This window comes from Nycticebus coucang, chromosome 18 (assembly GCF_027406575.1).
Source record: "Nycticebus coucang isolate mNycCou1 chromosome 18, mNycCou1.pri, whole genome shotgun sequence".
NCBI lineage: Eukaryota > Metazoa > Chordata > Mammalia > Primates > Lorisidae > Nycticebus > Nycticebus coucang.
This window is the reverse complement of record NC_069797.1, coordinates 56,503,855-56,574,901: the sequence shown is the minus strand read 5'-3', so window position 1 is coordinate 56,574,901 and position 71,047 is coordinate 56,503,855. Positions and strand designations below refer to the sequence as shown.

The 71,047-nt window shown below is 39.8% G+C and overlaps 4 protein-coding genes, 1 non-coding gene and 1 pseudogene across 5 annotated transcripts; 5 read left to right on the top strand and 1 right to left on the bottom strand.

Annotated features, from left to right (window-relative positions):
* Positions 1-3,146: 3,146 nt before the first annotated feature.
* On the top strand, positions 3,147-10,607 carry KRT28 (keratin 28). The gene is made up of 8 exons (XM_053569677.1): positions 3,147-3,654; positions 4,072-4,154; positions 4,695-4,851; positions 5,444-5,605; positions 5,685-5,810; positions 8,546-8,763; positions 9,956-10,011; positions 10,284-10,607. Exons 1-8 carry the CDS (start codon positions 3,205-3,207, stop codon positions 10,424-10,426), a joined length of 1,395 nt encoding a protein of 464 aa, XP_053425652.1. The 5' UTR covers positions 3,147-3,204; the 3' UTR covers positions 10,427-10,607.
* Positions 10,608-23,612: 13,005 nt separating this feature from the next.
* LOC128571316 (U6 spliceosomal RNA) lies at positions 23,613-23,719 on the bottom strand. Its single transcript, XR_008375748.1, has one exon. It is a non-coding gene; the product is annotated as a U6 spliceosomal RNA (small nuclear RNA).
* Positions 23,720-25,737: 2,018 nt separating this feature from the next.
* Positions 25,738-30,634, top strand: KRT27 (keratin 27). Its single transcript, XM_053569676.1, has 8 exons — positions 25,738-26,181; positions 26,635-26,717; positions 27,102-27,258; positions 27,861-28,022; positions 28,108-28,233; positions 29,918-30,135; positions 30,348-30,397; positions 30,495-30,634. The coding sequence occupies exons 1-8, from the start codon at positions 25,738-25,740 to the stop codon at positions 30,632-30,634; spliced, it is 1,380 nt and encodes a 459-aa protein (XP_053425651.1).
* Positions 30,635-37,313: 6,679 nt separating this feature from the next.
* KRT26 (keratin 26) lies at positions 37,314-42,889 on the top strand. The gene is made up of 8 exons (XM_053569675.1): positions 37,314-37,748; positions 38,187-38,269; positions 38,688-38,844; positions 38,978-39,139; positions 39,224-39,349; positions 40,359-40,576; positions 42,043-42,110; positions 42,738-42,889. The coding sequence occupies exons 1-8, from the start codon at positions 37,314-37,316 to the stop codon at positions 42,887-42,889; spliced, it is 1,401 nt and encodes a 466-aa protein (XP_053425650.1).
* A 13,892-nt stretch (positions 42,890-56,781) lies between these two features.
* Positions 56,782-63,621, top strand: KRT25 (keratin 25). The gene is made up of 8 exons (XM_053569674.1): positions 56,782-57,273; positions 57,569-57,651; positions 58,263-58,419; positions 61,431-61,592; positions 61,677-61,802; positions 62,132-62,349; positions 62,836-62,903; positions 63,248-63,621. Exons 1-8 carry the CDS (start codon positions 56,842-56,844, stop codon positions 63,355-63,357), a joined length of 1,356 nt encoding a protein of 451 aa, XP_053425649.1. The 5' UTR covers positions 56,782-56,841; the 3' UTR covers positions 63,358-63,621.
* Positions 63,622-64,134: 513 nt separating this feature from the next.
* LOC128571112 (dynein axonemal intermediate chain 4-like) lies at positions 64,135-67,397 on the top strand (annotated as a pseudogene).
* The last annotated feature ends 3,650 nt before the right edge of the window (positions 67,398-71,047 follow it).

Genomic DNA, 71,047 nt, shown 5'->3' with positions numbered 1-71,047 from the left:
TGAGCTATGGGCACCAAGCCTGGAGCTAAGTGTTAGTAAGACATTGAAGAGAGTTACAACTCTTTATATATCTTAATATTTGAATTCCTCATATTATCAATAATTTCATTAAAAGAATAATTTTATAATTGCACATATTAAGACTACGGCTAGCACTATATAAAGTAGGTGTCCACACATGAATTAGCATGCATAGAGTAACAATTTATATCTAAAATACACTTGTGATGGCAGAACCCCAAGATCGTCTTGAACCTACATCACATTTTCACCTAGCACATTTTCATCTCCAGCTTCATGGCTCTGAGCAAATTGTTTAATATTTCTGGGTCTCTGTGGCCTCACCTGCCAAAGGGCTGCACGAGGTGATGTCTAAGGCTCCTTGTGCTTCCAAAGTTATCCTACAGCTCTGCCCAGAAAATGCACTTAAAAACCAGGAGGATGCTTCCCAGCTTACTAGGTTCAGGCTGTTTACATCAGCACAGCTCCAGGAGATGACCCCCGTCACTGTCCTGGAAGCAAAATAACTTCATACCTGTCTTCCCCACCTGAGCCAGCACCCCTTCAAGGTTCCTCCTGTCCTCCCCCCCTTCTCCCCTGCCCTCCTCAGCCATGGCCTCAAGGGGGGTCTTCTCTTTGCTCCCTCTCCTTTCAGCCAGATCCCTTCCCTCCCCTCCACGCTGGCACACACAATCAGTAACAATAATAGCAACGAGAAAGGCGACCATTTGTTGACAGTTTTGCATTTGGCAAGCACTGGGCTAAGCATAAGCTCATGTTGCTTCTCAGCAAACTTAGGAGGTGGAAACTCTTTTTATCCACATTTTGACAGCTCCCTAAACCTTTTCTGCAGGCCTCTCTGCAAAAGGGTTCAATAGAAAATGATATTTTTAACAGCATTAACCACTTAATTGTACTTTCCACCAACTTGTTTTAACAACTTGTACTGTCAGAAATTTATCCTCACCCCAGTCTCCATTCCCAGCTCTCCCCACCCCACATCCTTTCCCTTATCTCTCCCTCTCCCAACTCCTCTCCTCCACTCTCATCTCCCCTTCCACTCACACTGCCACACATCTAAACATATGGACTTCAAAGCAGAGTCTGTATTCTCTAGATCAGGCATCCTCAAACTTTTTAAACAGGGGGCCAGTTCGCTGTCCCTCAGACTATTGGAGGGCTGGACTATAGTTTAAAAAAAAAAAAAAAACTATGAACAAATTCCTATGCACACTGCACATATCTTATTTTGAAGTAAAAAAACAAAACGTGAACAAATACAATCACACCGCTGCATGCGGCCCACTGGCCGCAGTTTGAGGACCCCTGCTAGATCCTCAATGTCACATCTGGCACTGGGCCACTTAATTCTTACCCTGAAACTCCTCCTTTAAGGCAAATACCAGCCAATGGCCTCGTACCTCATGAACGCCCCCATTCTCCATGACCTGAGGACTTTGGCACCTGGCCTACAGTCCCCCCCCTTCCCTCCCAACTCCTGCCATCAGTAGAGGGAGACACCATGCCTGTGCAGTCGCCCACATAGCATCATCGTCTCAAAGTTCTGACCTTGTACTCTAATGGCTTTCAGGTCTAGTCCACTTCTGACCTTTCATTCCAGTGACTGTTGGGTCCAGTCCCCATGGCTGTTCTCTGAACTTTGGCAACACCTGGGGTTGTGCCTACTTTAAAATTCTAAACTCTGCTTTCTACTGTTCCAGAACCCTGTTTTCCTCCACCCTTACCAATCTCCTCACACTCTGCCCACACCATGACCTCACAAAGATGCTCAATGATTCAATCTCTGTCTTTTTCTCAGTCTATCTGTCCCGTATTACAAGATGGCTGATCACCTCATTTTCTCAAGAGCATCAGAAACTTCTTTTTCCCTTTTTCTTTTTTCTGAACCTACCTTAAAATCCCCAAAGCCACATCAATCTGATAATCGCCCTGTGTTCCCACACTAGGATTACTTCCGAATACACACAGAATGTTAGTACAAATGAGAACTGGGCCCTCAATTCTGAAAATGTCTCTACTCGTTGCTACTCAGGTATTTCTCCAGTTCATGTGCTTATTCTAAACATTCACACTCCCTGTCAGTCATCTTCATCTGGGACATTCCCCCAACTCCTCAAATCCAGCCGGTCCCAAACTAAACTCAGCATCTTCTCCCTCCTATATTCTCTGGCTCAGTCAATACTATGAATTCCCAGCATGTGAAACTAATTAGCTGAGAGTCATCCCCCAGTTCTTCCTGCTCTTTCTTACCCTCCACAATCAGTTGATCACCGTATCTTCCCAGCTTCATCTTCCCTCTCCTCCCCCATTGCCTCATCCTTCCCTCTCACCACCCCACCCTTGTTCTAACCTTGTAATTGGCCTTCTTGTTACATTTCAGCCTGATCCTGTTACCCTCTGCTTTTTACTTAGGATTCCTTCCAAACTCTTTGGACTAGAACAGAAGGATAAACATGATCCAGCCCCTGTCTGGACTTGATAAGAGATTTCATAGAGATTGTAATCGTATCTTTTTCATCTCTAAATTTACTGAGCACCATATCTTTCATTTTTGCATTTGGTATAGAGCACCAGATGTAATCGTCATTCTATACTATTTTAAATAATGGAGCAAGTCATTATTTGTGATTCAAGGTAGCAAACAGTTATTATAATCATGGTAAGAACAGAGAACTTACCAGGAATATATATTTTTAAATAACACTTTTTTTCCCTCTGGTGGGATAAAATATATGTTTCTGTACTTAATAGTCCTTTATATGCCCAGTGGTAATTGAGACCCTATCTGTACCTCAGGGTACCCTATCATAATCTTACCTTATTTTTAAAATTTTTGATAATACTGTGCCTGATAATAATGGTATATTCCTGGGGTCTAGATGAAAGTAAAGGATTACTCACTCAAAATTAGAAGTTACAATAATGAACTTAATATAGAACAAACCCTCTTATATTTAAGAGGATAAATATCCTGAAGCAATACCCAGGGATGCTAGACATTAATTAGTTTTTAAATCACCCAATTATACATAATTTTATGGTAATCTAAATGATGCTACTTTTCCTTTGGCAACACCCCAATAATTGTATATAAAAGCCAAAAGAAACTATAAGTGCAAGACGTCCTGTTCTTCTTTGCCATTACAGCTCCCCTCAGTCAAGGTGAACGTTCCTCATAACACCATGTCTCTCCGATTTTCTGGTGGATCCAGGCATATTTGCTTACCATCTGGGACTGGATCTGTCAGACCATCCAGTGGAGGCGCTGGCTTTGCAGGCAGCAATGCATGTGGCACCTCTGTTCCTGGAAGTGGATTTTCCTGCACATTGGGAGGGGGCTTGGGCAGCGTTCCCAGCGGGAGGCACGCCAGTGGTGCCCTTGGAAATGCTGCTTGTGTTGGCTTTGCGGGAAGTGAAGGGGGACTCCTCTCCGGGAATGAGAAGGTGACCATGCAAAATCTTAACGACCGCCTGGCATCCTACCTGGACAATGTGCACGCTCTGGAGGAAGCAAATGCTGAATTAGAGAGAAAGATCAAGGACTGGTATGAAAAATACGGACCTGGATCTTGCCATGGACTTGACCATGACTACAGCAGATACCACCTAACAATTGAGGATCTTAAAAATAAGGTGAGAAATCACAAATGTGAAGTTATTCAAAGTTTTTAAAACTAAGAATTACCTAGCAAAAGACAGAACTACAAAAGGAAGTGCTTCGTGACTGTTATCTGTCACTTACCTTGTATTTGTTATAAATTTTGATAAATAATTCTATTACTCAAAAGTAGCCACTTTGAGTCATGCTGTTGGTTCCCTTGTTTATTCTGAAATATATTTATAGAGAAGAAAGTATTGTATACTAGAGGTCATAGGAGTATAGAAGAATAAAACCGTTTTAACTTTTAGAAATTAAATTGCAAACATTTCAACACACAGGGAAGTAAGATTTTCATGCAACAGCTTAATCGTGTAACAATTCCTGTCCTCTGAAAAACTAAATCATGAAAGCAGATGTCTTTTTTGTGTTCTCCTTCTGATTTCTTCTAGATTATCTCTTCCACTGCTGCCAATGCTAACGTCATTCTGCAGATTGACAATGCCAGGCTGGCTGCAGATGATTTCCGGCTAAAGTAGGTGACAGAAAACAGTCACGCTCTAGAAAAAATGTCCTATGTATTTAATCTGTGAAATAAAATTTCAGTTTCATCCCAAGTAGAATAAACTATAACCTAAAGGATTAAAGCAAGCATGAGATGGATGGTGTACTGTTACAATCCACTATACTCATAATTTATATATATTTATTATATTCATGGGACAAAATATATCAGAGTATTTCCATGCCTGCTTAGAATATGACTGAGCACAAAGGAGACGTTCAGTCACTCCTCATTGACCAAATAAAAATATTAACTAAGAAAAAATTTAAAAATGGAATGTTTGTGTTTAATCGAGATAGGCTATTGGAATTTGTGTGATTAAATAACTGCCAATTACCCCACACAAAGGAGGGTAGGGGAGAGATGGGGGAGGGTTTTCTTTGTATACTTTTATGCTATTTAGAGCCCTAATTCAATTTCTGATTTTCAGTTTAAAGCAACCGAGGCTTTCTTTTTCTGTTTCTTGAGGTAGTCTAACTTGCACTGAAATTCATTTAAATGTCCCCCAAGGTATGAAAATGAGCTTGCCCTTCACCAAAACGTAGAGGCGGACATCAACGGGTTACGGCGAGTCCTGGACGAGCTGACGCTCTGCAGAACGGACCAGGAGCTGCAGTTCGAATCCCTCAGGGAGGAGATGACCTACCTCAAGAAGAACCACGAAGAGGTAGGAAAAACTTTACCTCTAGTCAAGTTCAAATGGATGCGAATAGACCAGAAGGGGCAAGGTGAAAACTCCATGAGGGCCAGCATTTTAGTTATTTCCACCACTCGCTTCCCATCAATTTGACATTTAGTCAGTAATTATGTGTTGAATAACTCTCCCAACTCCTTTTCATTTAAAAGAATCTTAAGAAGGGCGGTGCCTCTGGCTCAACGGAGTAGGGCGCCGACGCCATATGCCAGAGGTGGCGGGTTCAAACCCAGCCCCGGCCAAAAAACTGCAAAAAAAAAGAATTTTAAGAAAAAAACTTCACTTGGGATGCTGTGTCTATTTTTTGCAGTGGTGGAGATTGTGGTTATTGTACTGAAACAGTAACTATAATAATTAGAGACTGTCGATGATTGGCATGAATATAGATCGAGTAAGTCAATTTTATAAAGTTTGTGGTCGGGTATATAATTTTTATATATTGGGGGGCCGTAAGTTATATACCCGACCACAAACTTTGAGGCCTAAAGTAACACGTGTGGAAACTCTGCTCAGACTGTGTGTGAGCACACGGTGCCCCTAAGGCCACACTCGCGTTTCCTCGCAGGAAATGAAGGCTCTGCAGTGCGCGGCGGGAGGCAACGTGAACGTGGAGATGAACGCGGCCCCCGGCGTGGACCTCACGGTCCTGCTGAACAACATGCGAGCCGAGTACGAGGCCCTGGCCGAGCAGAACCGCAGGGACGCCGAGACCTGGTTCAACGAAAAGGTGAGGTCTGTCCCGCCGGCCGCGCCCACGCCAGCCGGGCGGGCGCCGACTCTCTGACCCTTTGCTCCCGGCCTAGCAGAGCGCCACCCTGCAGCAGCAGATCTCGGACGACGCTGGAGCTGCCACTTCCGCCAGGACCGAGCTGACGGAGATGAAGCGCACGCTGCAGACCCTGGAGATCGAGCTGCAGTCCCTCCTGGCAACGGTAGGTGGCAGTGCAGGTCAGCCTGGATTGGGAGATCGTGCGCCTAAGAGAAACCTCTCCCCCCCAACCCCCCACTTCTCTATCACACCTTTACCTGCAGCGAGTTCTTGACAGTGCCTATGAGGAAAGGAAAAACAGCCATTCAGAAAGGGACAGCGTGCTCTTCCTCCTTGGCATCACTAAGGATGTCCCGGCCGGGGTTCAGAGCGCATTTCATGAAAATGAACTCGGATCATTTCATGATGATCAAAATGAACTCAGAGCTCATTTCATGAAAATGAACTCTAGATCCTTCCTTGGGGTGGTTCATCGCAGCCCCGCAGCGCACACAGTAGCAGTATCGCCCCACCTGAACATTAACTGACAGGTGTACAGTCACATGGCCACACAGGGAGGAGCTAGCATCACCAGCATCTCCCAATATTGACGAAGACATATTAAAAGCCACATTGTGCTTTTCACCAAGGAGCAGAGGAAAAGAGAGTAGACACTCGAATTCCATGCAGGCACTGTCAGCCTGCCTGTCGCCGCAGTGCCCAGAGGTCACAACCCTACAGCCAGGCTTTCAGCCACCTAAACACATAACACCAGCTCCTGGATTACTTCAAAGGTTTTATCCCAGGACTAAATTTGGCTTCCCTTTTGAGGTGTGAGCTGGAAGTACCCAAAAAGCTTCATTTGAGAATTACGGCACACACATGGTGTAAGGATGCCCTGTCCTCGCAAGAGGTTTTGTGCTTCCTGAGGACACCAGGTTGTAAGACAAAGAAAATAGCGGCTTTCATACAAACAAATGCAGCGAGCCCAAAAAGAAAAGCGGACTCTTTGATTGAGCCACGCTAAAAAGGCACATTGATTTTTTACTAGACAGTAGTAATAGGAAGACACGTTTTCACCCTGACCCCCAACTTACCCAGCCTGTACCTCGTATTCTCACCCTGGTCACTGCTGCTAACAAAATCCCTGAGAACCCTGCTCCCTGCAGTAGCTGTGTGAGTAAATCCTCCAGTTTCGAGTTATAGTGAAAGGACATCAGTTTCAAGCTCCAAAATCAGAATTTTAAGCATTTTCATATAGAAGCAGTGACAGTATAAAGTAATTCGATTCTGTGCAGCCAGTAATACTAAAGTTCAGGCTCATTAAATAATACACACTCCCCCCCCCAAAAAAAATCCCATTTAACAGCAACATAACTGAATTACAGAATAATGATGGCATACAACCTAACTTCTGCACCTGAGATTCTTTTGTCTTAAGATGAATTCTAAGCATAATTTCCTATAGTTAGCACACAAGCCATTAAGTTGAGAGTTGACTAAATATATAAATGTTCACATGTTTGATTCCTATGGTATACCAACCTCCAAGTTCACCCTATACTCTATCCTCATCAACAAGCCAACCTTTACAGGGAAAGGCTGTGAAATAGACATGCTGTCCCCTCTGACCTAAGAGATATTAGCAATCTTAAAATGAATATCCTATAAGGATACATTATCCGGGAAATTAAAGTTTTGAGCAGCTGAGTACACACCTCACTGGTCTCTTGATACCCCTATCTTCACCCTCCCCATTTCCATCCTGATCACCTTCCATTCAGATGCCCAGCACCTACACATAACACATGGTCAGCCCAAGACAGTGCTTCTAAGTCAGTCTCAGTCAGGTTCTCAGCCCATTAGACCCACTGTCGCCTGTTGTAATGATTATTTTGTGACTCCCTCTTTGAAATCCTAGAATGAAATCAATATTAATGTATTTAGCAATATGCAAAATTATTCTTAAAAACTATAATTCTATAACTGCAATAAAAGGAAAAAATATAAGGAAATAATTTTAAAATAAAATATATTCACTATATAAGTATTTGGGCCCAGTCACCCAAGAAAATGTAATGCGAGAGATTGTAGCTTTCATCTTCTTTTAATGAATCTTTCATTTTCAATAATGTCAGATCAGGAGGCAGTCACTCCATACAAGAAAAGAAAAAATGAAAGAGTGGAGGTGGGGTGGACACTGATAATAGCTAATATCAGGCAAGGTAATAACTGCCCGAACATACTTAGATATAAGGGAGACAGGAAAATGACCTTAATTGAAGTGGGGTCATGTGTCAAGGCTAATTACAGATTATGGAAGCAGAAGAGAAGTATGATATTCGTAAAAGTAGTGTTGAAATAACAACCTGTGCTGTGTTTATGAGATAGATCTCTTGTCTTGAAATCCCACCCCTTTTAAGTCATTCTTTTAATCCCAAGTGCTTTGAAGGAGAACAGAAAATCAAGGATGGATTAGAAAAAAAGACAGCCGCACGAAAGGCCTTGGAGAAGTGTCAGGGTAGATGGGTGGGCACAGTGGCCCAGTAACACTGATAATAACAGGCAACCTAAAAATAAATATGTGATTTCAAAATATAAGTTTTCTCATTTCTGTTTCTCATTGTGTTACCCCAGAGACGTGCATTAACATAAAGATCTATCATAATAGGACATATAACGTAAATGCCATGAATGTCCACTGAAATAGTGCAAAGTCTGTGGAGTCAAGTCATTCAGCACACCTGGTCCCCCTCCCCCCAGGACATGCCACTTCTTCCCCTGCCCATTTTATTGTGACAAGCCCCACAAATTTCCAAAACTTGCCTAGGAGCAGTGCTGCTGGTTGCTGAGAAACACTGGTCTACCCAGTCCTCAGAGTGGTCTCACCCCTTGCTATGGCTTCTTTGATGTCCTCAGAAACAGTCCCTGGAGTGCTCCTTGACAGAGACGGAGAGCAACTACTGTGCGCAGCTGGCGCAGATCCAGGCTCAGATCGGGGCCCTGGAGGAGCAGCTGCACCAGGTCAGGACCGAGACCGAGGGCCAGAAACTCGAGTATGAGCAGCTCCTGGACATCAAGGTCCTCCTGGAAAAGGAAATCGAGACTTACTGCCGCCTGATTGATAGCGATGGAAAGTAAGTAAAGTCATTTAAAAATCCAGTTTTTACCTCTTTTAAACTAAGCCATTCACTGCCCCGTTACCCTTCCATACATTCTTTTATACTAAAAGATTACATGACAAAGAACTGAAGTGCATGTACACATTACCCTTCATCCCCACTGCAGAGGAGCAAGTCCATGTCTTGCCTCGGGAGTCATCTCTGTCATATCCTGTACCTCACAGCTTCCTTCTCCTCTACTTTGGATGACTCTAATTGTCCTCACAGAAGTTCCCATTTCTTGTCCGTGTTAATCACTGTGGATTCAAGATTCTCACCCCCCTCACTTATTCAATTCATTCTTCCTAATATCATTGCTGCCCTGAGTAAACGTACTCTGTACAAATGTGTGCATGTCCTTAAGTTTTACATTCTAGGTCTTAAAAAAAAATCAAATGGAAACAAGATTTATTTATATCCTCTCTTTAGACAACATTTCATTACTTTCAGATCCTGCACACAAAAGTCTTAAGAATTTTTTAGAATTTCCTCCATAGAAAACTAAGATCTGGGCGGCACCTGTGGCTCAGTGAGTAGGGCGCCGGCCCCATGTGCCAAGGCTGGCAGGTTCGGACCCAGCCCCGGCCAAACTGCAACAAAAAAATAGCCGGGCGTTGTTGTGGCGGGCGCCTGTAGTCCCAGCTACTCGGGAGACTGAGGCAAGAGAATCGCGTAAGCTCAAGTTAGAGGTTGCTGTGAGCCGTGTGACGCCACGGCACTCTACCCGAGGGCGGTACAGTGAGACTCTGTCTCTACAAAAAAAAAAAAAGAAAGAAAGAAAACTAAGACCTTTTTTGGAGACAGAGTTGCCTTCGGGGTGAGTGCCATGGCGTCATAGCTGACAGCAATCTCAAACTCCTGGGCTCAAACGATTCTCTTTCCTCAGCCTCCGGAGTAGCTGGGACTACAGGCGCCCACCAAAACGTCCAGCTATTTTTTAGAGACAGGGTCTCCTCTCTTGCTCAGGCTAGGCTTGAACTCCTGAGATTAAGCAATCCACCCGCCTCAGCCTCCCAAAGTGCTGGGATTATAGGCGTGAGCCCACCACACCTACCCCTAAGATTTGTATTTTATATACAAAATTCACTTGAATTCATTGATTCAATGAATATTTCTTAAGTGATGGCAAACTAAAATATAAAAGAATAAACTTCTTTTTCTTTTACAGTTCATGCTCTAAATCAAAGGGCTTTGAGTCAGGAAGCTCAGGGAATTCATCTAAAGGTAATAAAATCTATTTATATTTCTACTGCAGCAAATAATTTTGCATCAATGGCCACCATACACCATGGCAACAGTCAATATTGAAATCATTGTAACTAAAGTTGTTTGAACTGAAAGTTGAGCAGATAAAACCATCCCAAACTATTATTATGAATCTATGCTTACTTCCTCACCAAAAACGCTCATAATGAATTATAGTAAAACCAGCAGTAGAATTCTTTGTCATGTAAGCTTTTAGTATGAATATATATGTTCACATGTCTTATTTCTAGATTTATCCAAAACCACACTGGTAAAGACGGTGGTCGAAGAGCTAGATCAACGTGGTAAAGTAATTTCATCAAGGATTCACTCCATTGAAGAAAAGACACCTAAAATGACCAACGGCAAGACAGAACAAAGGGTTCCTTTCTAGTTCTCATTTTAAAGAAAAGAATAATTTGGGAAAGGAACCTGCCCACCTATGTTACTCTAACATGGAGAATAAAAACACTTTCTATTTTTAAAGTTACTTAGCCAAGTAACTTACTTAACTTCTACAGTATGCTGGGTGTTTGTTTTCAGGTAAATAAATTTTGATGTGTATCCACTTTCATTCACTGATGAGTAATAAATAATTGTGGTTTACTTTTTTCTGCATCTAATTCATAAGGAGACATTCATGGAATATATTTTAATTGTCTTTCTCTCTAATTTTAAATAATAGTCAATACTACCACATGGCATTTAAATATGAGACATTCGCTAGGCATAATCTTTAAACCCTACCATGTCTATGTGGGCAAATAATCCGGAAAAATTCAGAAATGCTCCTGTGAGTGACAAGTCCCACCATTAGATGGCACTTTCCTGGTACTATATATTTTACCCAAAGCCTACCTCAAACTCAAACTCCTAAAGGGATTGGGATTCTTCCCAGTATACCAGCCCATATCTAAACAGGATAATCTCTAGAAAGATCCACAGCAATGAGCCTCGTGTTAATGACTTCTTTTCCAAAACAGAGATCAAAAGTGTTTTTTGTTTTTTGTTTTTTTTTTTTTAAGGGGAAGGGAGAAAGGGAAGGAAGGGAGCAGGGAGGTAGGCAGAGGGAGGGGAATTGGTGGGATTACACCTGCAGTGCATCTTGCAAGGGTATATGTGAAACTTAGTAAATGTGGAATGTAAATGTCTTAGCACAATAACGGAGAGGGTGCCTGGAAGGCTATGTTAATCAGTGTGATGAAAATGTGTCGAACAGTCTATGAAACCAGTGTATGGTGCCCCATGATCACATTAATGTACACAGCTATGATTTAATTAAAAAAAAAAATTCTTTTTTTTTTTTTTTTTAATGAAGGCCCAGATAGTAAATATTTCTGGCTTTGCAAGCCATCAGGTCTCCATTTCAACTACTAAATCAACCTTCGTAGCAGAGAGTAGCCATAGACCACAGATGAATGAATATAACTGTGTCCCAGTAAAACTTGATTTACGGGCACTGACATTTGAATTTCAAATAATTTTATGTGCCATTAAATATTATTCTTATTTTAATTTTTTTTAACCATTTAAAAATGGAAAACCATTCTTAGCTCATGGTCTACAATACATGGCAGGCCAATTTAACTCACCAACACCTGTCCCAGAACTTACAGTTTCCTGAGAAAGTTGATAAACACTGTGGTTGTGTGTCTTCCTGTCTTTCTACATCAAAATGTATGTTAGAAATTCTCAACAAGTATTAAATTGCCTAAAAGGAAAGCAGCTTCTTTATTACTCTATTTGGCCTGATTTTAATGAAAAACTCCAGGGAGAGAAGGGATTCTACCCCACAACCCAACAGTCACACAGGAGTTCAAAGAAGTGGTGAAGAATGGGATATTTATCACATCTTTAGCCAAAAGTCATTAAATGAAGTAAGTACTAGAAAGTCATGTGGAAATAACTTCCCAAGGATACAATGTGCAGGGCTAGCTACACGTTTTTCAGGACCCACTGCAAAATGAAAATGGAGGTCTTTTGCTCAAAAATCGAGAAAAATGTGTCATTAAGGGTACCATAGCATAAAGCCTATCCCTGTCTTCTAGTTATTCTCTCAATATGGCCTCAGTTTTTTGTTGTAATGGTTTTTGAAGGTTTTTCTATTTAATGTAATTCTAAATAAAGGAAAATTAAAAATGTAAAGTTATTAGTATAAACGTATACTAATAACTTCAAACTTGTTCAATCCTAGTTTGAAGTCCAAGTGTAGGAATATTTCACTTGAATACAGGATCAATAAAATATACTAATAACTTCAAACTTGTTCAATCCTAGTTTGAAGTCCAAGTGTAGGAATATTTCACTTGAATATAGGATCAATAAAATTCCAAAAAGTTGATATTTTGTAGCTCATATATGCATATGTATTTTGGTTCTACCAAAAAAGTAGACACATCACATGAAACAAACTCAACGGTTTTTATTTCAATTCTTTAGATATACACATGGTACCAGCACTCTCTGCCTTCAGTTTACTGATGAGCAGAAAACTCTGAAAAGAAAAGGAACTGTGTGTCCTCCTATTTTTTCATGTCAATATTTTTCACATAAGTGGTTGGTTGTTGCAGGTAAATAGTACAAGTAATATATAATAGTATGATAGGGTTCTTTGGTCTTTTAGGGTTTTTAAGATCACGAATGTCTCCTTTCTGCACTTAAAGAAAGTTCTGGTTTGAAGGGGAGGACCAGCCTCTTGGGGTTGTCAGAGACTGTGCTTTGTCATAGACATACATACTGGGTTTGTACCCTGGACTCCTACGCACTGTGGGTCCCCTGCGCCCATGGGCACTGCATACACTATATCCCTTTGGCAGTATGGAACAACTGCAGACAAACTATCTGGCAAACTCCTCTTCTCACTTGCATGTCCCATGGTTTCCGTCAGGTTTCAAGTTCAAAGATGCAAGTTTGAAGATACAAGACACAAGATCAAAGACAAAATGTCTAAGAATTTCAAGATGGCAAAAGAAGTACAGTAAACCAAGTATGGGGCCCTTCCTAACATGAGACCTTGGGCAACTGCTCAGGTTTTATGCACATGAACGCAATTCTGCATATCAAGCAGGCTCATCACACATTGATTTTCAAAAAACAACAACAAACACTTTTTCTTTATGGTAATCTGCTTTCTAAGGCAAGACCTACTACAAACGGTGCACACTGTACTTTGCTGTAAATGTTGATACGAAAAGACAAATCTAATTCACCACTTCTTGCTGAAGAAATAAACCAGAGTTCCTTGTATATCTACTCAGCAAAGGAACAGGTGCAAAATTAAATTCTGGGAGAGTTTCTTTTAAGCTCTGTTGTGTTTACTGGATGGAAGACAACATCCCATCTTCAGATTTCAGGGTCATAAATCTGTCCTTCCTTCTTAGGTGTGTGAAAACTGACCATAGCCTTAGGTTCAGTGGTTTTCATTTGCTCAGAAGAATTCTGGAGGTCCTGAGATCTTTAGGAGTTCTGCTAGTGATTAGATGTTTTTCCCCAGTCCTCAAAGGTTCACCCTGCTTTTTGCTGGAGTGGGTTTCTACACCGGAGGTACCTCTAAGGAATCAGTCTCCATCTGAAGGAAAAGGAATTCAGTCCCAGTGTTTAGGTGGTTGCTAAGGTAGAAATCACACACCGCTATTTCTTCTTTAACAAACTCTCAAGATTTGTGGGAGCTTTTTGCGAGGGAAATAAATTATCACATGATTAGGTGTTACAAATGTTTTGGTATTTCTATTTTTTCTTTTGATTTTTTTTCATTGTATAGAAATTTATAATTCATTGTCATTTTAATAAAAATTTCCGTCATAGTTTGAGTTTCACCACTGCTGAGAAAAGACTGTAATTCCAACATCATAAATCAAATCATCCATGCTTTATGTTAGTACTTTTGAGATGAGCATATGATTTTTGTCATATAATATTTTTATTTGCTCCATATAATATTGGACCATCCTTGCCTCCCGTTAAATAAATCTCTTGGGCTATTTTATACAATGTAATATACTATTGAATTGTATTTGTCAATACTTTATTTAAGATTGTGTATTTCCTAAAAATGTCCTTTCTCTGAGGATGGATTTCTCCTAAACTTCTCATTTCCTCTGATTGTATTTTACTCAATCTAATAGGGTTTTTCTTTTATTTCTAATCCTTTCCTAAATTTAGTTACCTCATTTCTAATTTTTTTTTTTTACTTTGGGTTTATGTTCGTTTTTTTTCTTCTATCATGTTTAATGGTTTTAGCTCACTTTGAAGGGTAGGTAATATCTTCCTCTGTTTTATGGGCATGTCTTTCTGGCATGCTTTCATCTTTTACAGGGATGTTATTTACCTTTCCTACTGAAGATAATAGGCTTTGTGAGTGTATTTAGCATTAAGCAAAGTCTCAAGTTCAGCTTTAATACTTGGCCAGGTCCAAATTCTATTCTTCAGTGGGGCTTTTAACAAAAAAAAAAAAAAAAAAACTGTTTCTGTTTTGAGCATATTTCCAGAACAGTTCAAGCTGCTGTGTTTGCTTATCACTCTTACTTTAGCTTTTTGGGTTTTGTTTCCTTTTCAAACTATTTCCTTGTCTTTTGAGCTTAGTGATTAATTTAAAAGGACATTTACTGTGATTTGTCCAGCATTAGGATGTTTCATGATGTGTAAGGATTTCAAAATATCTAATCTTGTTTAGCTCATAGACTTGAAACCATCAGAATGTCTTTTTTTTTTAAGTTGCATATTTCATCAGCTTTATTTGTAAATTTTACAACAAAAGCTGTGATGTACATTTAGGACTCTTTCTTGGTTATGTTTAAATTTAGTTTTGCTTTTTATTAATGAATATACTTTGGTTTAAAGGTCAAATTGTGGTAAAAGTGAAAACACAAAGCAGTAATCTCTTGTTCTCCACCTATTTCCACCCCAAGTCCTGCTTTCCCCGGGAAACCACTTAAAGCTCTTCTAGCTATTTCTTGTCATCTTTGTCATTGCTTTTTAATATTCTTTTTAATTAATATTTCTTGATTTATCCATTTTAGACATTATATATTGTCCTCTTAAAATAAAGTTGGTAATTTATCACTTTTCCTTTCTTCCGAATGTATCTGTACCATAACATTTGGGTAAATCAATGTTCATATTTTCATCATTAAGACTAAGTAAACATTGTTCATTGTCACATGGAGCGGTATATTCTATTTCCTTGCCCACCTTTTTGTTCCTTGTGCAAACAATATTTATCTAACTTTTTACTGCCTTTGTGCCTATGTTTCTAACTCTCTCATGCCTCTTTCTTACATGATTAAAGCCCACAGGCAATCCTTCCCATCTACTCTCCTGAACACCTCACTTTTAGAATCCTCAGTCCTCCTGTTCAATATCGGCTATTTATTTTACAAACCTGATACACAGCTGTCATCCGGGGACATCCAAGCAAGACACTTATGTTGGGAGCACATTTCCTGTGCCCTAACCTTTCCCTTTTCATGTTTGTTTTTCTCTCAAGTGGCTCCCTGGCAAAGTGTGCAAGGGAGGTAACTTTTTTGAGAACTTTTGCATCAGAAGATGTTTTTATTCTACCCTCACTTGTGATTATTAGAGAATTTTCCACTGGGATATCATTTTTGGTCCAAATTTTGAAAGTGTTCTTCACTGCAATCATGACTCCCCTATAATTGGATATAAGTTGTTGTTTCTCCTAATATTTTATTATTTTTTTAAGTGTTTAATTTGTTATTTATTTTAGGAATTTTTTTTTTTTACACTGATTGCATTTCTTAGGTAAAATCCCTCTTACAATTGTGTCTTGCCACCAAAAGGTGTGTCACACACCAAGACCCCACCCCCTCCCTCCTTCCCTCTCTCTGCTCTTCCTTTCCCCACCCCTCCCTCCTTCTTTCTCTCTCTGCTCTCCCCTTCCCCCATCATGTCATTAATTGTCATTAATTGTCCTCATATCAAAATTGAGTATGTAGGATTCATGCTTCTCCATTCTTGTGATGTTTTACTAAGAATAATGTGTTCCACTTCCATCCAGGTTAATACAAAGGCTGTAAAGTCTCCATTTTTTAGTGGCTGAATAGTATTCCATGGTGTACATATACCACAGCTTGTTAATCCATTCCTGGGTTGGTGGGCATTTAGGCTGTTTCCACATTTTGGTGATTGTAAATTGAGCTGCAATAAACAGTCTAGTGCAAGTGTCCTTATGATAAAAGGATTTTTTCCTTCTGGGTAGATGTCCAGTAATGGGATTTCAGGATCAAATGGGAGGTCTAGCTTGAGTTCTTTGAGGTTTCTCCATACTTCCTTCCAGAAAGGTTGTACTACTTTGCAGTCCCACCAGCAGTGAAAGTGTTCCCTTCTCTCCACATCCACGCCAGCATCTGCAGTTTTGAGATTTTGTGATGTGGGCCATTCTTGCTGGGGTTAGATGGTATCTCAGGGTGGTTTTGATTTGCATTTCTCTAATAATTAGGGATGATGATAATTTTTTCATATGTTTGTTAGCCATTTGTCTGTCTTCTTTAGAAAAGGTTCTATTCATGTCTCTTGCCCATTGATAGATATGTGGGATTGTTGGCTTTTTTTATGCGGATTAATTTTAGTTCTCTATGGACCCTAGTTATCAAGCTCCTGTCTGATTCAAAATATGCAAATATCCTTTCCCATTGTGTAGGGTGTCGATTTGCTTTGGTTGTTGTTTCCTTAGCTATACAGAAGCTTTTCAGTTTAACTAAGTCCCATTTGTTTATTTTTGGTGTTGCAATAGCCACAGCAGTCTTCATCATGAAGTCTTTCCCCAGGCTGATATCTTCCAGTGTTTTTCCTATGCTTTCTTTGAGGATTTTTATTGTTTTGTGCCTTACATTTAAGTCCTTTATCCATCTTTAATCAATTCTTGTGAGTGGAGAAAGGTGTGGGTCCAGTTTCAGTCTTTTACATGTGGATATCCAGTTCTCCCAGCACCATTTATTGAATAGGAAGTCTTTCCCCTAGTGTATGTTCTTGTTTGGTTTATTGAAAATTAGGTGGTTGTAATATGTTAGTTTCATTTCTTGTTTTTCTATTTGATTCCAAATGTCTATGTCTCTATTTTTGTGCCAGTACCATGCTATCTTGACCACTATGGCTTTGTATTACAGCCTAAAGTCTGGTATGCTGATGCCCTCGGCTTTGTTTTTATTACTAAGAACTGCCTTAGCTATACGGGGTTTTTCTGGTTCCATACAAAACACAATCATTTTTTCCAAGTCTTGAAAGTATGATATTTTTATTTTATTTTATTTTATTTCATTTTTTATTGTTGGGGATTCATTGGGGTACAATAAACCAGGTTCCACTGATTGCATTTGTTAGGTAAAGTCCCTCTTGCAATTGTGTCTTGCCCCCAAAAGGTATGGCACACACCAAGGCCATACCCCCTCCCTCCTTACCTCTCTCTGCTCTTATTGGTATTTTAATAGGGATGGCACTGAATTGGTAAATTGCTTTCGGAAGTATAGACATTTTAACAATGCTGATTCTTCCCAGCCATGAGCATGGTATGTTCTTCCATTTGTTAATATCTCTGTTATTTTATGTCATAAGGTTTCATAATTTTTTTTATAGAGGTCCTCCACCTCTTTTGTTAGGTGTATTCCTAGGTATTTCATTTTCTTTGAAGCTATGGTGAAGGGAGTTGTGTCCTTAATTAGCCTCTCATGTTGGCTGCTATTGGTGTATACAAAGACTACTGAGTTGTGGATGTTGATTTTATATCCTGAGACATTACTGTATTTTTTGATGACTTCCAGGAGTCTTATGGTTGAGTCTTTGGGGTTCTCTAAGCATAAGATCATATTGGCAGCCAAGAGGGAATGTTTGACCTCCTCTGCTCTGATCTGGATGCCCTTTATTTTGTTGTCTTGCCTAATTGTATTCGCTAGAACTTCCAGCACTATGTTGAATAGTAATTGTGACAGAGGACAACCTTGTCTGGTTCCAGTTCTAAGAGGAAAAGCTTTCAATTTTACTCTATTCAGTAAAATATTAGCTGTGTGTTTGTCATAGATAGCTTCGACCAGTTTAAGAAATGTACCACCTATGCCTATACTCTTCAGTGTGCTAATTAGAAAAGGATGCTGGATTTTATTGAATGCCTTTTCTGCGTCTATTGAGAGGATCATATGGTCTTTGTTTTTGCTTCTGTTGATATGGTCAATAACTTATGGACTTGCATATGTTAAACCAGCCTTGCATCCCTTGGATGAAACCTACTTGATCATGATGTATGACTTTTTGGATGATAAGCTATAATCTATTGGCTAGGATTTTTTGAGAATTTTTGCATCTATGAGTGAAATTGGTCTGAAATTCTCCTTTTTAGGTGGGTCCTTTCCTGGTTTTGGTATCAGGGTGATGTTTGCTTTGTAGAACATGTTGGGGAAGATTCCTTCCTCCTCAATTTTTGGGAATAATTTCTGCAGTACGGGAATAAGCTCTTCTTTGAACATTTGATAGAATTCTGGTGTGAAGCCATCCGGACCAGGGCATTTTTTATTGGAAGATTTTTTTTGTTTGTTTTCTTGATCTCAGTGCTTGAAATTGGTCTGTTCAGGAGCTCTATTTCTTCCTGGATAAGTCTAAGGAGAGGATGTGGTTCCAAATATTAATCCATTTCCTTCACATTGTCAAATTTCAGACCACAGAGTTTCTGGTAGTATTCAGAGATGATCTCTTGTATCTCTGTGGCATCAGTTGTTACTTCCCCTTTATCATTTCTGATTGAGGTTACTAGAGATTTTACTTTTCTATTTCTAGTTAGTCTGGCCAAAGGTTTATCCATTTTATTTATTTTTTCAAAAAATGAACTCTTGCCAGGCATTGTGGTGGGCGCTTGTGGTCCCAGCTACTTGGGAGGCTGAGGCAGGAGAATCGCTTACACCCAAGAGTTGGAGATTGCTCTGAGCTGATGCCACAGCACTCTACGAAGGATGACAGGGTGAGACTCTGTCTCAAAAAATAAGAAAGAAAGAAAAGAAAATATTAAAAAAAAAAAAAACTCCTTGTTTCATTAATTTTCTGAATGACTCTTTTGTTTTCAATTTCATCAATCTCTGGTTTAATTTTGGATATTTCTTTTCTTCTACTGGGTTTAGGCTTAGATTGTTCTTCTTTTTCCAATTTCATAAGATGGCTTGTGAGTTTGTTGATGCGCTCTCTTTCTGTTTTTCAAATGTAAGCATCTAAAATGATAAATTTTCCTCTCAGAACTGCTTTTGCAGTATCCCACAGGTTTTGGTAGCTTGTGTCTTCATTGTTGTTATGCTCGAGGAAGTTAATGATTTCCTCTTTTATTTCTTCCTGCACCCAACTGTCATTCAACAGAAGGTTGTTTAATTTCCATGCCTTTGTGTGGGGTTGAACGTTTTTGTTGGAGTTGAGTTCCACATTTAGTGCCTTGTGGTCTGAGAAAACACAAGGTAAAATGTCAATTCTTTTGATTCTGTTGAGGTTTGTTTTGTGTCCTAGGATATGATTAATTTTGGAGAATGTTCCATGGGGTGATGAGAAGAATGTATATTCTTTATCTTTGGGATGGAGTGTTCTATATGCGTCTATCAAGCACAGTTGTTTTAGGGTTTCATTTGAGTCCCTTATATCTTTGTTTAATTTCTGTTTGGAGGATCAGTCCAGCTCTGTAAGAGGAGTGTTAAAGTGCCCTGTCATTATGGTGTTATAGGATATCATATTGCTCAGACTGAGTAAGGTCTGTTTCAAGAATCTGGGAGCATTTAAGTCAGGTGCATAAATATTTCGAATTGAAACATCTTCTTGTTGTACTTTCCCTTGACCAATATGAAGTGACCATCTTTGTCTTTTTTGGCTTTAGTTGCTTTAAATCCACATGTATCTCAAAATAAGATTTCAGCCTCTTTTTTCTTCTGAATTTCATTTGCCTGAAAAATTGTCTTCAACCCTTAACTCTGAGTTTTAATTTGTCTTTTGAAACAAGGTGTGTTTCCTGCAGACAGCAAATGGATGGCTTGTGTTTTTTAATCCAGTCAGCCAATCTATGCCTCTTCAGTGGGGAATTCAAGCCATTAACATTTATTGAGATAATTGATAAGTGTGGTAGCATTCTATTCATCTTATTTTGTAAGAGTCCATTGCTTAATTTTATCTTTTGCATCAGTGTGGAAATTAGGTTCTGTCCTTTAATTTCTGAGTTCTTACTTTGCTGTTGATCCTTTGTGATGGTCAGTGTCTAGAACAGGCTGAAATATTTCCTGTAGAGCTGATCTTGTTGTGGCAAATTTCCTCAATGTTCGCATATCAGTTACTGAATTGATTTCTCTGTCGATTTTAAAGCTTAGCTTAGCAGGATATAGAATTCTGCACTGGAAATTATTCTGTTTAAATAGATTAAAGATAGATGACCATTGTCTTCTTGCTTGAAAAGTTTCATTAGAGAAGTCTGCAGTCACCCTGATGGATTTGCCCCTGTAGGTCAACTGGCACTTACTCCTGGCAGCTTGCAGAATCTTTTCTTTTGTCTTGACTTTGGACAGGTTCATCACAATGTGTCTTGGAGAAACTCTGTTAGAGTTGAGGTGACCTGGGGTCTGATATCCCTCTGAAAGGAGTGTGTCAGAATCTTTGGTGATATTTGGGAAATTTTCATTTATAGTATTCTCTAGTATGATTTCCATTCCCCTGGGGCATTCTTCTTCCCCTTCTGAGATACCCATAACTCGTATTTTGAACACTTCATAAAGTCCCATAATTCTGTCAGTGAACGTTCTGCTTTCTCTCTCTCTCTCTCTCTCTCTCTGATTTTTTTTTTTTTTTTTTTTTGCCTCTTTAACTATCTGAGTTATCTCAAGAGTGTTGTCCTCTACCTCTGAGATTCTTTCTTCTGCATGGTCTAATCTGTTGTTGATACTTTCTATTGTATCTTTAAGTTCCCTAATTGACTGATTCAGTTCCTTCAGCTCTGCTATATCCTTTCTATATTCTTCATATCATTCATCTCTTATTTGATTCTGTTTTTGGATTTCCTTTTGGTTATTTTCCACTTTATCAGCAGTTTCCTACATTGTTTCCATCATTTCCTTCATTGTTTTCATCATCTGTATTCTAAATTCTCTTCTTGTCATTTCTAACATTTCTTTATAGGTGGAATCCTCTACAGTAGCTACCTCATGGTCCCTTGGTTGGGGGGCTGCTCTGGACTGGTTTTTCATGTTGCCAGTATTTTTCTGCTGATTTTCCCTCATGGGTATTTTCTTTTATCTGTTTCCTTGCCCTAATTTTCCTTTCACTTCCTCTTGCTCTTTAAGTTGCTGTGCCTCTGGCCGAGGGTTTTGATGAGTCCTTATGGTACAGGACCAGAAGGATAAGAAGGTTGAAGAGCAAGAAGGGAAAAAAAGATTTTTTTAAAAAAAGAAAAGGAAAAAGAGAAAGGAGAGGCGGTGAGTAAAAGGGAATATTGACAAAAAGAACAGAGGCACAGAAAGAGGGAGACAGGAGCAATACAGGTGTACAATAGGGTACTTTGACCCTGCCTTAAAAAAACCCCAACTTCTGGGGGTGCCAGGTTGGGTGGTTCCCTTGAGATCAGCAGCTTTTTGCCAGCCTGTTCAGACACAGTACCCCACTTCCACCAAGTAGAGAGGAAAGACAAAAATGCTATAAATCAAACCAGAACAAGCAAACAGAAAACCTTATGGGATAAAATTGGGGGAAAACCAAATAATAGGGGTAGAAACACTAGCAAAAATGAAGTTCTAATTTTTAAAGAAAGCAACTATGGAAAATTATATTTAAACTAGAAAAAGAAAGAAAAATGAAAAATCTAGAGGGAAAATGTTGAAATTAAAAAAAAAAAAACAATCAAAAAGAAAAACCAAACCAAAAACAAAGCACTACATATATATATATATATATATTGCTGAATATTGTCTGTGCAACACGTGATCTTCTGGGGTATGAGATGTTAATCACAAAGCTGATACAGCTATATGAGATGGAGACTGGTAGCCTCTGCTGATTTCTCCAACTCTGCAGGGTGGAGAGCCTAAATCTCTCCTCAGCCCACTTAATAGGCATTTTAAACTATCAACCTTGGCTAAACAGAAGCTTTCCCAGGAAAGCACTTGTTGCTGGGATCACTTCTGAAGTGGCTGTCCACTTACCCAGTGTGCCAAAACCAGTCTCACTCTATGCCCCTGAGGGCTAAGGCTGTAAGGCATCTCAGTCCCCACCTTTAGGCTGCTCAGGCACTACATTACTCACCCAAGGTCTCCGGCCCAATCCTCCATCTGTGACCCTGAGGGCGTAGCTTGCTGGGGCAGTTCTCCCACAATGGCTCCATGACCCACAGCTGAACACTATTAGCTCCTTCCAGCTCAGTGGCTCAGTCCGGGGCCCAAGACAATGCTTAAAGTCCTTCACACTCTTACCCAAGTTCTCCCAAGGTAGTTCAACTGAGTCCCCAAGTCCAAAAAAACAAAACAGCTCACAGGGAAGGACTTTCCAGTTTGCAATCTCACTGCTGCTGTACTTACAGCTGCCTGCGGGATTAGACTGAACAAACACACGCAACCACTTGCCAGTTCTCCCCTGCTTTTATCCTCCTCATGGGGTCCAGAAGTTTCTCACTGACTCCCTGTGTCCCCAGAGGGATGTTTCTGGGCAGATCCCACCAGCCAGAGATGCCTGATGTCTTCTCTCTGTAGACTCACCAGTGCCCCGTTGCAAGGAAGCTGTTACTCAGCTGCCATCTTGCTCCTCCCTCTTTTTCTCCTAATATTTTAAATGTTCTCTTTTTCTCTTATTTCTCTGAAATATCGCACAGATGGCTTTGCTATGGTTGTTTCCATTTTTTCATAGTTCTAGTGGTCTCTTGAATTTAGAAGTTCAGTCCTTTATTCTGAGTAGTATCTTAGAGCATATTTATAAAATAATTTCTTCATCATGTCTCCCTTCTCTCTTTCCAAAAGACCTACTTAAGGTTGTTCTTGGACCAAGTCTCTAATTTTGTAATTTTGTATCTGTGAACAAAAGTTCTCTGAAAAGAAATTTAAAGGAAAGGGACTTTATTCTAGAGAACACTTTGCAAACCAAGAAGATGAAGCCTTCCCTATAAAATGAAGGTGTGTTTCAGAGAACTTTCTTTTGTAAAGTTCCTGGTCAGGTTCCTACTCAGTTCTTCTTATGCAAATGAAGCATTCAAACTTGTTTAGTTCTGATTGATTGATATTTGCTGTGTTCTGATTGGTAGAAGGTTGCTGAGTTCTGATTGGCTGATGTAGGTCATAGCTTATTGGTTAGCACAAGCAGCATTAACAAAAAATTAAGCAGAGCTAGGGATTTTCCAGGAACTCAGATGTGTGTGCCTTCCAGTCAGCAAATAGCCACTCTGCTTAATTTGAATTTAGGTCCATTTAGGCACTGAAGATTCATCTTGAGGGATTGGCTTTTTCAAGGTTTATATATCATCTTATATTTTTGTTTTACTTTGGGGAGTTTTTTTTTTTTTTTAAGTTTATTTTCCAACTTACATATTGAAGTTTTATTCTGGAAGTTAGTTTTTTGTTTTTTGTTTTTTTTTATTAAAAAATATGGAACGCTTCACGAATTTGCGTGTCATCCTTGCGCAGGGGCCATGCTAATCTTCTCTGCATCGTTCCAATTTTAGTATATGTGCTGCCGAAGCGAGCACAGTTAGTTTTTAATTCTAAGAGGTCTTTCTGTTCTTGATGTTCAATTTTAATGATATTCTATCCATGTTGTGCATATGCAGTATTTTTGTTACTTCTAAGGGTCATAATTATATAGGTAGTTTCTTTTTTAAAGTTTTCTTTAGCTTTTTAAAAATTATCTTGTCTCTCCTAAGTGCTCTTTTTCGTTTGTCTCTTTGAGTCATTTTCGTGTTGGAGCATCTATGACATTGTGTTTATTTTGAAGAGTAAAGTCTTGAACATTTGGAGGTTCTGTGTGTAAGTCTGTAATTCACTGTAGGGTGGTTGTGTGATGAGCTTCCTTTTTGTGGGGAACACTCAAATATCTGCATCTGGAGGTCTTTTCTCTAGGATTCTCCAGTTTCCCCAGAGAAATATCCAATAATCAGGTCTGGCTACATAATTTTCAGGGTCCTGTGAAAAAATGAAAATGCAGGGCCTCTTGCTCAAAAGTCAGAGAAAAGTTCGGTTACAAATATTAAAATAAAAATCATTTTCTTTAAAGACATCTTGCTACTTATAACATGAAGTAGGGGTAACAGTGACAAATACCTAACAACATAAACTCAAAACTGCAAAAAAAATTTAGTGTCATAATTCTGTGTACTACAATAAAACAAGAACACTTAAAAACTGTAATTTCCTGATTGACAATTTTTTTTTGGCTTCCTTTTTCTGCAAACACATTTATTAGGTCATGTATAAAAAATTGTATTTTTGCTAACTTCAATTCTTCAATCTATGTAATTGAAAATGATGTCAATTGTTCTTGGCAAATGGGACATCTCAAATAAGTTTTGTATTATTATGGAAAGAACAACATGAACAAAGGCAAAGAGATGGGAAAGAGGGGGTAGTAAAACAGATGGATAAACAAGTCAGGGAAGTAAGATCTACATAAGGAAGAGTGTGGAGTGCCAAGCACAAAACTATCAGTAATGAAAAAATGTAGGGCACAGAGGCTAGAAGCAGAAGAGAAAAGGGAGCCACCAGAGATGTAGAATTCTCTGAAAGCAACTGTCTGAAACTCAGACTGAGATGATCAGTACTGAGCATAACCAAGAAGGTACAGGAGAATAAATGAAAGAAATGACGATTGCATTGTAGATGTGCCATGATTAGTGACCTCTGACAGATTAATTTCAGTAAAATGGTGGGTCCAAAATTTAGAAATAAGAGGTGAAAAATGGAGGAAAATTCTACAAGTGGACAGTGAGAGAAAGAGGGCAGAAATATGAAAAATCTAGAGATAGAAAAGGAACATGGAAGTCATTATCCAGACCATTTTACAGATGAGGAAACTGAGGCCTGGAGAGATTAAACCAATTCCCTCACTTATCCTGGTTAGCAACAGAGCGTAAGCAGAAAACCAGTACAGATGAAATGATACTTCAAGCAGGATAAGAATGAAAGAAAGACTTTCTGTCTCCAAACAAGTTTCCACTTAATTTTTCAGTTTCCATTTAGGATGTCACCTCCTCCTTCCAGTACCATGGGCCCCTGTCCTTGAAATTATTTTCAGCACATCTGATAGAAAATTATGACTATGATGCTTCACTCGCTGGAGAAAAAGCAATGTTGTTGATTTAGTCTAGGGAAAGAGAAATTTGTCCATCACCCTTTTTTTATTCTTGTAGGAATTTTATATTCCTGAAGCCTGGAGGACAGGAAGGGTTACTCACACTAAATTTGAAGTGCGACACTGTAATAATTTTGATAATACTCCACCCTGTCCAATTCCAGAGATAACAAATAACCCCAAGGTAACTAACCACCTACAGAAATGGACCCAGTAGGGTAAAGACATTCATTAAAAGAAAAAAAACAACACTCAATTATGAATAATTCACAATGAGCTGGCAAACACCATTTCGTTATGAGTATCAAAGTTCGTCAAGAGACACCCTTATCACGCGTATATAAAGGCAAACTGAACTGTCTGAGCAGGTCATTCACCATCAGAGCATCCCTGGTCAACAAACACTCCTGCCTGGGCACCATGTCTCTGCACTTTTCTTCGGCATCCAGACGGCTTGGCTCTTGCGGAGGAGCGGGATCCTTAAGGCTTTCCAGTGGGGGGGCAGGTTTGGGGGCTGGAAACGCCTGCGGTGTGCCAGGCATCGGAGGCGGCTTCTCCTGTGCCTTTGGGGGCAGCTCGGTTGCTGGAGGCTATGGCGGAGGGCTGGGCGGGGGAAGTGCTTCTTATGCGGCCTTTACCGGGAACGAACACGGCCTCCTCTCCGGCAACGAGAAGGTGACCATGCAAAACCTCAACGACCGCCTGGCTTCCTACCTGGAGAACGTTCGAGCTCTGGAGGAGGCCAACGCTGACTTGGAGCAGAAGATCAAGGGCTGGTATGAGCAATTCGGACCTGGTTCTTGCCGTGGTCTCGATCATGATTACCGCCGATACTTCCCAATAATCGATGACCTTAAGAATAAGGTAAGAAACACCAGGGTGTTAAGTGTTAACATTCAGGAGGATATTTAGCCCCTCTCGTCTCTCCAGATGTATGAGCTGTCATAATAACAGGGCTTTGCCCTCAGCTGCTAAATTGTGAGAGTTCATTATCAATATCAGAAATAATTTCTATAAAGATTCTAATCTTTGAACATGCCCCACCCATCATGGGGTGTACACGTATGCTTTTAGTAATACTGAAGTATCAAAAACTGCCCAGTGTCTCCAGCTGTATATTTATAAGTTTTCCCATAGACACTTATGGGCGGAGTGAGGAATAAAAGAGACCATACTTAAATTTCCCATTTTCGAAAGGATCCTCTTCTTAGTAGAGACAGATGCCAGAAATATTACTATGTGTATAATTTTATAGGTAACTTCATTTCAGGGAAATTTGAAATTTTTTTTAATATTCGCTCACTGTCCACGTCCCAGATAATTTCTGCAACTACAAGTAATGCCAGTGTTGTCCTGCAAAATGACAATGCAAGACTGACGGCTGATGACTTCAGACTAAAGTAAGTGGAGCTGAAGAGAGACCAAAAACAAAAGGTTAACTCTCTCTTTTATTTAGGTTATGTGAGGTTGGCTAAATTCTTTGCTTTTATTTATCCATTTATTTGTTTTATTAGAATGACTAGCTGAGTAATATATTTTACTTGGGAAATGGGGGGGCTAACACAAATTTAATGCCAAGGTCATAAGAGAGAGAATTTTGAGTATCCCCTTACTCTTTCTCTGAAGAATTGCTTTTCTTGCATTGTGGGTGATCAAACTGAAGTTTTATGCATTATTTTAATAGTTTTACCCCCAAACATTCGTTTGAGCTTTATGATGGTCTAAAAAGTAAGGTGACTAAGGTCTAAATATGAGTCAATGGAATTTTCAAATATTTTTCCAAGGTTTGAAAATGAACTGGCCCTTCACCAGAGCGTGGAGGCGGACATCAACGGTTTGCGCAGAGTCCTGGATGAGCTGACCTTGTGCAGGACAGACCTGGAGATCCAGCTGGAGACTCTGAGCGAAGAGCTGGCCTGCCTCAAGAAGAATCACGAGGAGGTACATGCTCTGCCTCCCTGGATGTCACAAACCGCCTCTCTCCCAAAGTTTAAAATTAATTTCAGATGATGCATACCGTATCTAATATTCAAGAAGAAACTTGTCAGTTTCTCCATACGGCTCACATTGTTTGAAAATGTTTCTATTCTCAAAAGAAATACACGCCGCCGCCCCCACCACCCCCGCACCCTCCCACCCCCACCCAAAAAAAGTTTCTAACCATATGGATCCTGTCTTTCTGGGCCCTTTAAAAATATTCGGATCCTTGGTGGGGCGTGATGGCTCACACTTGTAATCCTAGCACTCTGGGAGGCCTCAGTAGGGAGATTGCCTGAGCTCAGGTGTTCGAGACCAGCCTGAGCAAAAGCGAGACTCGTCTCTACTAAAAATAGAAAAACTAGACGGGCACTGTGGCAGGTGCCTGTAGTTCCAGCTACTTGGGAGGCTGAGGCAGGAAGATGGCTGTAGCCCAAAGAGTTTGAAGTTGCTGGGAGCTAAGATGGCTTAGCACTGTACCTAGGACGACAGAGTGACAGTCTGTCTCAATATAAACAAATAAAAATATTCAGATCCTGATTTCGGTTAAACAAAATCTCTTTCAGGAAATGAAGGCTCTGCAGTGCGCAGCGGGAGGCAACGTGAACGTGGAGATGAACGCGGCCCCCGGGGTGGACCTCACGGTCCTGCTGAACAGCATGCGAGCCGAGTACGAGGCCCTGGCGGAGCAGAACCGCAGGGACGCCGAGGCCTGGTTCAACGAAAGGGTAAAACCACTCTGGGGCGCGCTTACCTGGCACTGGGTGCAGATGCCTCGAACGCTGGCCTTAACGCTGGCTGCTAACATTTCAGAGCGCTTCGCTACAGCAGCAGATTTCTGATGACCAGGGCGCCACCACCTCAGCTCGGAACGAACTTACTGAGATGAAACGTACTCTTCAAACCCTGGAGATTGAACTTCAGTCCCTCTTAGCAACGGTAAGCCAAAAGCACGAAGCAGATTTGCTTTAGAAATTGGAATAGCCAGGCATCCCCGAGAGCCCCTGTAGTCCCAGCCACTTGGGAGGCTGAGGCAGGAGGATCGCTTGAGCCCAAGAGTTCGAGGTTGCTGTGAGCTGTGATGATCCCACTGCACTCTGCCATTCTACAGAGGGGAAACACAGCGAGACTCCGTCTCAGCAAAGGAGAAAGAGAAGAAAAAGTCAATCTCATAGAAATAAAGGAGAGAACAATGGCTACTAGAAGCTGGGAAGGGTAAAAAAGATGGGAGCATAAAAAGAAGTTGGTTAAAGGATACAAAATTACAGCTAGATGAGAAGCACAAGTTCTAGTGTGTTCCATAGGACTGTAGGATGATTATCATTAACAATAATTGTTATATATTTTCAAATAGAAGAAAATATTTTGGATGTTGTTCCCAGCACCAAAAAAAAGATAAAATGTTTCAGGTGATGGATGTGTTAATTATCCTGATTCTATCACTACACATTATATGTATTGAAATATCACTATGCACCCTAAAAATATGTACAATTATGTGTCAGTGCTTTTTAAAAAGAACACTGCTTATGGAGAGGAAAAATCACATTTGCACCTGTCGTATCTTCACCTAGCATTCCCTTTGGTCTCTTAATTAAAGCACTCACAGGTCCTTTTCAAATGGCATAAATAAGAAGCAAAGTAGAGGCGTGAAGGTCGACTCTAAAGCTAAAGGTGCCTGATGAGAATAATAACCTCTTTCATTAAGGGCTTGCCCAGCACTTCCACCCACATGTGAGTCCACAATCAGCCTGGAGCATGGGCAGGGCAGACTCTATAACTCATAAAAGAGGAATCTGAGAGTTGAAGTAGTTCAGTCCCAGTGTCCCACAGCTGGATCCAGAATTCCTCTCCAAATTTTCTAACTCCCAAGTCTATACTTATCCCACTATGGATAGTAAACCTCCTGAGTTTATTCGCAAATGAGATTATGACTGTACATATAATCAGGACTTTATATAAAAGTACTTGCAGATGAAACGGTACACTGCTCTCATCTTTATTCCATGTAAAATTACAGCACATGTTCCCTCTGTGGCTCTATATAAATTTGGATTCACAAGCCAATGAATTGAACCGCTGCATTTAAAACCTAAAAAGATAATTCTTTTCTCTGATGGAAAGTTTATGCGGTTTCCTATAGGGCTATTTTTTTTTAATAGAAGAGCTACAATCTTCATGACAAGACAGTCACACAATTAGAAATGAAGTAGCAAATGTGTAGGGGATTTTGGGGGGTTTTTTGTTTTGGGGGGTTTTTTTTGTTTTTTGTTTTGTTTTGTTTGTGTAGGGGATTTTGTAAGCAGGGAAGTGGCAGATTGTACCACATTGTACAAGCACAGGCTGTATTGGAATGGCAGAGGGATCTTCGGACTGTGCCCCATGAAGAAACAATTTCACTGGTTCTAATACTCCTGGGCATATGGTAACATTTGTCACTAACTGTGTCATTCACACATAGAAAAATAGTATGACGTCTAATAAAGGCAACAATTACTATTGAACACATGAAATCTATTAAATAAATGTGATTATTTGCATTATGTAAGGATAACCCTTAGTTATCTCCTAAGTGATCTGGCTTTTTCTAAAACCATACTGTGGCATTTTCCACTACCCACAGAAACAGTCCCTAGAGTGCTCCTTGACAGAGACGGAGAGCAACTACTGTGCGCAGCTGGCGCAGATCCAGGCTCAGATCGGGGCCCTGGAGGAGCAGCTGCACCAGGTCAGGACCGAGACCGAGGGCCAGAAACTCGAGTATGAGCAGCTCCTGGACATCAAGGTCCTCCTGGAAAAAGAAATCGAGACCTACTGCCGCCTGATTGATGGAGAGGATGGGTAAGTTCTTCTAGTGAGAAAACAATGTATTGCAGAGTTATGAAAGATGACTTGAAGTCAAGTACAAAGTATCTGTGATCCAGAGAATGTGTAGATAAAAAGTCATTGTTGTTATTTTGGGATTCAAAGAACTCTCACCTTAATCATTGTTTTTCAGTTTCCTGAAAACACAGAGTGAAATAATTAATACAAATGCTTCCATATTTTTACAGCTCTTGTTTTAAATCAAAAGGCCACAGAGGTCCAGGAAACCAGATGAAAGGTAAACAAACATTTGATGTTTACGTGTGTTCCAAATGATGAGTTATTTCCTGTTTATGAATTTGATAAATGGTGACAGTTCATATGTGTCATTTTAGATTCATCTAAAGCAGCCATCGTTAAAACAGTTGTCGAAGAAATAGATTCTCGTGGCAAAGTTCTGTCATCCAGAGTTCATACCACGGAAGAAAAAGCCACCAAGGTCAACCCCAAGAGTGAACAGAGGGTGCCTTCCTGAACTCTACCCTCCCCCCAGAAAGAAGGGCCGCTAAATTAACACACCAAATTGAAACTAATTAAGGGCACTCTTAACTTTTCTGCTTTTCTTCTGAAGAATGAAGACAAGCTGTGTTTAGAATAGTAACATTTCTTTGGCTTTCTCTATGGTGGTGTTTCAATAAAAGTTCTTCCTGTTGCAAGTTATCTTCCCTGGTTCGGATCAGTCTTTGTATTTTAAATATAACCTCCCGTGGGAGCTGACTGAATTTTGTCTTTAATTTCTTCCGTTTAAGTCAACCATCTTCACACGTTAGGAGGAAGTTTAACATGTCAACGAGTTGGAGTCTTTCTCACACCTCTGTAAAATTTTGCCTTTCTCCCACCCTTCAAAAAGTCCTTTCTGGGCACACACGAAGGGCCAGGTATTGAGGATGAAACAGTGAATAAGACCCAGTCCCTGAAGTCAACACGCTCATAGATGAGGAAATAAGAAACTGAAGAAATGGAAACGTCCTAAGAAACAAAGGAATGGCTACAAATGGGGAGATTTGACAGTAGAAGGCAAAGAGAAAGGTGTGGGGCTGTCATACGCAGAGTAGTCCAGGGGTCATGGGTGATTTAACCATCTGCCCTGAGGCTAGGGATTCACAGCACTCTGCTCCGTTTTTGCCATCCAAGACAACAGAGCAACATGTCCCTTAAGTAAAACATAACTTTTAGTGAAATATTTAGCTCTTACTTTCAATGAATCTTGCTCTAATCTGTGGTTAAAGGCTACATGGTGTGGGGGGAACCACAGCAGAAAACTCTCTCTAGGATTATTTGAGGGTGACAGAATGTACCCCACCCCGTATCAATGTCTTAACATAAGCAGCCTGCATCTCTCTGGAACCAGTACCATACCGCTGAACTCTCAGTACAGTGGAATCCTGGTCATTTTCAAGATGGCTTGCCTCCTCTCTTTCCCAAATGCATTTAATAATACTCAGGTGAACTTAAGGCAAATACTGACTTCCCTGCTTAACTTTTCAATTAACCAGTCCTCTCATCATATACCCTTATATCAAATTAAGATGCAAAAACATCCTACCGCATGGTTTCTTAATCAAAAGTACTCAGTTCACAGACTCTTGAGAAGACAGTTCGGCAGTTTCTTACAAAACTAAGCGTACTCTTACCATACGATCCAGCAATCGCTGGATCCTTTACCCAAAGGAGTTGAAAATTTCTGTCCACACAAAAACTTGCAGGCAGATGTTTATAGAAGATTCATAATTGCCAAAACTTGAAAGCAACCAAGATGTCCTTCCGTAGGTGAATAAATAAGCTGGTACATCCAGGCAATGAACATTATTCAGAGATTTAAAAAAAAAAAGAGCTATCAAGCCATGAAAGACATGGAGGAATCTTAAATGTGTACTTCTGCGAGAAAGAAGCCAATCTGAAAAGGCTACATACTGTAGGATGCCAACTGCATGATATTCTGGAAAAGATAAAATTATGGAGGCAGTAAAAGGATCAGTGGTTGCCAGAGATTGTTGGAGGAGGAATGAACAGACAGAGCACAGGAAAACTTTCACTGCCCTGAAAATCTTGTGGTTTGGGGGGGAATCCAACCTAATGTGCGTAATGCAATGATACATTTCTATTGAGAATAGAGTATGAATGTCTTTGCCACAACAAATAAGTAAGCAAGGAGATGCTTGTTATGTTAATCAGTTAGATGTAAGCATTCCACCTTGTGCAGCAAATCAATACATTGTATCCCGTAAGTGCATTAATGTACACAGTTATAATTCAGTAAAGAATTTTTAAAAACTGGGAAAATAAAATATTTTGTATGATACCATAAGGATAGACACATGTCATTTATACGTTTATCCAAACCTAAGATAGGGAACTAGCAGGTCTCAATAAAGAGTTAAAAGTCCCAGAAGAAGGTCACTAATAAAATAAGACACAGCAGAGAAACCAGCCAAAAACAGCTAGAGCCCAGATGGTACAAAAAACCACCTCGGGTTACCCTCACTGCTCATTATACACTAGTTATAATTCATTAACAGGCTAAAAGAAACTCCCACCAGCACCATGACAGATAATAAATGCCATGGCAACTCCCAGGAATTGTCCTGTGTGGTTTAAATGGAAGAGGCACCCCCCAGATTCTCTACCCCTCTCCCAAGAAACTCACGGACAATCCTCCCTTGGTTTAACAGTAGCCAAGAGATAGCCCTAGAAGTAGGAAGCTAGCGACACAAACACTGCTGCCTGTGGGGCAGCCACTCTTCTTTTTATTCCTTCTTTTTCTGTCTAACTCTGTAAAGTTGCTTTGGTCTTACTCTGTCAGCTTGCTCTTGAATTTTTTCTTGTGTGAAGCCAAGAATCCCCTTGGCCTTCAGATCAGACCCTAGTTTGGGGATCCACTTTCATTTATGAAACTCACTGAATATACAACATCAAGAATGAACCCTAATGTAGAAAAAAAAAAAAGGCTTTAAATTTAAAAAGACCATTTTTTAAATGCTTAGCTCAGATTTATTCAGTATTTGAGAAGTCTGACCACCAACTCATCATAACTCAGGGAATAAACTCTTTCTACTAGAACCAGGTTGAATAAACTCTTTTTACTTAAACCAGGCTATATTCAGGACTTTTTTAAACATAAATTCTAGGAACGAGTTCATAATAATTGGTAACCAGCCCTTCAGACAAGCTAGACTCTATTCTGAGCATCATGTAATCCTCAGGGCAACCCTATGAAGTAGGTACTATATTATCTTTATTTTGTAGATAAGGAAACCAAAGCAGAGAGCAGCTGAGTGATCTGCCCTGAGCTAACAACTAGAGATGCTAGAACACTAACCCGGGCGGTCGGGCTCGGAGACTATGTGCTTAACCACAATGTAATACCACACCAGTGAGAACCTTACAACTCCACCTTCCTCTACCAAGAGAAGGGATAAGAAACCAAATACTTGCTAACTCCAGTCTGTCAAAGATTAGCAGAGCCTTCTCTCAGAGGTTTCTGCTCTCCAAACAAACTTGGGAAGTCATTTTGTGGGAGGAATTACACACTAGAATCTGATTCTCAGAAAGAAAAAAAATTAATACAGTGACAAAACAAACATCTCTCATGTTAAAAAAAAAATGGCTATCTAAATTTAAGCTAACAGAAATGTAGAACATGAATTTTGTTTATCTATTTATTTATTTGAGACAGAGTCTTACTTTGTCACCCTTAGTAAGGTGCCATGGCGTCACAGCTCACAGCAATCTCAAACTCTTAGGCTCAAGTGATCCTCTTGCTTCAGCCTCCCAAGTAGCTGGGACTACAGGCACCTGCCACAATGCCTGGCTATTTTTAAAGACAGAGTGTCTTGCTTTTGCTCAGGCTGGTCTTGAACTCCTGAGCTCAAGCAATCCACCTGCCTCAGACTCTCAGAGTGCTCAGATTACAGTTGTGAGCGATCACACTGGCTAGAACATGAATTTTAAACAAAACGGCATACTTGAAACTAAACAGTATGCTTATCACAAGGAAAATGAGCCTACGATCATTAGAATAAGATAATGAAATAAGGGATTAATTCGGTGAGGTCTGTCTGCGCTGTTCGCTTCTGGTTGCTCACTTTTAGTTGTTTTCTCCCCCTTTATCCATGAAGCTGGAAGCCACACTGCTGGACACTGAAACTTAACCTTTACTGGCTACTTTATAGATAACATTCATAAGTTACCATGGTAACGGTCACTTCAGCTATTTTTCAAGAACTTGGCCCAGATCCCATCTAGTTCAAATCCACTGAGACCACTGACCCTTCAACTGGGCCTATGCAATTGCCCAAGAGTTGGACTTTTGACATCCATCCTTTTGAGGGCAAAAAACTCCACCCTCAGATTATGCTAATGCTGCCATGTTCTATACATATGTCCTGTGAAATGCAATGAACCCCAGATATGCTTGGGCTGAATAAACCTGCTACTTCAATTTTCCCCACTGCCAATTACTGTTTCCCACGCCTTAGACCACCCCACTTCCCTAACCCATAAATACCCTAAGCCTTTTCTTTGTGGGAGGGATTGAAGAGCTGTTCTCTGCCTCCTCCCTCCCTGACCTTGTAAATAAATATTTTCTCTTTTGCAAAAAATCGTGTCACAGTGATTGATTTACTGTGCAAGGGCAGCACAGGCCTGGATCTGGCCAATGACAATATTACAATGAAAAACGGTATCCTGTAATAAGGCGACATCAACACTACATAAAGTTTAATTCAATTCAATTCTTTTAAATACATACATAGCCTGTAATACATAGCTCAAATAATACTCTAATACTTGCTAGAATCTCAAGAAATGACCTATGATACACTGCTGAATACTCGTTTCTTACCATGAATAAAATATTTACTCTCAGGGAAGAAATGTGTAGGTAGAAGTGGCCCAGAGATTTTGTTAAATCTATCCTCCGTTTCCTGAAAGGACTAAGCATACCTAAACTTTTAAAGCAAGTATTTGAGGCCAGGAGCAGTGGCTCACATCCATAATTTCAGCACTCTGGGAGATGAAGCCCAGTGGATCACCTAAGCTCAGGAGTTCAAGACCAGCCTGAGCAAAGTGAGATCCTGTCTCTACTAAAAATTGAAAAACTAGCCCAGCATTGTGGTGGGTTCCTGTACTCCCAGCTACTTGGGAGGCTGAGGCAAGAGGATCGCTTGAACACAGGAGTTTGAGGTTCCTGTGGGATCTGACACCACAGAACTCTACCCAGAGCAAGAGGGTAACATTCTGCCTCAAAAATAAATTAAGTATGAGTTTAGAGGAAATCTATGATTAAGAAAATTCAAGAGACTTGCTCATGTGAGTCAATAGGTGAGACAATCTTTCAAGAAAGAGCCCATGATCTCTCTTCATAAATATTCATGACTCCTCCTATAGCTGACCAAATATGTATATTTGACCACCTTGCTGAATATAAAATCCTGTTGCGTTTAAAAAAAAAAAGAAGAAAGAGTTAAGTATCATGCATTCTAGTCTCACTTTGATATAGAAATGCTTTCTGATCTGTGTTGCCACTTAGCTTCTGAGCCAACTCATCTCCAAAATGGTTCTAATAATACATGCCTAACTTATCGCACAAAAGGTAAGTTAATTAGTGTTTATAAATTACCTAGAGACATAGACATGTTAATAACACTTTGCAGTCTCATAATAACTCTTAGCTAAGAAACAAAAGCCTTGTAAAGTAGGTATTACACTGACAATATAACCTTTTTCTTTCCTTTCTTTTTTTTCTTTAATAACCTTTTTCTTGATCTATTCATGGGAAGGATGGGCAAAAGATTAAAAATTTGACCGGATCACAAGAAACCCAGTAATAAGTCTCTAAGTAGGAGATGTATCTTTTAACTTTTCCAAATTACAGTTTTATATTTATGAAATTTAAATATTTTTGGTCAAAGAAGTCCTATCTTCTGGTGACAAGAAGGGTGGATGGTTTTCAAGATGTTCGATGTCCACACATTGAAAAATCACATTCAGAAAAAAATTACAGTTTCAAAACAAAACCAATCCATTTTTACCATTACAAGTGATAGAGACCTTGCCCTGCCTGACAAGTCCACTTAATTATAATAATTTAAATAATTAACATTTACAAAATGTTTGTGCCCTTCAGACTGTCTTATAGTCATTCATTACTGGAGCTGCTCAACATTCATTTGAAATTGTTCAATGTTATTATGTTCATTTGCCTTGGAGGGAAATCAAACAGGACAAAACTGGATGACTTCCCAAGGGCATCAAGGCAAGAGTACAGAGTCGACTTCCCTAGGACAACTCATCTTACAGTACCAGAATCATTGGTTTTCTAGGTAGTGATGAAAACAACCCTTTAATTATTATATTTTACTCCTCAGTGGTCAAAATAGTTCTAACTTCTCAAAATAGTTCCTAATACCTTCAATATATAAACTTGAACTAAAAAGACAGTAAACAATATTTCTGAGGTAGGAAAGTGAACCATTTGAAGACTCAGAATTAATGGAATTGCTGTTCTGCTGCTGAACCAAACTAAGAAATCTCCACCCAAATAATTCTCCATCAACACCGCAATTTCACGAATTTTAGTGAAAGTGATAAGCAAATTACAACAGGACTTTTATTATTTCAGTTCTCAATTCTTAAAAAAAAAAAAACTTCAAGCTTCCTACTACCAACAGATCGCTAGATGTGGAGATTCTGTAATTTCAGTAAGAAAGAAAAGATTCAATCAAGTGGGAATAATAGAGAATCTAGGAGCATCTGTGGGACAAAATTAGAAGACATTTCTTACTTGAATTATTAATTTTATGTTATATGAGGGGACTAGAGTCTATGCAAGAGGGCATAAAGAAGTACATTTACTCATATTTAAATTTGACCTTCAAGGCAATGATTTAGTGTTACTCCACCCAGCACCTTTTTATGTGTATATAAAAATTTCCTTGAGGCATCTTTTTACCTACAGATTGGACACTTTAAAAAAATCACCTAGTTATGAAAAACAACAATTAGAGTGCAGGTACATTTTATTACAGATTGGCACAGTTAAGACTGAAACAACCTCATGCATCCTATAAAAGGCCAGTAGAGCTCACCTCTGGGCCAGGTGTCCTTTGGCTTTGCTCCTCTCTGGGAAAGGGTGGCTTGGCTGTGCTGTCGCCATGTCTTTTCGACTTTCTAGTGGATCCAGGCAGATCTGCTCGCGAGCTGCCTCTGTTAGGCTGTCCAGTGGAGGAACGGGCTTTGTGGCTGGGAATGTGTGCGTTGGGTCCCCAGGAGCAGGGAGAGGCTTTTCTTGTACTCTTGGGAACATTTCTTCGGGAGGAAGCTTCTGCAGTGGTGGTGGAGGGTCGGGAAGTGCTGGTTTTCTTGCCAATGAGCACGGGCTCCTGTCAGGGAATGAAAAGGTGACCATGCAGAACCTCAATGACCGCCTGGCATCCTACCTGGACCATGTGCACGCTCTGGAGGAGGCCAACACAGAGCTAGAGCAGAAGATCAAGGGCTGGTATGAGAAATGTGGACCCGGTTCCCGCCGGGGACACGATCATGATCATTATAGACACTTCTCAATCATCGAAGATCTTAAAAGGCAGGTAAGAAACATGGGCTCGCATACTTTTATTACTTTGGGCGGGCATAGCTTAGCAAAAATACAAAAGGTGCTTAACATATTTACATGATGTGACATTTGTTTACTCTGTATTCTGACTTAAGGGCAGCACCTGGCCAAAAAAAAAAAATATATATATATATATATATATATAGCAAAATAAAAAATAAATAATTTCCAAATAGATATAATTACTTTTTTCCTTACATGTAACTCGTACCTTTTAAACCAAAGTGATAAAAGTATCCATGTGGCTCTTAACCTCTAGATATTTATTAAATGAAGAACATCCATCTGCCTTTAATAAAGGAACAATACAAAAACAGGTGCTTGCTGGGTTAGGAAGATATAGAATCACAATGAAATCTGGAGCCTCCTTTACCTTTGGTACTTAACATTTTGCACAATCTGTCCTATTCAGATCATCTCCACGACCACCTGTAATGCCAGTATTATTCTACAAAATGACAATGCCCGACTGACCTCTGAGGACTTCAAGCTGAAGTAGGTGACAACAAAGTAATTAATTATAGTATAAAAGGTAAAAAATACTCAGTTGAATTTAAAAAAAACATATCTTTTGCTTTGAAAACCAAAATGTTTTTTATAAAGCCAGACTAAATCAATGAACAAATTGAATTAAATATGCACTCATCAAAAGAGCTATCATATTTTTCTTAATCTAGCCACATTTTATTTAAGTGTTAAGTACCTTGGATGACCAAAATCAACTCTCCAGAAATAACATCTCCAAAGTACAACTCGTAAATGGGTGGCCATCTCAAACTTTTTGAAGTTTGCCATTGCAAGAAGAAGCTTCAGAAATCTGTTAAGGATATCATATCTTTTGGCATATGTCTTAAAAAGGTGTGCTTTGAAAAGTTTATGATTATAACTCTGGAGTTCTTCAATAACATTTAAGGTATGAAAACGAGCTTGCTCTGCGCCAGAGTGTTGAGGCCGACACCAGCAATCTTCGCAGAGTGTTGGATGAACTGACGCTTTGTACAACTGACTTGGAGATACAATGGGAGACCCTCAGTGAGGAACTGACATACCTCAAAAAAAATCATCAGGAGGTAAAGAAGCCCGCAGCCTGGCTTTGTACAGCATCTGATCTCCTTCTTCCAGTCCGCTGTTCATTTCCTAGCAGGGTGTGAATAGCAATCAAAATCCTCCTTTGGGTATTATTAATACCAGCCCTTTTTCCAGGAAATGGAAGTCCTGCAATGTACAGCTGGGGGGAACGTGAACGTGGAGATGAAAGCAGCCCCGGGGGTGGAACTTACTGTCCTGTTGAACAACATGAGGGCTGAGTATGAGGACTTGGCTGAGCAGAACTGCAAAGACGCCGAAGCCTGGTTCAATGAGAGGGTAGGTCTCCGGCAAATTAGCCACAAAGGGCTTGTTCTACAGACCGTCCAGCCAGTCACTAACCTTCCCACAATTACACTTCAGAGCGCAACACTGCAACAGCAGATTTCTGATGACGAAGGAGCAGTCACAGCAGCCAGAAATGAGCTCACAGAACTTAAACGCAATCTACAAACCCTGGAAATAGAACTTCAGTCCCTCACGGCTGTGGTATGTAGGAATCATCCTGAATTGAATATGTACGTGCGTGTATAAGTAAATACATACATAAAAAATCTGTCTCACTAAGTATAATATATAACAAATTATCTACAACTAAAAATACAAAATACAGGGCGGCGCCTGTGGCTCAAAGGAGTAAGGCGCCAGCCCCATATGCCGGAGGTGGTGGGTTCAAACCCAGCCCCGGCCAAAAAACGCAAAAAAAAAAAAATACGAAATATATTACATATTAAGAATTCTGTCCCTAGGCCCAGTGAGGTGGCTCATGCCTGTAATCCTAGCACTCTGGGAGGCCAAGGCAGGAGCTTGTTTGAACTCAGGAGTTCAAGACCAGCCTGAGCAAGAGCAAGACCCGGTCTCTAATAAAAATAGAAAAACTAGCTGGGGGTTGTGGTGGGCACAAGTAGTCTCAACTACTGGGGAGGCCAAGGCAAGCGGATCACTTGAGCCCAAGAGATTGAGGTTGCTATGAGCTATGAGGCCACTGCAATCTACCCAGGGTGACAGAGTCTCTCTAAAAAAAAAAAAATTATGTCTCTAAACGTTACTTCTGACTCACCAATCCCCAAACTTAAAAAATGACTTTTTTCAATGGAGAGGAAATCAAGAAAAAAAAATCTTGCTGATTGGTGGGATTACACCTACAGTGCATCTTATAAGGGTACATATGAAACTTAGTAAATGTAGAATATACTTAGTAAATGTAGAATATACTTAGTAAATGTAGAATATACACAATAACTAAGAAAATGCCAGGAAGTCTATGTTAACCAGAGTGATGAAAATATGTCAAATGGTCTATAAAACCAGTGTATGGTGCCCCATGATCGCATTAATGTACACAGCTATGATTTAATAATAAAAAAAAATCTTGCTAATGTATATTTTCAATTGAAAATATTTAGGCCTTGTATTTCTTTCTATCTTGAAAACGTTTAAAATATGAACATGACATTTCTCTTTTACACATTCAAGCCTTACTTGGTGCTTCTTTCAGAAACAATCCTATGAGTGCTCCCTGGCTGAGATGGAAGGAAATTACTGCGATCAACTGCAGCAGATTCAGGATCAGATCGGGGCAAAGGAGGATCAACTCCAACAGATTCGAACGGAAACAGAAGGCCAGAAGCTGGAGTATGAACAGCTTCTTGACATCAAAATATATTTGGAAAAAGAAATTGAAATTTATTGCAACTTAATAGATGGAGAAGAAAGGTAAATATTAACTTGTGAACAAAATGAACCTCACATCAACTATGTTTTCCCACTGCATAGGTTTTACCCCCATGTTGTACCCTAGACTTTCCTGCTCTAAGGATTGTACTTACACTTACTATGTCTTCAGGAATATACATAATCCAAGTGAATGAAAACAGGCAGAATCAAATTTCTAAACATGTAAAGTATCTGTATGTAAAATAATAGAAAGAGCATTTAAGTATGGAATATTTAACAATTTCAGTATTCCAATCCAAGGGAAAAATTGCTTTCTGTGATTTAGTGTTTAGACGCTTTTTTTTCTGAAACAGAATCTCACTTTGTTGCCCAGGACAGAGGGCTGTGGTGTCAGCCTATCTCACAGCAACCTCCTACTCCTGGGCTCAAGTGATCCTCTCACCTCAGCCTCATGAGTAGCTGGGACTATAGGCACCTGCCACAACACCTGGCTAATTTTTATTATTTATTTGTTAGGCACATTTCTTATACCTCACTCTCTTTTATTATGACTTCACTAGTTACCCCACATGCACCTTATATTAAAGATGATGAGCAATGACGATATAGGAAGATTTAATGAGAAAAGCATCATAGTTTGTTAGCCAATAGCAACAGCCCTGGCATTGCAGCCCTGGGTGTGAATCACATACTAGATGAATACCAACACATTGTTGAACTTTTCTAAATCCAGTTTCCTCATTGTTAAAATCCAGCTAACACACACACACAATCCTGCTAACACCAAAACCATGCTCTTAACTATTCTTACAAGACCAGTCCTCTAACCACTGAGCTATGGAGCCCACCCTTTTTAACTTCTCTTAAACACAGTGCTTTGCCATGTAGGTAACAGTGCTTGCCGTAGGGGCTTACACACAAAAAGTACTAGGAAACCAGAGGCTATTAGTAAATGCTTGCCCATGGACCCACAGTGAAGAGGTAATATCCTCTGCAGAGTCCAAGGTCAGCCCTCTGCAGCCTATTCTCACAAGAGTCTGACAGTAACGGCTCCCTCCTCAGGACAAAGCACTTACTACACCATTATTTTAACAATTTATAGCACCCCTTAACCCATGTTACCTCTTTACATGAGTATACTTTATTTTCAACAAATAAACTACTTGTGTCTTGACTCTATCTTTTCCACAGTATCTAGCTCAGCCCCTTCTACAAAATAGTCAGTCCAAGCTTGTTCATTGGCCAGTTGCAAGAAAAGAGAATGAGAACTCGAAGTCCCCATTTACTAAATGAAGGGGTTCATATCTAGTCATGAGGCGATTTCTGACCATAAACATCCATTTAATGTCTTCTTTTACTATGAGAAGATTACTAATATCTCTTAAACATAAAAGGAATTTGAATCTTACTAAAACTAAAACCCCAAAACTTCTATTCCCAATTTAGAGTTATTTATGAGCTCCCTGATGAAGGAAAAAAATGCAATAATTTACTTCTCTTCACAGAAAATGCAAATCCAAGGGTTATAAATCAAAAGGATGCAAGCCTACAAATTCTGGAAATCAAGTCCAAGGTATGAAAAGTTTTAAACTCTACTAGTTGTATTAAATGAGTCACTTAATTGTTAATTAAATAAAATTTATTTTTCAGTTCAGTTCTAGGGAGTGAAGGGATGAGGTGTCATTATAATAATTCTTAATGTTTGTATTTTATATTCCTATAGAACAGATGTGGTCAAATTATATGGTTATTAAAATGAGGTATCAATCCCCTAACATCTTTCTTACCTAGAATGTATTGTTTCAAAATTACAATGCTGTTGTAAGATAAGATCATTGTTTGATAAAATCACTGTTTTGTTTTATTTTAAACCACAAAAATAGGACAATTGGGCATTAAAAGGAATATAACATCACTTGCAGCCCACCTACACTTGCTCAATATAACATCACTTGCAGCCCACCTACACTTAGGTTATTCTAATCCATGTTCACTTGCATTTTCAAATACCCATTGCTCTATAAACAGTGGTAAATACAAGAAAGATAGCCAAGGGTCTTGCTTAGCATTGACTTCAAACACATACATATCCATTTACTGCAAACTTTCATAAACTATTTTTAAAAAGCATTTCTGCCATGACTAAAATGCCTTTCACTTATTAAGAGTGCCCACTAAAATTTTATTTATTTTATTTTAGACTCAACCGAAGAAACGGTCGTCAAAGCAGTGGTGGAGGAACTAGATCAACTCGGCAATGTCCTTTCACTGAGAGTCCACTCAGTTGAAGAGAAATCCTCTAAAATAAGCAACATTACAGTGGAACAACGTGTCCCTTCTAAAGCACCATAATGAAAAGTAACACTTATTTTAGAAAAAAATAAAACAAAAAAGCCCACCTTTCCAAAATGCCACTGGTCAAAGAACTCAAGGAACTTATTCATTTCTGTTATTAACAATAAAAGTGCTAGAATTGGTTTTCCCTTTCTTCCTTTTCTTTGCATGTCTTCCTTTTCAAAAGAAGGAAACATCTTGCTCCGTCCCTGATTTTTGTTTTTATTGTGGGGAACCTTTTCTTTGTCATTTCATTAAAACTTCTTTCATTGCAAGTTATTTTTTATAAAACTGGTTATTTTTATTTCCACGGTTGATCCCAATGTAACAATACTTACATATTATTAAGGATGTGCTAATAAAATAAGGTTTTTTTCACTTCTTGGTCACATTTACCTCAATTACTAACAGAACAAGCTGGAAAGAGCACCTAGCCCTAATATCTGGTTCCAAATCTGTCCCTAACTAACTATAAATGACTTGATCTCTTTGGGTTGGAACTTCCACGGATATAAAAGAAGATTATACCCACCAGTCATGAGAGTTTGTTCACCTTTGTAAAGCTTTACCTGCGTGGATGATCAGCAGTGTGGGTTTATTGACTCTGAGTCTGGATAGTTGTTTTTCCATTTTGCAGCAAATGCATCTCTCTGTCCCTACCACACTGATGACTAAGCAAATTTAGAGCTGCACTACGCAAGCCTGGGGGTGGTTCTAAATCTTACTCATATATCCTCCTGCACACAAGATTCTTCCTGACATCCTTACCAAATAAATTTGGAAAGTATTAGCTGGAGTCGAACAACAGAAAAGCTCTAGGCTAAAGAGGTATTTTCATTTGGGGTGGGACAGGGAGTGCTGCAATAACCTGGATTTCCAAATTACATGAAAGGACATCACTAAAGGGTTTTAACTGAATGGTACATGTACATTGTGGACAGATTCAAAATGGCCATAAAAATTGAACTGTACCATCTCAGGGTGCTAGGCCTAGTGAGGTTGCATTTCCCAAAGATAGTCTGGATAGTTCCTGCTCCACATAAAGTAGTTGACCTCCGCCTAGAGATCTAGAGTTGCTGGGGAGGTAGATAAGGCTGAAAGTTACCTTTCGCCAGGGTCTTCTTGTGACAAATGGTCCCACCCCTGATGGTGGAGGCCCTGTTTCAATGGTACAGAGTTGATTTAGGTCAGCTTAGAAGTGCTTTCTATTGCAGAACTATAATGACGATATCCTGCATTTACTGAGTGTCCTTTAACTCACTTCACATGCATTAACTAATTTAATATTCATAAAGGCCTATGAAGTGAGTGTTTTATTATATTTATTTTATATATGAAGAAATAGATATTTTAAAATATTAAGAAATATCTCCAGAGTTTCACAAGTGATGTGTGGTGGGTCTTAGATTCAAATACAGATCTCCCTCTTCCCCAAAGTCACTGGAGTCCCACAGAACAGGGCAAAATCAACATAGAAATTTTACTCCAGCATATTTGTTTTCACACTAAGATTCCATTGCCAAGAAAAGAGGCACCACAATCAGTCAGATTCCTGTGTGCATAACCACCAACGACACAATCAGAAATATGGCTTCCAGTGCAATGGGGGCTTCCTACAGCAGCCCCACAGTCTTTGCCTCTCCTCTGGGCACCCACCTCCAGCTCTCTTACAGCAGCTCTCTTCTCTTCTCTCATATTTATTAAGTCCTGGTCACTGGGTACTCCCTGCCTTAGGCTACAGTTTCCCTCACTATCCTTCATTCCTCTCTACTTCTGACTAGTAGTGTCACTCAGATGCTCTATCTTCCAGGAATTGGAAGCCTAGAGCTCCATCCTCAGGTCTCTGAAGACACTTGGCTAATTCACCATCTGACAAACACAGTGTGGGACCCTCTTTCCCTTGTGACCACGAGTACAAGGCACTACCTCCTGCTCCATATAGAGTTCCTATTCTGTCCAAAAATAAAATAAAACAAACTCTGACTAACTTCAATTATTCTGTATTTACTCCTTCTTATTTAAATAAGCATAGTTGCCTACCTATACAAGATAGATTTATACTAATACAAACAAAAACTAGGACTCCAAATCCATGCTTTTAATGAACAACCATACTCCTTGAAAAGCCGGAAAGTTTAGGCACTCTTGTTTCCAAAAAGTTAGTATTACCAAAAAATAAAAATAAAAACAGTGAAAAACTTTCATCAGTACTTGACAAATCCAAAAAACTTTCAATTGGAAATCCTTAATTGTAAACCACCAATTATAAAACTAAAGACAAGATAAAAAGAAATCCACATATAGATAAACCATAAAAGAAGGAGAAGATCTTAAATTCAGCCATATAGGGAAAAATAATTACTTTCAAGTAAGTGACAGTGAGAACACAGACTGACTTCTCAACAGCAATGATGGAAACCAGAAGACAATAGAATGATATTTATATAATGGTCTGGGAAAAGTCTAAATTGTCAATAAATTTATAAAAACTGGGATATACATTAGTAACCAGAAAAATACAAATTGAAACCATACGAACTACCATTACACACTACCAGATTGGCAACACTTTTTTTTTCAGAGACAGAGTCTCATTTTGTCACCCTCGGTAGAGTGCCAAGGTGTCACAACTCACAGCAACCTCCACCTCTTGGGCTTAGGCGATTCTCTTGCGTCAGCCTCCCAAGTAGGTGGGGCTACAGGTGCCCGCCACAATGCCCTGCTATTTTTTTGTTGCAGTTTGGCCAGGGCTAGGTTCAAACCCACCACCCTCGGAATATGGGGCCAGCACCCTAGTCACCGAGCCACAGGTGCCGCCCGGCAACACTTTTGAAGTATTTGCCACAATGTATGCATTCTACTATGGAATTGTTTTCAGTTTGGGACTATTATGAATCTTACCTACTACAGTAAATATTCCTTGCATGTTATCTAGTACATGTTTACATGGGTTTACCTGGGACACACCCAATTACAAGCTATCCATAAAAAAAATTCACTTCAAACATAATATAGGTTGAAAGTAAAAGAATAGAAAAAGATATACCATGTGAACATCAATCAAAAAAATCAGGAGTGACTGAATTAATATCAAAGTAGATTTTGAAGCAAAGAATATTGAAAATTACTAGGAGCAAATAACAATATTATACAATAGGCTCAGTGCCTGTAGCTCAGCAGCTAGCTAGGGCACCAGCCACATACACCGGAGATGGTGGGTTCAAACCCATCCCGGGCCTGCCAAACAACAATGACAACTACAATCAAAAAATAGCCAGGCATTGTGGTTGGTGCCTGTAGTCCCAGATACTCAGGAGGCTGAGGCAAGGGAGTCACTTGAGCCCAAGAGTTTGAGGTTGCTGTGAGTTGTGAGGCTACAGCACTCTACCAAGGGTGGGATAATAAGACTGTCTCAAAAAAAAAAAATTACAAGGTGGAGCAAGATGGTGTCCAAGTAACAGCTTCCCTGCAACTGGGCACGGTGAGTCTGGGGAGATAAGACTCCAGGCATCTCTGGCTGGTGAGATCTGCCTATAATCATCCCTTTGAGGATACAGGGAGTCAGCAAGGGACTTCTGGACCCCAAGAGGAGGACAAAAACAGTGGAAAACTGGCAAGTGGTTGTGTGTGTTCCATCGACCTAATCCCACCAGCAGCCATAAGTACAAGCAGTAGTGAGACTGCAAACCAGAAAGGCCTTACCTGTGAACTGTTTTGGTGTTTTTGGACTTGGCACTCAGTTGAACTGCCTTGGGGAGAGCTTGAGCAGGAGTGCGGAGAACTTTGGGCATTGTCTAGGGCTCCAGACTTAGCCGCTGAGCCAGACGGAGCTAATAGTGTTCGGCTGTGGGCCGCAGGGAGCCATAGTGAGAGAACTGCCCCAGCAAGCTCCGCCCTCAGGGTTGCAGAGCAAGGATCAGGCACCAGCTAGTAACCTAGTGACTGAGCAGCCGAAAGGCGGGGACTGAGCTACCTTACAGCCTTAACCCACAGGGGCAGAGTGAGACGGGTTTTGGCACACTGGGCCTTGTGCTGTTGCCCTGGGTAGAGTGCCATGGTGCCACAGCTCATAGCAACCTCAAACTCCTGGGCTTGGTGCCGCCCAGACCTCCATAAGAGCTGCGCCGTGACCCACAACCCACGACATGCACCCACGGGGCCTCCACATGCCCTGACCAGGAACTGCAGGAGCCGCACAACCCTGCGTCATCCCTCCTGTACCCTCCATGCCTCCACACCAGCCCTCTTGTCTGGCCGGGGACTCTGGTAGCCTCATGCACTCCAGAGCCCTCCCTTCCTCTGCGCAGAGCCCTTCTCCCGGCCAGAGACTGCTGGAGCCTTGGGCTCTCTGTGCCAAAGTCACTGGGCACCAGACACCATGTGCACCACCTCCCTGTTGCTGGATCTGGGTGTGTCACACTCTGCAGCTGCTTCCACAACCAGAACTCCCGGGCTGAGGCAGCCCCAGAGGAACTACACAGGGTCACTCCCTACAAAGATCCAGCAACAATAGAGTGATCCCGCTAGAGTCTAATCTTGGAGAGACACATCCCCAACTCTGAGGATGGCCAGAGGCAACAGTGAAAAACAATCATGAGGTGAAATCAACAGAAAAATTCTGGCAATATGAATAATCAGAGTAGATCAACTCCCCCAAGGATCAATGGGGCAGACACAGCACAAGATCCCATGCACAAACAAATAGCTGAGATGTCAGAAATTGAATTCAGAATCTGGATCGCAAATAAGATTGAATTAGAATTCCAAGCAGTAACCCAAAAGATATCTCAAGAATTCAATGAATTCAAAGACCAAATGACCAAAGATTTTGACACATTGAGACAAGAAGTTGCAGCCCTCAAAGATCTGAGAAACACAGTAGAATCCCTCAGTAACAGAATGGAGCAAGCAGAAGAAAGGGTTTCTGACATTGAAGACAAACCTTTCGAATGCTCCCAAACTCGCAAAGAGGAAGAGAAATGGAGGGCAAAAACAGATCACTCTCTCAGAGAGCTCTGGGATAATTCAAAAAAAAAACAATATTCATCTTATAGGGATCCCCAAAAGAGATGAAGTGGCTTCACAAGGCACAGAGTCTCTTCTCTATGAGATTATGAAGGAGAACTTTCCAGACATGCCAAGAGATCCTGAAATTCAGATAGCAGACAGTTTCAGAACTCCAGCATGACTCAACCCAAATAAGACATCCCCCAGACACATCATAATCAATTTCACTAAAGTTAATATGAAGGAGAAAATTCTAAAAGCAGCCAGACGAAAGAAAACCATCACCTACAAGGGAAAGAATATTAAAATAACTGCAGATCTCTCTGCTGAAACCTTTCAAGCTAGAAGAAGATGGTCATTGACTTTTAATCTCCTAAAACAAAACTTTCAACCCAGGATCCTATACCCAGCTAAACTGAGTTTCATTTATGACGGAGAAATTAAATACTTCAATGACATTCACATGTTGAAGAAATTTGCCATAACTAAACTAGCTCTCCAGGACATTCTCAGACCTATCCTCCATAAAGGCCAGCATAATCCTCCACCACAAAAGTAAACCCACCCAGAAAATTTTGATCAAATTCCAACTTCCACAGTTGCAAAAGGATTAAAAATGTCCTCCGGACTCTTAAAAGGCTTATCAATATTCTCAATTAATGTGAATGGTTTAAATTGTCCTCTAAAGAGGCACAGGTTGGCAGACTGGATACAAAAAAATCAAGCCAGATATCTGCTGCATACAAGAATCTCATCCTACATTAAAAGACAAATATAGACTCAAGGTGAAGGGGTGGTCATCTATACTCCAGGCAAATGGAAAGCAGAAAAAAGCAGGCATTGCAATCCTATTCGCAGACGCAATAGGCTTTAAACCAACCAAAATAATTAAGGATAAGGATGGACACTTCATATTTGTTAAAGGTAATACTCATTATGATGAGATTTCAATTATTAATATTTATGCACCCAACCAGAACACACCTCATTTTAAAGAGAAACTCTAACAGACATGAGCAATTTGCTCTCCCCCAGTTCCATAGTAGTTGGAGATTTTAACACCCCTTTAGCAGTGCTGAATAGATCCTCCAAAAAGAAGCTAAGCAAAGAAATCTTAGATTTAAACTTAACCATTCAACATCTGGACTTAATAGACATCTACAGAACATTTCACCCCAACAAATCTGAATACACATTCTTCTCATCAGCCCACGAAACATACTCCAAAATCGACCACATCCTAGGCCACAAATCTAACCTCAGCAAATTTTAAAAAATAGAAATTACTCCTTGCATCTTCTCAGACCATCATGGAATAAAAGTTGAACTCAATAACAACAGTAACCTGCATACCCATACAAAAACATGGAAGCTAAACAACCTTATGCTGAAGGATAGATGAGTTATAGATGAGATTAAGAAGGAAATCACCAAATTTTTGGAACAAAACAACAATCAAGACACGAATTACCAGAACCTCTAGGATATTGCAAAGGCATTCCTAAGAGGGAAATTTGTATTACTGCAAGCCTTCCTCAAGAAAATGGAAAGAGAGGAAGTTAATAACTTAATGGGACATCTCAAGCAACTGGAGAAGGAAGAACACTCCAACTCCAAACCCAGCAGAAGAAAAGAAATAACCAAAATCAGAGCAGAATTAAGTGAAATTGAAAACAAAAGAATTGTACAACAGATCAATAAATCCAAAAGTTGGTTTTTTGAAAAGATCAATAAAATAGATAAACCTTTGGCCAACCTAACCAGAAAAAAAAAGAGTAAAATCTCTAATTTCATCAATCAGAAATGGTAACGATGAAATAACAACAGACCCCTCAGAAATTCAAAAAATCCTTAACGAACACTACAAGAAACTCTACTCTCAGAAATATGAAAATCTGAAAGAAACTGACCAATACCTGGAAGTACACCACCTACCAAGACTTAACCAGAATGAAGTAGAAATATTGAACAGGCCTATATCAAGTTCTGAAATAGTATCAACTATACGAAATCTCCCTAAAAAGAAAAGCCCAGGACCAGATGGCTTTACATCAGAATTCTACCAAACCTTTAAAGAAGAACTAGTACCTATATTACTAAACCTCTTCCAAAAAAAAGAAAAAGAAGGAATACTACCCAACACATTCTATGAAGCAAACATCATCTTGATCCCTAAACCAGGGAAAGACCCAACAAGAAAAGAAAACTATAGACCAATATCACTAATGAATATTGATGCAAAAATACTCAATAAGATCCTAACAAACAGAATACAACAACACATCAAAAAAATTATACACCATGACCAAGTGGGATTTATCCCAGGGTCTCAAGGCTGGTTCAATATACGTAAATCTATAAATGTAATTCAGCACATAAACAAACTCAAAAATAAAGACCATACGATTCTCTCAATTGATGCAGAATAAGCTTTTGATAATATCTAGCATCCCTTCATGATCACAACACTTAAGAAAATTGGTATAGAAGGGACATTTCTTAAACTAATAGAGGCCATCTACAGCAAACCCACAGCCAATATCGTATTGAATGGACTTAAATTGAAATCATTTCCCCTTAGATCAGGAACCAGGCAGGATTGCCCATTGTCTCCATTGCTCTTTAACATTGTAATGGAAGTTTTAGCCATTGCAATTAGGGAAGAAAAGGTGATCAAGGGTATCCACATAGGGTCAGAAGAGATCGAACTTTCACTCTTCGCAGATGATATGATTGTATATCTGGAAAACACTAGGGATTCCACTACAAAACTTTTAGAAGTGATCAAGGAATACAGCAATGTCTCAGGCTACAAAATCAACACCCATAAATCTGTAGCCTTTATATATACCAACAATAACCAAGCCGAACAAACAGTCAAGGACTCTATTCCTTTCACAGTAGTGCTAAAGAAGATGAAATATTTGGGAGTATACCTAACAAAGGACGTGAAAGATCTCTACAAAGAGAACTATGAAACTTTAAGAAAAGAAAAAGCTGAAAATGTTAACAAATGGAAAAACATACCATGCTCATGGCTGGGAAGAATCAACATTGTTAAAAATGTCTATACTACCCAAAGCAATATATAATTTTAATGCAATTCCTATTAAAGCTCCATTGTCGTATTTTAAAGATCTTGAAAAAATAATATTTCGCTTTATATGGAATTAGAAAAAAACCTTAAATAGCCAAAACATTACTCAGCAATAAAAACACAGCAGGTGGAATCACACTACCAGACCTGAGACTGTACTATAAATCGATAGTAATCAAAACAGCATGGTACTGGCACAAAAACAGAGAAGTAGATGTCTGGACCAGAATAGAGAACCAACAGATGAATCCAGCTACTTACCGTTACTTGATCTTTGACAAGCCAATTAAAAACATTCAGTGGGGAAAAGCTTCCCTATTTAACAAATGGTGCTGGGTGAACTGGCTGGCAACCTGTAGATTGAAACTAGACCCACACCTTTCACCATTAACTAAGATAGACTCTCACTGGATAAAAGATTTAAACTTAAGACATGAAACTATAAAAATACTTGAAGAAAGTGCAGGGAAAACTCTTGAAGGAATAGGCCTAGGTGAATATTTTATGAGGAGGACTCCCCAGCAATTGAAGCAGTATCAAAAATACATTACTGGGACCTGATCAAACTAAAAAGCTTCTGCACAGCCTAGAACATAGTAAGTAAAGCAAGCAGACAGCCCTCAGAATGGGAGAAAATATTTGCAGGTTATACGTCCGATAAAGGTTTAATAACCAGAATCCTCAGAGAACTCAAACGTATTAGCAAGAAAAGAACATGTGATCCCATCTCAGAGTGGGCAAGGGACTTAAAGAGAAACTTCTCTAAAGAAGACAGACACACGATCTACAGACACATGAAAAAAAGCTCATCATCCTTATTCATCAGAGAAATGCAAATCAAAACTACTTTGAGATATCACCTAACTCCAGTAAGAGTAGCTCACATAACAAAATCCCAAAACCAAAGATGTTGGTGTGGATGTGGAGAAAAGGGCACACTTCTACACTGCTGGTGGGAATGCACACTAATACGTTCCTTCTGGAAGGATGTTTGGAGAATACTTAGAGACCTAAAAATAGACCTGCCATTCGATCCTGTAATTCCTTTACTAGGTTTATACCCAAAAGACCAAAAATCACAATATAACAAAGACATCTGTACCAGAATGTTTATTGCAGCCCAATTCATAATTGCTAAGTCATGGAAGAAGCCCAAGTGCCCATCGACCCACGAATGGACTAGCAAATTGTGGTACGTGTATACCATGGAATATTACGCAGCCTTAAAGAAAGATGGAGACTTTACCTCTTTCATGTTTACATGGATGGAGCTGGAACATATTCTTCTTAGCAAAGTATCTCAGGAATGGAAGAAAAAGTATCCAATGTACTCAGCCCTACTATGAAGCTAAATTATAGCTTTCACACGAAGGCTATAACCCAACTATAGCACAAGACTATGAGGAAAGCGCCTAGGAAGGGGAAGGGGGGGTTTAAGAGCGGAGGGAGGGTAATGTGTGGGGCCACACCTATGGTGCATCTTAGAATGGGTACAGGCGAAACTCACTAAAGGTAGAATATAAATGTCTACATACAATAACTAAGAAAATGCCATGAAGGCTACGTTGAACAGTTTGATGAAAATATTTCAGATTGTGAAATATTTGAATTGTGAAATATATGAAACCAGCACATTGTACCCCTTGATTCCACTAATGTACACAGCTATGAGTTAACGATAAAAAAAACATTACTGAATAGATATTCAGTGGCTATATAACAAAAAAATTACGCAATAATACAATAATCTCTAAGAAGATATAGCAACTACAAATAGACCAAATAACAAGGCTTCAAAATACATGAAGCAAAAATTAATAGAGTGGAAAGGAAAAATAGGCAAATCCAATATTATAATTGGGAACTTCAATACCCCACTCTCAGAAGTTGACTACTAGCTAGAAAATCAGCAAGGATGAATAGAAAAACTGAATAAAACCATTAAACAACAGAATCTAATTGATATTTACAGAACACTCTACTCAACAACAGCAGAAAACACATTCTCATGCACCACTAGAACAGAGACCATATCTTTGGTCATGTAATAAACCTTGAAAACTTTACAAGAATTGAAATTTCACAGAATATTTTTTCTGGCCATAATGGAATCAAACCAGAAATTAATAATAGAAACTCAACAGGAAAATCTCCAAACACTTGGAAATTTAAAGTACATACTTCTACATAATCCAGGTTTACTCTTTTAAAAACGCTTAAAATAGGAGAGACATCAGGAGAGTTTCAATAGCCAACTCAATCACACAGAAGGAAACACTAGCAAACTCAAAGGCAAGTCTTTGAAATTGGCCAGTGAGAGGAACCAGACTGAAATCATGTCAAGTATCTTTTCTGACCACAATAGTATGAAATTATAAATTAATAACAGGAAGAATTTTAGAAAGTTCACCAGTACATTAAAATTAAATAGCATGCTCCTGAATAAAACTGGGTCAAAGAAGAAATCAAAAATATCCTGAGACAAACGAAGATAGAAGTACGTTATAACAAAACTTACAGGATTCAGCAAAAGCAGTACTAAGAAGTTTATAGCAATAAATGACTACATTAAAAAAGAAGAAAACTCTCAAATAAACAACCACTATTACACCTCAAGGAGCTGGAAAGAAAAGAAGTCACTAAGCTCAAAATTAGTAGAAAGAGGCAATAACGAAGATCACAACAGAAATAAGTGAAATTATAAAACGAAGAAATTGGAGAAGACATAAATAAATGGAAAGATATCCCATGTTGGTGGACTGGGATAATTAATATTACTAAAATGTCCATACTATCCAAAATGATTCACAGATTCAGTGCAATCTCTATCAAAATTCCAATGCTGTATTTTGCATAAATAGAAAGATAAATTCTAAGATTCACATGGAACCACAAAAGATCCTGAAAAGATTGCCAAAGCAATACTGAACCAAAGAACAAAGTAGGAGATATCATACTATGGGATCTCAAAATCTGCTACAAATATATAGTTATCAAAACATCATCGACTATGGCCCCTGTGGCTCAAAGGAGTAGGGCGCCAGCCCCATATACCAGAGGTGGCAGGTTCAAATCAAGCCCTGGCCAAAAACTGCAAAAAAAAAATCGTTATAGTGTCACAAAAATCAACAGATAGAGCAATAGACCAGAACAGACAGCCTAGAAATTTAAATCCACACACTTACAGTCAATTGATGTTTAAATAAAGGTACCAAGAACATGCAAAGAGGAAAGGGCAATCTCTTTAATACAAGATGTTGGGAAAACTAGATAGCCACATGCAGAAGAATTAATTTGGACCTTTATCTTACCCCATATTCAAAAATCACCTCAAGATGTATTAAACTCGATGTTTTTTAGTAAAATGGTTTTTTAAAACATCAATATCTATCTTAGATTTTAATAGTCCACCTGGAAAAAAATAATTGTTCACATTTATGACATGACAAAGTCTAAGTTACATCTTAGTTTGAACTAAGTCCCCAAAAGCACCTGTCTACGAACCAGGCACAGACCCCACAAGACACCAAATCTGCTGGAATCTTGATCTCTCACAGTGAGAAAAAAAAATGTTCTGTTTACAAGCATTAAAAAAAGGTAAATAAAAAAATACAAAGTAAAAAATGTATAAAACACTTAAGCATAAGATCTAAAACCATAAAACTATTACAAGAAAACATAGCAGGAAACTTGACATTAATCAAGACTTTTTTATATGACCCCCCTTTTTTATATGACCCCCCCATAGCAAAAATAGACAAATTGGATTATATTCAAATAAAAGTCTTCTGCACAACAAAGGAAACAACTAACAGAGTGAAGAGATGGTCAACAGATTGGGTGAAAATACTGTGAAGCATACATCTGATAAAGGATTACTGTCGAAAATATACAAAGGACCTTAAAAACAAAAAAAGGAACCCAATTTAAAAAATATTTCTCAAAGGAATACATACAAATGGCCAACAGATATATGAAAAAATGCTCAACTTTACTAATCAGCAGTGAAACATAAATTAAAACCACATTGAGATATCACCTCATACCTGTTAGGATGGCTATTATGAAAAAGATAAGAGATAACAAGTGTTGGTGAAGATGTGGACAAAGAGAACAACTGTACACTATTGGTGGGAATGTAAATTAGTAAAGCCATTATGGTAAACAGTAGAGAGTTTCCTCAAAAACATTAAAAATGGAACTACCATATGACCCTGAGTAACCCCACTCCTGGGTATATATATCCACAAAGAATGAAATCAGTTCATCAGAGATACTTGCAATCCCATGCTCACTGCTGCATTATTCACAATAGCCCAGATGGGGAGTGAACCCAAGCGTCCACCAACGGATGAACAGATGAAGAAAATGTGGTGTACATACACCATGGAATACTATTCAGCCATTTAAAAAGAAGGAAATTCTGCCATTTGTGACATGAATGAACTTGTTCAATGAAACATGGATGAACTTGTTGGATGAACTATCCATCTGATCCAGGCAGTTAATATCCAAAATATACAAGAAGCTCGAACAACTCAATAACAAGAAAACTATTTGGTTTAAAGGACGTTTCTCAAAAGCAGACATACAAATGGCCGACAGGTCTATGAAACAATCAATGCACAACATCACTAATTATGGGGGAAACGTGCTGGGGAGAGGTTGGTCAAAAAACATAAAATTTCAGTTAGACGGGAGATCTGTCGTACCATATGGTAACTACGGTTAAAAGCAGTGCTTTGTATACATGAAAATTGTTAAGAGAGTCGGTTTTAAATGTTCTCATCACAAAATAAATGTGAGGTAATGGATATGTTAATTAGCTTGACTTAGGCATTCCACAACATATATATGAAAATATTATGAAATAATATTTATGAATTATGAATTATGAATAATTTTATATTTCATTTTATAATATTCAAATATTATTTCATATATGAAAATATTATGTTGTACAGCAAAAATATATGCAATTTTTATTTGTCAATTTTTAAATGTCCATAATATCTAAGGTTTTCGAGAATAGATGTGAATCAACACCCAGTGATTGCCTTACTGATGGCCTTGACCAGAGTAAAGCACAAGGCCATACAGACAGAAGAAATAGTTCCTTATGGGTTGGCTTCACATTTTGCAGGGTCAGGAAGTATGTTAATGTCCTTCCACACTCCCACAAAACATAACAGCAATTAGGAGTGTGCTTCTAATTACCAAAATGGATAAGGGAAGACAACTATCCCCAGTCATAGTGTCAACAAACTACCAGGTGCACAGTCAGCTAAAATGGAAGCTAACTTCTCCTTGGAACGAGTGACAAGAGAAATTGAGAAACATTAAAAAAGTAAAAACCCTGGTCATTAAAGATTCAGGTTGGGGAAATAATGCTTACAGTTCCATTTATGTGGACAGAATTGTGAAGATAAAAGCAGAAAATGTCTCAAAAACATGGAAACCTGCTTTGGCATAATATCCCAAAACTATGATGGCACGTTTTTATCTGGTAATGGACGGATGAGGTTTATCTGCTAAGGATGGAAGTGAAAGATGACTCACTTGAAATTTTAACATGTGGTAATGAACCCGACTGTGCTCCACCCAGACCCATTTCTCAGATAACCACCAACCTGAGGGCAACTACCTTTCTACAGCAATGAGCCCAGCAAAGTTAGTTACTCATTAGGAAAAATCACCCAATTATATTAACTTGCTGAGGCTGGCAAGCCATGCTTACTCTGCGTAGGCAGAATTTCATCCGGAACATGCTTGGCAATTGACTATAAAAAGGCACACAGAGCAGTTGAGAAGACACTCGGTTCTGGCTGTCCCCACTAAGGTTCTGCAGCAGACTTGCCCTGCCACCATGTCTCTCCGACTTCCCAGTGGATCCAGGAGGTCCTGTCCCCGTCCCACCACTGGATCACTCAGGCTCTCCGGTGGAGGAGCCAGCTTTGGGGCCGGAAATGCTTGCGGCATTCCTGGGATCGGAAGTGGCTTCTCTTGCGCCTTTGGCGGCAGCGGCCCGTCCGGAGGAAATGCAGGGGGCGGCAATCCCTGTGCTGGCTTTACCGTGAATGAGGGGGGCCTCCTCTCCGGCAACGAGAAGGTGACCATGCAGAACCTCAACGACCGCCTGGCGTCCTACCTGGACAATGTGCGCGCTCTGGAGGAGGCCAACGCAGACCTGGAGCAGAAAATCAAGGGCTGGTATGAGCAGTTTGGACCTGGCTCCTGCCGTGGCCTCGATCATGACTATAATAGATATTTCCCAATAATCGATGATCTTAAAAACCAGGTAAGCAATTATACTCCATAATTATTTTTATGTACATGATTTCTAAATTTTCCTTTTCTTTACCAAATTCTAAAAGCTTTTATCATTCTTGTTGATTTCTTAAAGGGAATTGCAATGTAGCGCTGGATGTAAGCATTAAGTAGATTCAGTTGGTTAACCTCATGATAAAAATGTCAATACGTAGTGATTATGTTCATTTGGATTATTTTCACTTCGTCACCTAAAAGAAAATCACTTTCTGTTTTTTACTGGTTGCAATTGATAGCCTTTAAAAAGTCAAACTCCTGCTTTCTAGATCATTGTTTCCACCACCAGCAATGCTAATGCTGTCCTCCAGATCGATAACGCCAGGCTCACAGCAGATGATTTCAGACTCAAGTAAGTAGACTTCCAGAGTGAAAAGGATTCATGGTGACTGGGGCAAAGCAGGAAATCAAATATATTTTTAACGCCTCCATTATATATTGCCAACTCATTCCAAAACTGTTAAAACACTTAGGTTTAACATAAAGAAATGTTATTCCTTTTTCATACTTTGGCTATTCGGTGTAAACTGCTATGAAACAAGTGCTCCATGCTCTACTTCTTTTTCTGTCGAATACCTTATTGATTGCCAAACATTTATAGAACAAAGGTGACAAGTTAGAGGCATTGAAAGATCCTGCCCTCTGATGCACTGCCCTTCTATATGCCTATATGAGTGTATTCACTGTAACATTTAGAATATAAATTTCTCCCCAGAATGCCAGAATTGACCTTGTTCTTTACCGGGTAACTTTTAATCATTGTCTCAAGCTACTTTTTGTCAGTCTATAACAAATAAAAATTGTGTTTATATAATAAAAATCATTATTATTATTATTATATTAACAAACTTCGAAAATGTCTCTTATGGCCAAATCTTCAAAATTCTAGAATTCTAGCATTTATCATTAGTGACTATGTCTCTATTCATGTGATAAATTAGAAAATCATTAACGCTCTTCAAGGTATGAAAATGAGCTGGCTCTTCACCAGAGTGTAGAGGCTGATGTCAACGGGTTACGCAGAGTTTTGGATGAAATAACCTTATGCAGAACAGACCTGGAGATTCAGTATGAAACCCTAAGTGAGGAGATGACTTACCTCAAAAAGAACCACAAAGAGGTAAGAGGTGACCGTCTGTCTACACTTTGCTCTCATTCTGCAGACACTGTCCACATGATAAGAGATAACAAGAAGTGGGTGCCAAAGCCAGACAGGAGGGCTGAGTTGCCTTGATAAGAGTCAGATTATTTGTACAGACTCACTCTTGCTCTCCCATCAAGTTTCCCATGGGGGAAAAAAAGGAGCATGTTTTCCAGACCAATCAGGGTTGTAAGAGCAGTGTTTGGCTATGTAATTATAGCTAAGTTAAAATGGTCCACTTAGGAGATTACATCTAATTAGATAAAATAAATATACTTTAAAGACCTTCTAAGAAAACTAGATATAAATATCTATAGAACAGGGTCAGATTAAAAACACTAAACCATTTGCTTTGTACATATATTACATATACATACTTAACACTAATACGTATTCTTACTGGTATGGCTATAAAAAATAATGAGACTAAAATCAAACTGTTATACCAGAGTTTACATTTCTCTGCAAATAATATATTTCCAAAGTGGTCATTGTTGGAAGCTAGATTCAAAATCAGATCATGCGTGGCTTGGCACCCGTAGCTCAGTGTTTAGAGCACTGGCCACATGCACTGGGTCTGGTGCGTTCGAACTTAGCCAGGGCCTGCTAAACAACAATGACAACAATAACAAAAAAAAAAAACAGCCTGGTGTTGTGGTGGGCACCTATAGTCCCAGCCACTGGGAGGCCGAAGCAAGAGAATCACTTAAGCCCAAGAGTTTGAGGTTTCTTTGAATTGTGATGCCACAGCACTCTACCGAGGGCAGCATAGTGAGCCTTTGACTCAAAAAAAAATCAGATCATGCAGCCATGACATCTTGGGATTGCTTTCACAGCCACTGTTTTCTAAAAGGGAACAAGTCTTTGCCCCCTGAAAAGGAATTTGATATTTTTAAATAGCCAAAAGACTTCCACAGTCAAGCCAAATGCTTAAAACAGAAGATCAAACTAAAAATGCTACTTGATTGGTCATGAGGCTACCTTAGAACTACTCGAATAACATTTATTTGGCTATATGGATTCAAGTACAGGTTAGAGCCTATGGTAGTTCAATAAATTTTTGATGAATGCATTTGATTTTGTTAATGTTTCATAGCAAGCCCAAATATATCCTTTTTATCTTTTTCTTTTTCTTATTGAATTGGGGAACTTTTTACTAAATCATCAGAACTAAAAACCCCATCTGGAGATAGAGAAGATAGAAGGCGTAGGGTCCACCAGAGAGGCAAAAATGCTAGGAGAGCCTGAAGATTTGCTGCAGGAAGGAAAGAAAGCCTTAGGAACCATGAGTAAGACCCATCTATGGATGGGAGGAGGGTTTCTGCAGCAGAGACATAAGCTGATCTGGGCTACTCTCACTGATGTATCTTAGCAGTGACACCTGCCATTCTCAATCTCAGGAATGACTGCGTTTGCTCTGACAGCACGCAGCTCAAACAAAATCATGCATAGACTCTGACTGCAAAATAGATTTCAGCTTCCAGGATGATGATAATTATAATCACCAGCATTTATAAGCCAGGCAGTATTAGTAAATGTTTTTATTATTAGTTCTTTCACTTCTCCCAACAACCCAGAGAAGGATTTTTAACTATGCTAAATTTTCAAATAAGTAAATCAAAATTTAGAGTGGTTAAGCAACTTTCCAAATTCACGCAGCACTACCCGGCAGAATCAAAATTCACACAGAGATCTGTCAGAGACTAATGTCTGACATGACCCTATAGAGCAAGGGTCCTCAAACTACAGCCTACAGGCCACATGCAGCAATGTAATTGTATTTGTTCCCATTTTGTTTTTTACTTCAAAATAAGATATGTGCAGTGTGCATAGGAATTTGTTCATAATTTTTTTTTAAACTATAGTCCGGCCCTCCAACAGTGTGAGGGACAATGAACCGGCCCCCTGTTTAAAAAGTTTGAGGACCCCTGCTATAGAGCAATGTTTTTCAACCTTTTTTATCTCATGCCACACTTGAACTTAGAGTTAAACTTCCATGGCACAATTAAATTATGTCGATCAAAAAAAATTAAAAAATAAATATATTTACTGTGCTTTGAATTTCTTTCAAAAATAATTTAATGCATGATCTTTAAAGATTTTCAAGGCACATGTAAGATCCAAACATGGCACACAGGTTGAAAAAAGAAAAAAATCACTGATCTGGAGAATCATTTTTATTAGGCTTACATAGGAACCACATAGCAGTGAGTTTCCAAACCGGGTGCCACGATTGGATCTTAGGTGTGGCTGGGAAACTTTGAAAGATTATTAATTAAATTATTTTTGAAAGAAGTTCAAAGTACAGTAAGTATATATTTTTTTTTTACTTTTTTTTTAATCAACCATGTGCCACAGAAGTTTAACTGTAGGTTCAAGTGTGCTGTGAGATAAAAAAAATCTAGAAACACACTGGTTTAGAGGATGGTATTCTTCCCTGGGGGCATACACTCACACACACACATACATATATACATTTACATTTTATAAACAGTTCAACTGTTGAGAGTTATTCAAACTCAGCCCTTCAACCATGTCCATTCTGTCTGCGCTCAGAAAACATCAAAGCTGTCCTCCAGTGGAAAGCAGCTCAGTCCACAAAGTGGAGATGTTTACACTATGAAAGAATAGAATAAGAGATGGAGGATAATTAAATATTTTTAAAACTTTCATTTGGAAAAGCAATTGCGATTGGTTCTGAATAGCAAACTGACACAGATGCGTTGAAGCGCAGGAGCAGGAGTTAGGCTCACCGTACTGAAGAGCTCTGTGACAATTCAAACTCTTCCAGAAGGAAGCAGGCTCCTTGCTAGGGTAGTGAGTTAACCGTCTTTGAGAGTTAATCAACTGGATGGGAAATATGAAATGTGGAGATGGGGGGTCACTGCACACCCTGGGAGGGGGAAACCAGAGGAACTCAGAGACCCCCGCCCACCACCCAAAGCTAAGTTCCTAGACTTTCCGTGAGCTGAACCCTTCTCTGCCTCTAGGAAATGCAAGTTCTGCAGTGCGCGGCGGGAGGCAACGTGAACGTGGAGATGAACGCGGCCCCCGGGGTGGACCTCACAGTCCTGCTGAACAACATGAGAGCCGAGTATGAGGCCCTGGCAGAGCAGAACCGCAGGGACGCGGAGGCCTGGTTCAACGAAAAGGTGAGTGTCGCCCAGAAAACCATCCCTCTGCATTTCAGCGGCGTTCACAGAACTAAGATTTGCTCCCTCGCTTCCTTGTTGCAGAGCGCTTCTCTGCAGCAGCAGATCTCTGAGGACGTGGGGGCCACAACCTCAGCCCGGAACGAGCTGACGGAGATGAAGCGCACCCTTCAGACCCTGGAAATTGAACTTCAGTCTCTCTTAGCCACGGTTGGAAAAAGACAGTCTCTTCCCCTCTCCTAGGTTATCATTTTAGATGCATGCCACCTGGTCTGAAAGACCTTAACGGTGTTGAAAATATGTCCACATCTTTTTATGTTTATCTTAAAAGGTAAGGAAAGATAACCACTAAAACAACACCGATGTCTTTAGATCTATGCGACCAAAAAGGTTTTGCTTATTTGTTTAAGCAATGTCATAGAGTCATCTTAACTATGTGTTGATTGTGGGTAAAGTTAAGGACAGGAGAAATCCTGGAACAAATAAATGTCTGCGTATCTGTGTGTCGGTCTCAGGTTCTCTTTGTTGCTTCCTGACAGAAACAGTCCCTGGAGTGCTCCTTGACAGAAACAGAGAGCAACTACTGTGCGCAGCTGGCGCAGATCCAGGCTCAGATCGGGGCCCTGGAGGAGCAGCTGCACCAGGTCAGGACTGAGACCGAGGGCCAGAAACTCGAGTATGAGCAGCTCCTGGACATCAAGGTCCTCCTGGAAAAGGAAATCGAGACCTACTGCCTCCTCATAGGAGGAGATGATGGGTAGGTTAAAAAAAACTATATAGGGAAGGCATAATATACTGAAAGCTGCTAGCAACTTAGATCCCTGAAAAGTGAACATACACTAATATGGCCACACTTTTTATTGTCATGAATGCTGAATATAAAACATAATACTGCACTCTACAGTCAAAATACAAATTTGCAATATCGTGCCAAACCCAAATGCAATAGTCCTTGTATTTAAGGCGTGAAAATTAAAAATATCACTTCTTTTTTTTTTTTTTTATTGTTGGGGATTCATTGAGGGTACAATAAGCCAGGTTACACTAATTGCAATTGTTAGGTAAAGTCCCTCCTGCAAAAATATCACTTCTTATTGCTGAAGCTAGGTAGTTGCACCTGTCTAAAGTTGTACTCACCAAAGAAGTAAAGAAAATCTAATGGTGAATCCAGAAGTGAAGGGGCACTCTTTAAATCACTCTTTTGGTGTTTTGTTTGTTTCTCTCTTGTGATATATTTTCACAGGGCTTGTAAGTCTGGAGGTGTCAAGTCTAAAGATTATGGATCTGGAAACGTGGGTACTCAAGTCAAAGGTGATTAAAACAAAATTCTGCTTTGCTGTACTCTTTCATTTTCAATGCACACTTGATCGTTTTATATTACCACAGCTTAGTAAGAACAGATATAATAAAGATTTGAAGGCAGTATCAGTATGTGCTAGATGCCCAATTTTAGTGCTATGCTAATTTTAAACAAAGTAACATGTTACCATGTTTTTACCTAACCAAGTAATAAGAAGTTCACCAAGAATGAGTCTAAGTATTTGTGTTTACTGCCTAGTTCATGCTTTATAAAATCCTATTATTCTTTTAATCAACATATTGCTTATTTATCTTTTTTAACCTTCTAAACTCTCCTTTTAAATTTTAATTTTCAGATTCAACCAAAGCCATAGTGGTTAAGAAAGTTCTGGAAGAGGTAGACCAACGCAGTAAAATACTTACCACCAGGCTCCACTCCCTGGAAGAGAAATCTCAAAGCAATTGATTTGAGACCCAATAGGGAACATAGGCCAAATACACTCTGAGAAGAAAAAGCATTAGCTCTACGTCTGGAAAAATGAGCACATCTAAGAAAAATGTCTGTCCATGCCTTTCTGTTACTTTCTCTTACTGAGCAATCCATAGCAGTATCCCCCCATTCATATGGAAGAACGTCACATCCACACATACAAATACAATGACTCGTTTGAAAACTCTACTGGAAATCTGTCAATTCTTTATGGTCAATAAACCTTCTTTTAGCAAGTTATCACTGATGGTGTTGTCTAATTTTAAAAGTCATGGCTGTAGTGAGTTGGGTGTCTCCTTCTCCATAATTACTCTGAAAGCTTTTTTTTGAGATAGGGTCTCACTGAGGTTGGAGGGTTGGAGTGCAGTGGCATCACCGTAACTCACTCTATCCTCAAACTCCTCAGCTCAAGGGATCCTCCCATCTCAGCCTCCCAAAGTGCTAGGATTACAGGTGTGAGCTTTAAAGGTCTGTAAGCCTTTAAAAGGAAAAGAGCCAACTTTACATGTCCTTGACCATCTGCCCCGCTTACTGCAAAGCCCAGGTCTTGCACCATCTTGGTGCCCAATAACTGTCACAATGATGAGTTTTGAAGAGGGAAAGCCTAACTCCCAAGGTGATGATGGCATTAGGAGGTGAGCCTTTGGCAGGTGATTAGGTCATAAGGGTAGAGCCCTCATGATTGACAGAGCGACCTTGAAGAGAGACCAGAGAACTCCCTGTCTCTCCCACCATGTGAAGACAGAGTGTCACATGGCACAGAAGGTGCCACCTATGAACCAGGAAGCAGGCTGTCGCCAGACACCAAATTTCTGGCACTTCGATCTTGGACTTCCCAGTCTCCAGAAACGTGAGAAATCTCCATTGTTTATCATACGGGCTGGTTTGTGACATTTTGTAATAACAGCCAGAACAAAACAAGTAGGCATAAAACTTGGAAAGACTCTTAACACGTATTAATCAGGAGATGTGTCCCAGAATGTTGATAGCAACATTGTTCATAACAGCTAAAAACTAGGACCCAAATGCTAGCCATCAATGGTAGGAGAAATAAAGTGACTACTTATATAAAAGAATGTTATCCAACAGTGGAAAATAAATGGACTATAACCTCTGCAGTGACATTGTGGTCCCACTGGCTACTCAGACCCTGCTTCCAGTAGGGGGCTTCTCATCCCAGTTGCACAGGTATCGACTGCAGCTAGTCCTCTGCCATCAGTCCCTATAGGGTTGCTTCAGCTGCAGTGTCACCTCACCCAAGGTCATGCCCTGCATCCAATAACTGATTGATGCATGAGCTTAAAGGCCTGGCCATCTTGGCCCAACTCAGGACGAGACTGAGCTCCAGAGCCCGTCATGGAAGCTCACCTCCCTCCATAGCGTGCCCAGTCCTGCTTCTTTCTCCCCTCCATAGCTCTTGATCCCAGAGACAATCTTCAATAAGCATCCTGCACACAAAACTCATCTCTGAGTCTGCTTCCCAGGGAATCCAACCCTCAACGACCATACACAGCAACACGATGAATTATAGAAACATAATCCCAGCAAATGCACGAGATAAGAATCCACTTGTATCAAGTTCAGAACAGAAAACTAAACACAGTACATTATTTAGAGGAAGCTATGTAGATAGTAAAACTTAAAAAAAAAAAAAACAAGACAGGTGAAATGTTCTTTTTCCCTTTTGGCATAAACCAGGTGTCTTGCCATTCAATTCAATTCTGACACTAACTACAGATAGCCACAGTTCTTACCGCCTTACCCAAAGTTCAATAATTCTCTAGAATGACTCCCAGAACTCAGGAAAGTACTTTACTTAGTATTACAAAGGATGTAACTCAGGAACAGCCAAATGAAAGAGACACATAGGGCAGGGTGGAAGGGAGGGACGTGAAGCTTCCTCGCCCTCTCTTGATGTATCACCTGCCCAGGATCGTGATGTGTTCACCAATCCAGCAGCTCTCTGAACCCCCTCATTTATGTTTTTTATAGAGGTTTCATCATGCAGGTATAATTGATTATCGACTCAATCTTTAATCCCTGGCCCCTCCCTGGAGGGTGGGGAAGGGGTGGGCTGAAAGTTCTAGGCTCCTAAGCAAGGCTTGGTCTTTCTGGCAGCCAGCCTCCATCCCAAAGCTATCTGGGGGCCCACCAAATGTCACCCCATGAAAACAAAAGATGCTCTATTACCCAGGGAATTTAAAAAGATGTCACAGCTCTGTACTGGGGGAACAAAAGATGCTCCTTTCACCTCTGTCGCTCAGGAAATTACAAGGGTTTTAGTAGCTCCCTTGTCAGGAAGCCAAAAACCAAAGATATATTTGCTGTTATGTCCCAGCAAGTAATAAAAGCACTCAGGTTGATGACAACATCTAAGCAATAATATAGACCATGTCCTTTAGGAGAAACAATAGGGTCTGTAAGGTACAGATATGTTTTTTGGTTTTTGGGTTTTTTTTTTGAAACAGAGCCTCAAGCTGTTGCCCTGGGTAGAGTGCCGTGGCATCACAGTTCACAGCAACCTCCAACTCCTGGGCTCAAGCGAGTCTTCTGTCTCCGCCTCCCATGTAGCAGGGACTACAGGCGCCCACCACAACACCTGGCTATTTTTGGTTGCAGCCATCATTGTTGTTTGGCGGGCCCAGGCTGGATTCAAACCCGCCAGCTCAGGTGTATGTGGCTGGCGCCTTAGCTGCTTGAGCCACAGGCGCGGAGCCAAGGTACAGATATGTTTTATGATCATTATCTAAACTACAGGGATAACTTTTTAATTTTTTGCATGTAAGACACTATACATTAAAAAATTTTTAGACAGAGGCCAAAACTGTTGCTAAGATTTTAGGCAAAGGCCTTAACGTGAGCAGCTTCGCCTGGAATAAAGCAAATCCAGACCTTTTGGCCATTGGTTATGGGCACTTTGGATTTAAAGAGCAAAAAAAGAGAACTGGCTTGCTGCTGGTTGATAAAGAATCCCAGGACACACCGAGTGCCGAGAATTCAGGAGGAAGAAAGGGCTAGTTGAAGTTTTGTTCTCACCTACACCGGGCGCTGGAAGAAGGCAGGACGGAATGTGGGCTGACTCTCTCACACGCCCACGGCCACCAGTGGCCAGACGTATTCACCAGAGTCCCTTTGGAGTTAGTGCTTTGGATTTTTCCATCAGAGCACCTAATCTTTTAGCGGTTAGCCACTACAACGGCACAGTGGCCATTTACAATGTACAGAGCACTGCTAACGACAGCAGTGAATGACCTCAGAAACATCTGGGACCTGTATGGCAACCACAGTGGATAGGACAAGATCGAGGAACCGCAGGTGACGACAAAAGAGAAATACTAGTTTCTGTCTCGGTAGATGGAAGAATCTGCAAATGGGTGATCCGGAAAGGACTGGACTGTCATGATTTGATGCATTTAAAGCGAACCGCTGTGGGAGCAACAAAAAGGAGCAGAAGAGGAAAAGAAGGGTGAGGCGGCTCTGCTATCTCAGCAAGTTCCTGCAATGTGCTTTGCTTTTCATCCCAAGGACACAAGTATCTATTTGGCTGGCACTGAAGAAGGTCAGATTCACAAATGAATCTGATACCTACAGAGGGCATAGGGTCCATTGTTTAAAGTACCTAGGAATCCATCTTGTCACGATGTATTTCTAAGCTGCTCTGCAGACAGAGGTGTTATACTAGGGCAGCTGGAGAACACAAAGCCATTTTTGAGTTTTTACCCAACTACTCATGTGGTTTCCGATGTTGCCTGGGTCTCCAAAGTCATCCTGTATATTTACAGCTGCAAATGAGAGTAAAGTGGAGATTTAGGACCTTCGTATCAGCACTTTGGATCCTCTGATTGTGAATGTTGCTAATCCTGGAATCAAGTTCACAACCATCCCTTTGCCAGACAAACAGATTGCCTCCTGGTGGGCAACAGTGATGAACTGAGAAATATGCCCATTGCTCTGATTCTGGCCAGGGAGATATAATAAATGCTTTGCTTGGATCCAAGTCAAATCAACCAGGATGATTCAGCATTCCTAATATCTTTTTTGTTGTTGTTTAAAGAAAAAGGAACGGTGTTTAACATCTCATAGTCTATATTGTATATACGCTCAAGTCTCTTGACTTGCTACCATCACTTAAAAGTTGTCATCTGAACAGGGAGAAAGGAAGCAGGCTGCAACCTTTTCCCTGCGCTTTGTTCTGTAGAGGTGTGTTGGGTGTTCCCAAAACTGTGCTTAGTTTGGACAATTCACTAGAGGGACTCACGGGACTCAGAACACCTGTTATCCTCACGGCTATGGTTTATTACAGTGAAAAAATACAGATTAAAATCAGCAAAGGCAAAAGGCACATAGGACAGAGTCCAGGAGAGACCAGGCATAGGCTTCTAATTTTCCTTTTGCAGAGTCACACAAAACCACACTGAAGTCTCCCAGCGATGATGTGTGATGACAACACATGTGTCATGTCGCTAACCAGAGAAGCGTACCCAAACCTTGGTGTCCAGAGTTTTCGTTGGGGGGTCAGTTACCAGCACACAGAGCACGCATGTGACTCACCGTAATTGCTCAGTTTCCAGCCCCTCCAGGTAACCAGGTTACCCTCAAACTGGTAACCCAAGGACCCCACCATAAGCCACACAGTTAGCATAAACTCTCTGGCGTGGCGTAAGGCCCAGGTATACAAAGACACCCCCGTCAGGCAGAATGTGATGAGGCTCAGAGGTTATCCCTAAGAGCTGGATAAAAGCTCAGATCTGAACAACCCAGGCTTGCTAAATTATCTCTTTCCTGCACTAGGGGGATCTCACGGCAGGACCCAAGATAATACAGGGTTCAGCTTCATCACACCTATAACTCCCACCCCTATAACTCCCACGGTAACTTCTAGGATGGAGGAGCAGCCCACATGGCTGGCAGACCACCATGCCCCTTGAATATCCAGGCTCTCTTTGTCAAGTGCGGCTCATGATGAAATTCATTTTTCCTTACAATGAGTTATCTATTAGGGACCTTTTTAATATTTAGCATTCGTCAGGTCCCTGTCAATCCTATGCACATGCACACACGCAAAACTCAATCAATCTCAGAGAAGACTAGCAATCTTTTCACAAAAACTACCTCCACAGAAGACAAAAACAATTACCCCTGGGGGCACCTAAATCTCCACTCCAGATGAGAGAGATTTAACAGTGTTTGGAAGCTTTGACTATACAAGAGGGATGGATTTTTATATATGAGGAATAATTGAATCAAAGTCAGCTTAAGGAAGATTGACATTTTCCAGGAATTAAAGCAAAAGGAATTCAACCACTACAAATAAGCACGTTCAAATATGTCAGAAGATATTATTTTCAATCTGTTCCTACAATTAAGTTTCTAGGCCCAGAAATGCAAGAAGGAAATACAAAGGGGCATTCCCTTAAATCCAACAAAAAATTCATCTTTCAAGACATCAACCCCACACTCCTCCCTTCTGCCCACCATCAATATAGATTTCTCTTAAAGTCTACAAAGAGAGCTCATGAAAACAAACACTGGAACTACAATCAATTTAATGGTGAATATGCCTTATATTTATAAATTAATTTAGGTTTTTAACACACAGACAAATTGTAAAAGTTGATCTTCACAAAACCCTATAAAACAAGAAGTATGATGATCAATTATAGATCAAGATCCTGATTAGAGATGTTACCTGTCTTGCCCTGAGTCATAAAGCTATAAATAATGTTCAGAACTTGAACCCAGGTTCAAACGACTAGTCCAATGCTCTTCTCACCTAACACATTACACCAGGGATTTGGCAAGGATTGCAAAAAACTCAGCCCCTTGAAACTTGTTCCACAAAAAAGCAACTTTACATAAAATTGTTTTCAAAACACAATGGCAGACATAGAAACTGACAGATTTAACTTCTTTTCTTCAAGGTTAAAATGTTCAATTTTATGCCACTGATAAATGCCAAATAAACAAGCAGTAAAGTATATTCACTTCATTAGGAAGAATTTGCCAAGGTGAAGACTGAACTCTCCTAGGTTATTGAAACAAAGATGATTGTCAGAGAGTCATAGGAAAATTGGTAGATTTCATGGGAAGTTTAGCTTAATTATAACCTTTGCCAAACTTGGTTCACAAGAAGCCTATGAAAGCAAAGTTGATGGAACTTGAGTAAAAGGTAAGAAAATATTATTCATTAAAAAGATTAAAATTTTAATGTAAAAAATTGCTTTACTATGTCTGTCTCACAGTTAAAACACAAACACACACACACAGAGAAGTAATTTTTCCCTCTTAATAGAATTTTCTTTACAAAATATTAAATGTCTAATGATAATGTTTAAACCACTACAGAAGGACAGGGTTCAAGAGGGGAACGCTGAATTTCCATGTGCAGGGGATGCTAAAAACTGGAAGATCCGCATTCTTTACCTATGAACTTCATCTTTTCGGGCGCAAATACCTTTCAGCCCAGCAGCTCCTCAGGTTAATGAGGAGTTGGTGATCACTCATAGACCATCAGTGCAAGTGGCACCCGTGAGGGGAGTAACAGCCCAGACTGAATACAATGTAGGAAAATGTGTGTTGGGTAAAACCAAGAGAGCCGGATTCTGACCTTGGTGCTTGCACTAATGAATTGCCCTATATACAAGAAAACAACTTTGAGTGTCAGTTGCCTTCTCTATAAAATGCCCTGATTAGCTGTCGCAGCTCTCATAATTATTCAATTACAATGCCAGGTACAAAAGTCGTAAACTGCAAGGGTAATGTCGAAATCCAAATGTATTGATAGCAGAAGAGATGAGACAAAAAAAAGATATCTTACTTAACAGAGCAAAAAATCTTGAATCTGAAAAATCAGTAGAAGAAATTTTTGAAAAGTTGACACTTGAGGCAGATTAGGGATAGCGAGTAGGTGTGGGTTTCCATGGTGGCAAGCACTCCTACCATCATGATGGAAAGGCTAAGTTCTATAGTGGTGGGCTTTTCCCGAGGGAAAGACCCATGGTCCAGAAGATTAGTTACCACGGTGCAGTACAGACAAGCTGATAACTCAACAGTCAAAATCAATAGAGATTTGGTCCAGCCAAAGATTATAGCAAATAAAATACACGGATGGAAGCATTGATGAGTCAAGCAAGAAACCTATACTCCTCAACTTCTTTCTTTTTTTTTTCTTTTTTTTTTTTTTTTTATTGTTGGGGATTCATTGAGGGTACAATAAGCCAGGTTACACTGATCTCAGCTTCTTTATTACAGGTAATAGTCTTGTGAGATTTTCAAAATAAAAATAATGTGTTACAACACATATGCAATCTTGCTTTCTGGGTTTTGGTTTTTGTTTTTTTTTTCAACTTATCACTGACTTTATCTTGCCTTCTATTTTTGAGGTAACTGATGCTTGTAATTAAAATCCTGGAGACAAAATGGTTATTGATTACCTCGATTTGTCATTAGAAACAAAAGCAGTCCTCAGTTCAAAAAGGAGCTGTATTCCAAGAATTGTTTATTGGTGTTTTTATTTAAAAAACACATTTCATACTTACTACGTCAGGCATTGCTTCTGGGTCTTTTACAAACATAACTTATTACATCTTTGTGATAATTCTATGACATAGGAACTAGTGTCTTCATTTTACAGATGAAAACACAGAGGAACAGAGATGTTAAGTCA

What these genes read in the sequence shown, in the direction of transcription:
- KRT25 (XM_053569674.1), top strand. Translation starts at nt 56,842, where the DNA reads ATGTCTCTCCGACTTCCCAGTGGATCCAGGAGGTCCTGTCCCCGTCCC. An exon ending in AGGCCTGGTTCAACGAAAAG is followed by an intron (nt 61,593 to 61,676) that starts GTGAGTGTCGCC and finishes TCCTTGTTGCAG; the next exon opens with AGCGCTTCTCTGCAGCAGCA. An exon ending in TTCAGTCTCTCTTAGCCACG is followed by an intron (nt 61,803 to 62,131) that starts GTTGGAAAAAGA and finishes GCTTCCTGACAG; the next exon opens with AAACAGTCCCTGGAGTGCTC.
- KRT28 (XM_053569677.1), top strand. Translation starts at nt 3,205, where the DNA reads ATGTCTCTCCGATTTTCTGGTGGATCCAGGCATATTTGCTTACCATCT. An exon ending in AGACCTGGTTCAACGAAAAG is followed by an intron (nt 5,606 to 5,684) that starts GTGAGGTCTGTC and finishes CCGGCCTAGCAG; the next exon opens with AGCGCCACCCTGCAGCAGCA. An exon ending in TGCAGTCCCTCCTGGCAACG is followed by an intron (nt 5,811 to 8,545) that starts GTAGGTGGCAGT and finishes TGATGTCCTCAG; the next exon opens with AAACAGTCCCTGGAGTGCTC.
- KRT27 (XM_053569676.1), top strand. Translation starts at nt 25,738, where the DNA reads ATGTCTCTGCACTTTTCTTCGGCATCCAGACGGCTTGGCTCTTGCGGA. An exon ending in TTCAGTCCCTCTTAGCAACG is followed by an intron (nt 28,234 to 29,917) that starts GTAAGCCAAAAG and finishes CACTACCCACAG; the next exon opens with AAACAGTCCCTAGAGTGCTC. An exon ending in CTGATTGATGGAGAGGATGG is followed by an intron (nt 30,136 to 30,347) that starts GTAAGTTCTTCT and finishes ATATTTTTACAG; the next exon opens with CTCTTGTTTTAAATCAAAAG.
- KRT26 (XM_053569675.1), top strand. Translation starts at nt 37,314, where the DNA reads ATGTCTTTTCGACTTTCTAGTGGATCCAGGCAGATCTGCTCGCGAGCT. An exon ending in TCAAAAAAAATCATCAGGAG is followed by an intron (nt 38,845 to 38,977) that starts GTAAAGAAGCCC and finishes CCCTTTTTCCAG; the next exon opens with GAAATGGAAGTCCTGCAATG. An exon ending in TTCTGGAAATCAAGTCCAAG is followed by an intron (nt 42,111 to 42,737) that starts GTATGAAAAGTT and finishes ATTTTATTTTAG; the next exon opens with ACTCAACCGAAGAAACGGTC.